The sequence below is a fragment of the Sparus aurata genome, chromosome 14, assembly GCF_900880675.1.
Source record: "Sparus aurata chromosome 14, fSpaAur1.1, whole genome shotgun sequence".
NCBI classification, from domain to species: Eukaryota; Metazoa; Chordata; class Actinopteri; order Spariformes; family Sparidae; genus Sparus; species Sparus aurata.
The window spans coordinates 4866519-4938607 of NC_044200.1; the positions used below are offsets into that span (position 1 = coordinate 4866519).

General features: G+C 42.2%; 1 protein-coding gene across 2 annotated transcripts; it reads left to right on the forward strand.

Moving 5' to 3' along the window:
* Window positions 1–20280: 20280 nt before the first annotated feature.
* net1 (neuroepithelial cell transforming 1) lies at window positions 20281–58499 on the forward strand. Of its 2 annotated transcripts, XM_030440514.1 has the most exons (11): window positions 20281–20539; window positions 33844–33907; window positions 44146–44208; window positions 54110–54217; window positions 54343–54507; window positions 55030–55092; window positions 55328–55501; window positions 55607–55864; window positions 55973–56143; window positions 56416–56602; window positions 56715–58499. In XM_030440514.1, exons 1-11 carry the CDS (start codon window positions 20397–20399, stop codon window positions 57152–57154), a joined length of 1836 nt encoding a protein of 611 aa, XP_030296374.1. In that variant the 5' UTR covers window positions 20281–20396; the 3' UTR covers window positions 57155–58499. The 2 variants fall into 2 exon arrangements, with proteins under 2 accessions (XP_030296374.1, XP_030296375.1); XM_030440515.1 differs by lacking the exons at window positions 20281–20539; window positions 33844–33907; window positions 44146–44208 and adding an exon at window positions 51026–51332.
* The last annotated feature ends 13590 nt before the right edge of the window (window positions 58500–72089 follow it).

Here is a 72089-nt window from a genome sequence, read left to right on the forward strand (position 1 = left end):
TATTACGGTAAGCTTGAACAAGTCTGAGCCAGTCCTTTAAAAGTTGAAGTACTGCTTAGGTGCTAACAAGCTAACATTATGTAGGAAGTTAACTACAGTCCTTTAATGTCATGGGAAGTGTAGTCCTACTTGAGAAATGCAGAACAAAACTTCTTTCGTAGATTAATGATAGTGAGCTTATCTCGCTAATGTGGCCAAATGAAGCATTTTCAAGCACATTCGAGATTTGTCTTTCATAGATATGGCAAAACTTGTGTTTTTCTTCTGTGTCCCTACAGTACACCCCACTTTTGTGTGGAGTTTTCACAACTTAATCTGTCTGTTAAATTGTTCGACTGAATAAAGGATTATACCCATGCGATCTGGAACTAAGCCAGCTGTCAGTGACGTCCCTTTGTGCCTATCACTCTGTCATCATAGCCATACTGCTATTGTTGTATCACCGGACAGTATCAGGGAGTCAGAATGTGACGTGGCCGAGTAAACCCAGAGTTCCTGTTTCCGCGCAACAAGAGAGGGCCTTTTGTTTAGTCACACGCCCTCCTGTCTTAAATTAAACACACAGTTGTGACGTTTGACACTGGTGCAGGCTGCCACTTCCTCAAATACAGTACTGTAGACAGTACAGTCTGCATGACTGCTTGACAGCCAAGTGCATGACATGTGTGTTAGACTTCAGTGGGTGTGTGTTTGCTGCTGATTGTAAGTTGTGTGACTCAGCTAGAAGGATGTACACCTACAAAGGTCTCTCGGTATCACTGTGGTTTCTTGCTGTCTTTGTTGTCGAACTGTGTCTGAAACCCCCATTACCAGATTCGCAATTGGAGGGAAGCTGCATCTGACAATTTTTGTAACAGAAATTGACAATCTGACGAGCGTGCCTATTTTAAACAGCCGCGAGAAACTAGTTCTAGAATTATTTACGCAACTACCTCGGTAACTTTTTTATGTACAGCCGAGAACAACATCAAAACACTGAGCCTATAAAGACACAGGGTTCTGAGATCAGGGAGGTGTTGTGATGCAACCAGGACCTCAAGGGTTTTAACCCCACCTCCGCATCTGGCCTTTGAAAACGGGCATAAAGACTTTTGCTGAAAGACATGATCAGATATGTTACATGACCTAATTTGTTTCAAGTGTACTGAGCTCTTAAAATTCTATGCCTTAGAGGTGCATCCCCATCTTGATACTCTCCGCATACTGTGTTCTCACCTAAGATGTCAGCATTTAAAGTGAACATGAAGTCTGCTCTCACTTTTATCAGGCTAAACACAAGATTTAAAACGTACATGAAATGTAAATAATAATACATTTGCATACACTCAATCGAAAAAAACACTACGAAGACAATATATTTTTTAGCTTTTTGGAAAGATATGCTTATTCTGAATTCAATGCATCAAAACATTTCAAGTGCATACCTTGGCCAAGGTTCAACAGTCCCCTTTCATTCAATCAAGCCTAATCCAATATGAAACTTGATAACCCTGTATCACTTTGAATATTAAACCAACCATAACTGTTTAACCATAGTTTTTGCTCATCAGATCTAGGATTATGGAAATTCTTTTAGTGTCTTTTTTTTTTTATAATCCTGCTGACGAACCAACCCACAGACTGACACGGGTGAAAACATCAACTCCTTGGCAGAGGTAAAAAGTTGGGACAGGGGCTACAAAAGACTGGGAAAAACACCTGGAATATTCCGCAGGTAAACTGGTTCGCTGGCAACAGGTGATAGTGTTGGGTATCAAAGGGGCGTCCTCTTAAGGCTCAGTCGTTCAAAAGCAAGGTTAGACTGAGGTTCACCGCTTTGATACTACATGGGCTCTGGCACACTTCGTCAAACTGTTTTACACAGCATCCCAACTTTTTAGTATCAGAGTTGTGAGTAATGTCAAACTAATTCAGTACCGTACTGAAGTCTGACTTTTTGGTTGTCTGTTGGTGGTGGTCCTCTGTGCTTGTACGTGACAAACAAATCACAACCAGCTGCTAGCATTGTTGGCACCGCTGTTGTAAAGACAACTAGAACGTTTCTGTTTTACAAATAAAACACAGCACAGATATGAGTAGATTCACCTATTTAGTCTGGTATAGAAATTAACCAATGAACCTTCCTTTTTCGCTTGCCACCAGAAACCCAGTGGCAGACGTAGCTGTTTCGGGATAGTGAGTAACACTAGTGGTTTCATTATACCTTATCCATTAAATTGTGTAATCAACATGTATATCATAATGGCAGAACGCCTGTCTATTGACAGTTTAAGCAGTCCGATATCTGATCCACAAATGGGCTTGATTAAATCCTTCCCCGCAGGCCCAACAGAGGTAAACAGGCAAGGACACCAGAGTTCGTCAACTGCATCGTACAGGTTTGGTGTTAAAGCAAGCATGGAATTCCGGATCGTGCGTGGTCAAGTTTAATGTGATGACTTTGAGAGAGTGAGAACCAGACTTCCAAAAGTAAAGGCAAATAATTCTACCAGTTTCTCAAATCTTATAACACATCTCCTTTTGTAGGATGAAACTGTGTATGTTCATGTCCTCAATTGTTGAATGATAGATCTAAAGCTTAAATTTGCTTCATGTTCACTCAACAGTTCTCTCTTTAATGAACCGCCAGGTCTTTCTTTGCTCTGGTCTAATATCTGACACATTTTACATCATTGGAAAGACTTTAACGGGGGGAACTGAAACAAAAGATCTCAGGTGGTTGTAGCGGTAGTGTGTGGATGTTAATTATTAATGATAATGTTGCCAAAGTGTAGCCGGGGGTGCTTTTTCTTAAGGTGTGGAGGCCTTTGAGACAGAGCTCTCTTTGTGGTCTGATTGGTATCTGTTCTAACCAGAGATTTGGTATCGCAGTCTGGCGTGATGGGAATGACAGATTTTGAGATAGATAGGCAGGACATCCTGCCATTATCGATTTTATTTCAGAGGGGAACGGCTCAGGAATGTTACGCTCTTGCTTACATATTGATTGTTAGAAGACAGAGAGAGTTGCGAGTTGGCATTGGCGCTCGTGGGAGCTGTTCAGTGTTACTGAACAAACGCTGCTCAATTTGGACGGAAACCCACACTTCTAAGTGAGGGAGAGATGTGTTGACCTTACATGTTCATGCTGCAGAGTGCTGCGCTGGGAGCTGTTTTATTTCAGCAGGTTTCTGATGTGATCTCTCTCATGGTGGTCTGCCTCTGGGTTTATAAAAAAAGCCATCAATGAGAGATAGATCAATTATTTGGAGGCGTCAAAGTAAGTGGATACAATGTAATGTAATTTGTAAAACGCGACACAGAATTTCCTCTTGGATTTAAATATTTTCTTCAATAAAAGCTTTAAATCCACAATATTGTTTCTCCGTCGGAGCGGTGGAACAAGCTTTGTTGAGTAGCCAGTGTGTGAGCCAACATTTCTTTTCACATTCGTTGGAACATTGTGTTCATGTTGAGTCATGTTTGTGTCCACCTGATGTGTAATATTGAACTCTACTTTTAGCTCTGTTTTTGGTCTCCACCAACTCCTGAGAGCAATGTCTTGGTCTTCAGCGGCTAAATGCTCCACAGTGTTTACCAGCTAGTCGCTAAATGTGATCATCAGCTGTTCGGTGATTGGAGTGGGTTCATTAATGCTATTTGACTGTGTTTTCATATGGAACATTGGATATGACAAACATGCCAAGCTTTACATCAAACCAGCTGTTTGGTCCATTGTGAATACAAATACAAGCAAATTCACAGATCAGATCCTCCATAAAAGAGATATTGAGCGCTGAACTTCTGCCAACAGTTTTGAAAGAGGTCTCTTCATTTGCACACAGACTGTTTACACACTTGCCAGCAGACCTTGACGTGAATCTTTCAGTCACAGTCAGTTTGCCTACATTTTCTAACCACCCACATGCCCGCAGCACAATGAGATGTCAGGAGGCCTGTTTGGTATCAGGGGATATTTTGTTTTCAGATTAGAAGTTTTTTGTATAGTCATAGTGATGTGTCGGCAGACAGGACATTCCAGGAACGTAACAGCTCTTACAGTAACATGCGGCCCGTTTTGGGAAGCCGTCATGGCACTGAGCCAAGGGGGAAGCAGAGGGGAAGTTGAAGATTTACAATTTGGCTTGTGGTTAGTACTTTTGCTGACTAACTCCTGGTGTATGGGTGTGTGTGTGTGTGTGTGTGTGTGTGTGTGTGTGTGTGTGTGTGTGTGTGTGCGTGTGCAGCCTGGATGCATTCATCACACGGCTGCCGCGTGTCTACCCAGCAGCGAGGCCAGAGTGTGTGTGTGTGTGTGTGTGTGTGTGTGTGTGTGTGAGTTGTGTGATGAGGTACATTTGGCACTGCATCGACGGTAAAGGCTGCTCTTTGTAATTTAAGAGTGTGTGTGTGTGTGTGTGTGTGTGTGTGTGTGTGCGTGTGTGGGTGTGTGTGTGTGTGTGAGAGAGAGAGAGTGTTTTCTGAGTCACTGCTCAGTGGGCTTTAGGAGAAGTGTGTCAGACTCAAAAACAACTGCAGTGTAAACTAGAAAGGTCTCCAGGGGTCTTATGAATACGTGCATGTTTGTGTGTGTGCTTGTGCATGTACCTGTGTGTGTGTGTTTGTGTGTGTTTAAGCAGATAAGAGTTGGGGGTTATGAGTGGGTGCTGTGATTGGCAAAGAAATGACTAAATATCTCTCTTTACTGTAAGTGGGTGATGTGTCATGATTATGTCATGACCTGCTGTCTGTCTCTCTCTTCCACACAGACACTCTCTCTTTTAAAACCAAGAGGCTGAAAACAGCATCCTCTAAGCTCTGATATCATTCTGTATTGCGTAATCTCATACTGCTGTCATGATGACGTACCCGTCTAACCCCACACCTCCTCAATGGTCTCCCTACATCAATACCATACATCCATACATCCATCCATCTAATCTGAGGCCAGCGCTTTTTACATCAATTGATTCTCCTCCCTCACTCCTACTTCCTGGCAATGTGCGTCTCCGTTGAGTAAGAGGTGAAAAGCTTTCCCTGCCTCCCCCCCCACCCCTCCTCCCCTTAAGGTCTATTTTCCAGCGAACTTCAAAACCATGAGCAGCAACATGCTGCTATTTTTACCCCTGCTTCAAATTGGCCTGTTAAGATTGTTTATCTGTGTCCAGGGAGGAAGGCCTCTCGGCCAGGCCGGCCGCCACAGTGCTGGGAGTGGACTTCAGTTGTAATCCGTTCCCGGAACTGAGCCCAAACAAAAGCCAGATGTTTGAAATTCTCCAGAAGTAAAGGGTTCTGTTTTGTCCTCTCTCCTTTCCAGAATGGAAAATAGGGTGAAGAGAAATACGTCAGCCTTGTTTGTGTTCTCGAAGGCAGGAACTCTTGAGGCTTATCCTATGATGGTGCTTTTTTTTTTTCCAAAGGAGCATTACTGACATATGAGCACAGTAGTGTTTGCTCAATGGATTATGTCAGTGTTTGTTTTGACTCTTTGAATTTGCGCTAATCTTATAAGATGTCTGTCTTTTATCCGATCTTCTTGCACACTGATATCTGTCTACCATTCATCTTTTGCCACCTCTTGAAGTTGGCCCTTTTGACCTTTTAAATTTAGTGAATTTGGTTCACTTAGCACTTAAGTCAAAACCACTGCTACAGGCCAGATTGCCAGGAACTTTGGTTTATATACCGAATGGCCCCAGAATATGACTCCTGATGATTCTGGTGACTTCTTGGTGTTATATCTTGTGCCAACATTATCTTAAAGCTTCGATTAGGTAACATATGGTTCTCTAACCTTAGGGTAGAAGTTAAAACTTATTTTTTCACTTGCTGTTCCAGCAGTGGGTTGTCTCTCCAAAGGTATTTCTTACCGGTCTACTCTGCTGTGAATAGTCAAATGTCGGTGAAGCCAAGGTTCCAGCCTACACAGAAATATTGGATTCAAACATTGGTTTAGCTCTATAGTTAACATCTGTTCGATCACAAAATACTATAAGGGCTGAGCAGGAATACTGGAGTAATGTATGGCATCTGCGGTCACAAATAGAGCTACGCTTCCCACTGACCAAACTGGACTACATAAAGAATCTTAAAATCTAGTGGCTGGGGTTTCCACAAATTGTGTCATGGATATTCACGGCAAACAGAAGATGAATGTAGAATGCTTCCAATTCGGTTGGCTGTGGCTCAGATAGCATAGCAGGTTGTCCACGAATAGGAAGGTTCGAGAGTTCCTGGGCAAACACTCAATGGCTGTTCCACTGTCAGGGTGTTTGGTAAGGAAACATTGTATCATTCCTGACGATCAGGTCGGCACTTTGCATGGCAGCTTCTGTCATCACAGTATGGATGGGTGAATGTGGCAGATGTTGTAAAGCATCTCGAGTCAGTCAGTAGACCAGAAAAGGTGCTATTTAAATTGCACATTCATGCTTTTAAGGTGTAGAGCTGAGGAGGGCTCAGTCTCAGTCGGTTTGTCCAAATGACTAACACCATTTACAACCCAGATACACCAAAGATCTATTGTTCCTCTAATATTATTATTTGAGCAGTTTTCAGAGGACTAAAGATAAGGGCAGTGAGTAGTCTTTTTAACCTTTTTATCATCCAGTCTCTCATGTTCAACGAATGAATACACTAGTTAGGATTGCAACGGATCATCGCAGTCTGGTATCATTCACATGAAGCCCTCATTGTGTGTGTTGCTTATTTGAATGTGCCCTGAGTTCAATGTTTCCATATCAGTGCTGTGTGGCGTTACGTTCCTGTCAATCAGCTGACGTCCATTATAAGATATGGAAGTCTCCTCCAGGAAATGATGTCTCACACATTGATTTGTCACACTCATGTCATCTGGGGTGTCTTTTGTTTACCATGACAGCAGTTAATTACAAGCTACCGTAGGTTTGAGACCAAGCCATGAAATATGGGTTAAGAAAAAAACTGCTTATAGCGTGAAATGCTGAATCGACAAAGGCCACAGTAAACTGTAAAATACACTGTTATTCTCCATAAGTGTGTCTCTGCCTGTGTAGTTTCTTTGTCAGCTATGTGTCAGCTTAGCGTGTGTGTGCGCGCGCGTGCAACTTAAAGTATCGCCATGCTCCTTAGTCTAGATTGATGCTCTCCGCTACCGCCATCAGCGACGCTTCCATTAGCATAACTCTGCACGCCGCGACTCACGCCTGCCTCCCTCTGGGCTTTTACTCTGCAAGAACTCCGCCTGAACCACATCACTGATGCACATTAACGCACACAGGGCCCAAGGCTTTACACAGCACTACAGCATGAGCGGCTTTATGTTAATGTCATCACAGCGGTGGGCTGTCTTCGAGCCTGACATCCATCCATAATTTCAGACATTGGTTAGTAAGTAATACAGGGCCCTATAGTCAAAAGTAATGTGGGATAACAAACTGTGTCCAATAGGAACTGTCCCCAGAGGCAGGCCATTATGTTTGCTGAGAAGCCTCCAATTTTTTGTCACCGTTTGATTTAGTCTTGAGTATGATGCATTTTGGGCCTCCGTCTTGATGCTGCTATGTGGAAATGATTAAGGTGGCCTTTTTAACATAAGTTATTACTATTGATTGAACAGACCATCTCATTTGGTAAGATTTGGAGGGATGATGCAACCCATTTTGATTTTATAATGCTGTTCTTATGGGGGCACTGGAACTACAGGATAAGATTTTAAAGTCAAATATGATGTTGCTGAACCAGAAACTGATATGTCAGTCAATTGGAAGCATGATGCATTTTAGTATGCAGAACACATTATTGGTGCAAAACTCCTGTGGAGAACCTCTGGCAGCCACAGGATTGGTTTAGAAGTGATGACCAGCGGGAGAAGCAACTGTAGGAAAACAACAATGGAGGCAGCTGAAGTGGTTAGCTATAGCTATAGCTATAGCACTGATTATATCAGAACTTTATCTTAAAGAGTATATTTTAAAGAACAGCAAATAACGGCACTGGGGGCTTTTCCAGATGAAAAAGATGTTAGCACTCCTCTTTCGACCAACTTCCCCAAGAGATTGATTGACCAACTGGCTTCCCCGATTGTACAGTAGCACTGTCCTGCAGTTGCTTTTATTGGCTGAAGGTAGCCTGTGTTACATGGTGATAAATGGTTTATCTAGTTACTTTCCGAGTGTCCAACAGTTTCCATGGACTACTTCCCAGGATTGGCTCTGAGTAAAAAACCATCTGGCTCATCAGGTTAAGAAAACTGCATGTAACAATGAGGATAGACAAAATATTTAAAAGCCCAGATGTGTCTGTGATGTGATGCGACTGTTGCATCTTTCAAATTATTCTGTTAGCTTTGAAGCAACATTTATTGATTTACTTTGGCCACTTGGGAAAGGCATAACAAGCAGTTAATACAACATAGACATATTACTTATAAAGTAGTCATCACAAATGTGTTATCTAAGACTGGTCTATATACACATCCAGCAGATACAGAGCAAGTCTGGCATTCACAGCTAATATGAGTCACTGTGATCTGCCCCGTTCATGTTATGCATTCGTCATTCGTCTCTGTAAAGTTATTGCTTATTGCAACTTTAAGTTTTGTTAGTATACATTTGACAATTGCAGCAAAAATGCATACAGGCTACACTAGTACTTCATTGATACTACGACCAAGATAGGGCAAAATCATACATTTTAACATCCTGCATTTAAGGTGCAATATGTAAGAATTGCAGACCTTGGCCAAAACAAATAGGGGGCAGCATATCACGAGAGTAACTGCCAACTGTGGACTGTAGCTTCCATAAGCTAGTTAGCATGTAGCGGTATGGACTAGGAGCTCGGGGACCAGGGGAGTGTTAGTGTGAGCTTTGGACTGGGCCGTGCTAGCTGGTTAGACTGTTAACTTTAGGAAATTCCTCTGCAACACAATAAGTAGATGTCATAAGGAATGTCATAAGTGCTATTTCCTCATATTTATAGCGTGTGTGTGTGTGTGTTTGTGCGTGTGTGTTTTAAGCCCTCTGTTTCAAGACCCAATTACCAACTCATTAGTCTAATACAGATGATCAAGGGGGCTGTGTCTTTTCACACTGTGCTAATATCAGTCTGAACACAGCCATGGTCATCTTCGCCGTCACCGCCACATAGTCAGTTGAATGCAAATGGCAGCCCACTGTATGGTTTTTGCTTTCGCCACTGATTGGCCCATGTCCTGGTGGTGTATGCTATCAGTCAGTGAAAGAGCTCATTGTAGAGCAGAACAGGCATTTGAAGTCGGATAACAATCTGAGCCTGTGCACTTTACACACACACCTACACACATATGGACACACACAGTCTCCCCCACAATGCAGACAGCTGTACGCCGTTGCTGCTCTGCCAATGCTGAAGGGTTGGGTTTGTTTCAACCTTCACTCTTTAACCCGTGAAAATGAAAAACAAAAAATCATCCTTGGTTACAGTATTTTTTTTTTATTCAGGGTGGTATTACATATTGGTTCAATCAATAACGACAGCTCAGCAGTGACTGCTCTGTGATTCACCGTCTGTGAAAACACACCGTTGAGTCCATCAAGCATATTTCAAGCACTTCTCCATGTTGATGTCAAGCCAAGCTCTTAATTTTCCCGGAACAGATACATATGAACAATAAGATGGCTCACAGGGGGGAGGTTTCTTGACGGGAAAGGAGGTTCAGTATCAGGTCAGCAACCCTGAGGTGCCGGATCTGTCTGAAAAGCTGCCTGCTTGAGGAGAGATCCCCTGGGAGAGTTCAGAGGAGCCACAAAGCAGAGGGTGATTAATGGTTTTTAATACTGCACATGCGACTGAGTCTTCCTTCTCTCTTACAGGGGCAATTGGATGGCGGTTTCATTCCACTGCATTACTGCGCATACTTCCTCTAGGCAATACATGTTATATCCACTGGCAACAAATATGATAGCTATTCAAGGCATCTTGAGAAATTTCTCTCATTTTACTAGAAAAATCAAAGCCAAACGTGTTGTTACTGATCCAATCCTCTCCGTGGTTTTCCCATAATCGAATTATCAATATTACCTTACAATAAAAACCTCCCTTGGGTGGATGTCCACGGGCACTAATCCTGACAAACTGTGGTTTATGGTCTCAGATGTCTTGTGTCGATCTCTGACATGAAAACGCTTGAGACTTCCCTCGAGCAGGGATTTTGCCTCTTTTACATCGGCATGGATGTTACGGAGTAAATCCGGTCGAGGGCAGCACATAATCGGGAGTTTTGTGACAAGAAACATGGCGACAGTGTAGGAGGTTGTAATAATGAACCTGTTGAGAACGAGGCAGAGGCGGAGGCAGCGTTGTAGACGCCATGGTCTGTGAGGCCACTAAATACATTGCAGACTTCTTCATCTTGTCCTGTGATCGTCTCACATGAACAACTGTTCCATGATCTCCAGCGGTTCTGCTACGTGTCGTCAGCATTCTTTTTGAGCAAATGTTAATGATGCTAAGAAGGAGGGTTTTGTTACTCCGAAGTTATGTCAGGAATTGAACGAATCATTTCTTCCTTCCTCACGCCATGATTACAATAGGTCAAAGTTGTTCACGTTCTTTCTTTCTTTCACCCACCACCACACTCTGGTGGACGGAATAAGTCGCCTGTAACGCCAGAGAAGCCACGATGCACCTCGGCATCAAGGCTAATTTATCAGGGTGATTCCCTCGTGTGTCACCTCACCGTACAAAGGGCGCACAGAGTGTCGCTGTAATCTGTTCAAACTGTCGAAAAATCTTCACGAGCGCGAGGCGGCGAGTACTAACAACCACGTTGACAAAAATGGTCATCTTGTTCTCCAGCCGCACACACACACACACACACACACTCGTACGCCGATCACTCACTCTCCATTTCTCACCTGAAGGTGTGTGATGATGCGGCCTGCGGCAGCTGGTTGAGACAGCGGTGCCGCGGTGTGACTAATAGATGGTGCTAAGTGGCATGAACATCCTGGATTGACGCTGCTGCTCCCCCTCCTACACTCAACTCCCCGTCCCTCCGTCCACATAGCCATTCACTTATGCTTCCTCTCCTCGATTAACCACTGTACGGTTCACACGGAATCTGTCCTTCGCGATGATTCAGAAATGGCACAGCTTTGACCCCGAGGAAATATAAGAAAGTTATGAAAGGAGCCCAATTATCAATTCAGTGGGGTCCCGCACCATGACTCAGCAAAACCAGAAACAAGGAACAAAAAAAACAAAAAAATCTTATATAAATATTTCAGCCGTCATCATTTAACGTCACGTCTACCTCTCTCTCTCTCTACAGGCAAAGAGGCAGCATGGACGGATGGACGGAGCAGCAGGGAGGATGACATCACCGTCACCCGTGGGAGCCAGAGCCTGCCATTCATGCCAGCGGTGTGTGCGCGTTTGTGAGTGTGTGTGTGTGTGTGTGTGTGTGGGAGCCTCTGTCTCTACGTGTCACTTCCTGGGAGAGAATAGAACAGGAAGCCCGAGTGAGAGCCGACAACAAGCACTCGCCTCACCTCCACAAGGAAGCCTTTCTCCCTAGAGAGCAAAAAAAAGGGAGGGATGTGTGTGTGTGTGTGTGTGTGTGTGTGTGTGTGTGTGTGTGTGTGTGTGTGTGTGGGAGTGTGTGTCCCTCACTCACTCCTGCATTCATACTGCAGCGGGCTGGTGTTGGTTTGGGGTTTGTGTAAGCCTCTACTGTTTCCATTTTATTTTAGTTCAAGTCTGACTTAAAAAAAAAAAAAAAAAAAACAACCTTTGGACAGATCGCGATCACGTTTTCTTTAAAAGACTGGTGTGCACAGACTTGGCAAAAAAGGGGGCATCCACCCCACCATGCAGGATAGATGCTGGTCAGACACTGCATGGCTTTGGTGAGTTGTTTAAAAGGAACTTCAACAACTCACCGAAAAGAGAGCAAAAGAAGGGAGACGAAAGAGAAACAAAAATGAGGGGAAAAAAGACAAGAAATACACTGGAATTTTGCAGGAGGGAGCGCGTGTGACGACAGAAGGACAGAGGTGAAACTGAAACTTATTTTCATCTGGTCATTGCTCGTTATAATTCACTGTTAGCATCTGGGTTGTGATTGAATGGAAGGTGCACTTTAGAATTGAGCTCGTGCTAACAGTTAAAGCCAGGGAGACATCGGTCACTGCCAGAGTTTCAAATCTTTTTCACCAGTGTGCGTGATGTGTGTGTGATGTGTGTGTGTGTGTGTGTGTGTGTGGTCGTGGAGTCACCTATTGTAGCGGGAACCGTCACGTAAGTGGTTCTAAGCACTTTTGCCAGTTGTTTATATGTGTCACTTGTGAGAGTAAATCAGGCAGAAGGGAAGCCACTGACGGCGGGATCAACATCTTTATCATCACTGTCTTCTCACCTGGATCTGGATTTGCGGCGGCTGAAGACGAGAAACAAACTTCATGGAGATATCAGCATCCATCAGCATCCCCCCCCCCCCCCCCCTTAAACTAAGAGAGCTTCCCCTTTGTGCCTGTGTGGATATACAGGCAGCCACATCGCCGCAGTAACTATCTCACAAGGTGGCGTGGGAGCTTCTAGATGCCATGTCGCCCTCTTGTGCCCATAAGCAGAATTGCAGGAGTCAGGCGGCGCGTTAAACCACATACGACAGCATGACAAAATATTATGCCAGGGATTTAAGTGCATATCAGTGTGAGGTCAAATCTGCTCCATTAGTTTAACTATGAAATGCTGTCCAGCTCCCTCCGCTGCCCCCCCCGCCTCGCTAAGCCGACTGTGGGATGTCATTAAACCCAGAGTAATGTTCCAACCTGGGCGTGCGGATTTTTCATGCCCTCTAACACCTCTTCCTAGTACAGGTCATTTGACACTCGTCTTTCAAAACACCTGGATGGGCCGCCGGGACAATGCAGCATTTACTGTAGCCTTGTCGTCATGACGACCCGGCCGGTTACATAAGTGCATGGCGCCGGTTCCCACAAACGGCTGCCTACAGAGGTCTTTGTGCTGTGACACAAGATACTACACACACACACACACACACACAGTCAGTGTTTGTACATTCCTGTAGCTGGATGTGCTCCTCTCACACAGGTGTGAGGACGGCAAAACAATGAGCCACTTTAGCCAGCCATTTAATCAGCTGTCGAGGTTTCAATTCAGATCTCTCTACTAGCGAGTGATGAGAATTTGCAAGCTGGGTGGTTCACTTTGCACTCAGTGTAATTAGGCTCAGCATTTCTCCTGATTCTGCTCAGCGATTCTGACTCATTTGAAGCTCTCGTCACCGAAAATTCCCCCCCCCGACAACTAATCTCACTAATTGTCTAAAGCTGGACTGGACTGTGCATCACGTCGTCGTGTTTTAATCTGCCTCTCTGACCAACATAAGAATTGAACCCCTGGTCAGTCTTGTTAAGATTAAGATTACTTAAACAATACTGTTGACGAATGTGAGAGAGGCAGTGTTACTTTGCGTTCAGGGCCTGTTAGCTTGCTTAGCCTGAGTGTTTGAGCGCGGCATCATCTAAAAAGCCATTGTCCTCGTCCTTTGACTGTCACAGAAAATCTGCCAGAAGTCAATCACAAAGAAATCCACAGTCCCGCAGCATTAAACAACTCAAGGGGGCAATATATATACCATTTTGAAATCATGTATTAAAAATTATCATCGGAATGTGAATGACTAGCAGTTTTGACATAATAAATGTATTGTGTTGCAGAAATATCTGCTCAAGTTAGCATGCTAACCAGCTAGCGCTAACACTCCCGCTTGCTGCGTGCCTAACTGTGCCAACGAGCTAAGGCAGCTACAATTAGCAACACTTAATGGTTACTCTGGTGATATGCTGCCCTTTATTTGTTTTGAGTATGAATTCTTACATATTGCAGCTTTAAAGGGACAGTGTATAACGATTTAAGTAATGTATTAACTCAAATCAACGTCTTCATTAATAAGCAAGTCCTCATTGGTGTACAATTACCTCTGCCAACAACTCCTCCTGAGCGAAGAATTACCTATCTGAATATACATAGCACGGGCAAGCTCTATGGAGGCCGCCATGTCTTTCCGGTTTTAAAAAACTATGGACTGCCGAGAGGGACACAAAGCACTACGTGGTACTACGTAGTAAGGCTAAACGCGTTTTCACTCAGAGCTAGCTTGACTGCGGAACTGAGAGGGAGCTCAGCAAGTTTTATATTTTTATAGCCTTAATAACTAACTACATCTTTACCTCATTACTTGAATCAGCAGAAATACTCAACGCTGTTGGGAAAGAGTCCATATTTTGAAAATGAGTTTCTTGTCCGGCAGGGCCACCGTAGCTTCTGGAACGTCTCCAACGTCTTCAGAATGGGAGGGGTGAGCAAAGGAGTGTTGCAGTGTAGAACCTCACAGCTAGATGGCGCTAAATACTTGATATATTACACACTGTCCCTTTAAGGAAATCGTCCACAGGCTTGTATAGGCAATCGAGAGAGGCAGGGAAGGTCTGAATTTTCACGCTAAGAATCCGCTAACAAATGGCCAGAAAAAAATTGGTACATTTGCAATACATGTAGATTACTACACATTGTTACATAGGGCCCCTTTAATATATTGTTACTGAAAACTGCTCTGACAAGTGAAGCCCTCTCACTGATTTGCTAGGGTTTTGAAAGGGTAATTTCAACATAATCATGTTGGTTGGGAGTGTTGTGGCATGTGAAAGGTGTGTCACTGTTACATGAACAAGGCGTACGTCATGCGTCCATCCGTACCTTCAGGACAGGTACAATGAGTTGCATTCAGAGTCACATAGCTCAGGGGATGCCAAATGAGCTATTGTTGGAGTCAAGGGTGTGTGTGCAGCAGTATCATGAGCATGCGTACGCGCATACACACATTCATTCACACGGACTTTTAGCTCTGTCGTGCAGTTATTCTTCTGTCTTCTTGCCTGTAGGATCAATGGCAGCGTCGACGAGGCTGTAAGTACCCAAAAACGGTTGAGTACACATTATTATACACTGGATGCTTTAAAGAACGCCACGTGTCAGTATGCGGCTGACAACACCTCGTCTGAATTTGTCCATATGCAGGCGTTGCTGTCATGGACTGTCAGCCTCGTTTGTTGTGATGTCTCCTCTGTTTGAATTCCTCTGTGCTGCCGGAGGCGAATTTTCACGTACCAGCCGTCCGTGTCACTGCGCTGCCATGACAACCACACTCATGTTTAAGGCAGTCTCTGAATAAGAAGCGCTGTCATGTTTCACTCCTTCTCTGACAGAACAGCTCATCGTCCGACTGACCGACGAATGGACAGACTGCAGCGAGGATGTCAGTAGAGAAAAAAAGTATGACTCAACTAACTTGACTACCTGTGATGTCGCATCTGTTTGTGAAGCGTGGTTGACTGTCTTTTCACGGCTTTGTGGTTGCTTTACTATCATGACTGCCTCTGCCAATGAGGCTTTCGCCTGTTTCCTCTGGTCGGTTGATTTGTCAGCAGGATTACACAAAAAACTGTTTTACAGATTTGCGCTAAACTTGGATGGAGGACAGGTCTCGGCCAAGAATAGATCCCATTAATTTTAGGCAGTGTGCATCCAGATAGAGGGACAGATCCAGGAATTTCTGCTCGCTTTCTTTAACAGGGTGAGATCGGGCGTTAATGTTCATTTCCCAGGGAATCACGTGTGGATCTTGATGTTTAAAAAATCAGGCATATAGTTGGCTGGTATCTATGAGTGTGTACAATTTGATGCTGATCGAAATAAAAATCAGGATCTGCGGATATTAATATGTTTTATTTTCTTATATTGGGGCAGGCTTGATTGAATTAAAGATGATTCTTAGGCCTTGGCTAAGGTATCTTCTAGCTGTCAGTTTTGACAAAGAATACGTCTCAATATTTACTGTATGTTATCTGGTTTATTATTAGTAGTAGTAGAAATGAGTAGCACTTGCACTAATGGTAATGTTAGCGTTATTGTATTGTTCTCTTAAGGGCTAGAATTCTTTCTTGACCTTAGAAATTGTAGTTTTGCCGGTAAAGTGTCAAAGTAACCAAGCCAAAAATGTTAAGATGTAGATGTTTAAGGTAGTCAGCCTGGCACCGCCGTTTTACTCTGTTGCTAAAAGTGCCGCTGCCCAGCTCCGTCTCGCCAACTGACCTGGACTCCTCTCCAGCGTCGGGTTCATCTGACCTTTCAGGGCCAGCATAGGCAGGCAAGCAAACGTTAGCTCTGACAGGTGACAGCTGGACACCTCTTACACGGGAAAGCTAACCTCACAGCGACCTGTCACTTCATTAGTGCTGACTGACGGAGATGAAGTCCACACAAGATCTGTTCTCCAGCGCCGACACAGCAACGAAACCAACCGCTGGAATGGAGTTTTCTGAGTCAGCGACGCACCGGACTAAAAGGACCTCTTGCGTCTCACATAATTTCCCTCTTTTTTTATTCATTAACCAAAATCAAAATGAGCAGAAGCAGACAATCCCTAGTCACATCATTCAAAAACACCTCCCTAAAAGGTTACTGCTCCTGAACGCTTTCAATTGCAGCCGTGATCCTGGTCTCTTCTAAAAGGTAAGTGAGTGAGTACAAATTTTGAGTGGTGTATTTTGTATCGAGAATCCCGAGGCTTGGTGCTGTTAAATGATAAACATGTCAAGCATGAGTTATCCCAAATAATCCCATCCCAAGGAGGTACCCAACCTTTATTATCACATCACTCCCTGCCGCCGGTTCATCTCACCGCTGCAGCTGTGATCCAGCAACTAAAAACGTCTTCCCCCAGAAGCTGGTTTCACGTGGTGGTTTAGATGTGTGTTCCCGTCGTCTAGCACCATTTGAAATCAGTGTTCTTGAGGACAGGAGGACAGCTCCGGCAGTGAGTTAGCCTCGGGACGACGAGTGCAGGACATCTCTTTCCTCCTCCGTCCTCCTCTTTCCCCACTAAAAGATAACTGATTTCTTCTGGTGCTTAGAGCCCTCTGCAGCCTTCTAGCACCATTTGAAATCGGTTATAAAACTGTGGATCAAAGCATTTGTGAGTCGTCGGCAAAACGCAGGCCAAGCAGCAGAAAGGAACTACTGGATCTTTGTGTCCTGACCCAAGCTGGAGGAGGTCAATCGGGAGTGTGAAGGATACTCGTGGCTGTTGTTTTCTTTTTTTCCAAAACTTGAGATTTGACAATCTGTAATAAATCTATTGTATCTTTCGTAACAGAGAGTTTGTTGTTTGTGTCATTCTCACTGCCATTAACCAGTCGATGTTGACGCAGTTCCTTGTCACTACCACTAGAGGCCGACAGAAGTCACAGAATACCTCTTTTAAAGTTATTGAGTTTTTTCAGTTGGACGCAAAGGCCTTTTTAAAATGCATACAATGAGTCCAATAATGCAGATTTCACAGTTTCAGATGTGGTTATAATATCCTATAGCTCATTTGTTATTTTTCCATAGACATTGAAAATGCATTAGGACTAATGAGACACAGAACGTTTGTAATTTTGTTTTATTTCACTGTTTGCAAGATGGCTGCGCACAATAACTGGCGATGAAACCGACCTCTGATGGAGAATTGAAAAAATAGAAAACCTGAAAATTGAACAGCTCTCCACGCCGCTGTTTCTCTCGGTTTCTCAGGTCGAGTTACGTTGGAACTGAAAAAAACAGAGCTGGAAAGGGGGATGAAATATGGAGATCTGTTCCATGATCTGTTCCAAAATATACTAACGTTTATGCTGTTTTATTGGATGCCTCATTATTAATTACTTTTCACAATCTGATAACGATGGGCAGAGTGACACTTTGCATAGGAATTGTCTATGTCAATTGGATTTCTATAGCTACTTGCATCTTAACAATACAATTCAATAGGTGCTTTCTTTTGGCCCACCGGAGGAAATAATTTGGGCACCCCTGATCTATATCTTATATCTCTCTTTCCAAAGAAACAGCAATTGATGCATAATATGTTGTGAACCTGCAACCGTGTGGCCCTAGTGTTAGGTGGAATGTGGAACTGAGTATTGAGCCACTCATACTCTACGGCCTGTCCTGGATCCACTGACCTCATGTGTATATGTGTTTCTTCAGACAAACCATCTAATAAACTTAGACTTCAAGCCCAGTTTGTCATTTCTATATGCAAATAATTCTTGCTCCCTGTGTTGCAGCATATACACAGATGCCACTTTTTCTGCAATAATCTCATAACGTCCTGGCAGATTAATCGGTCTAGCTCCACTTTGTAGAGTTACCACCGTATAGGTTACCATTGTAAGAAACCCATGTTGACGGCACAGATCTTTCTTCTATTTAAATTTAGACTTGTGTTCAGGTGTGAAAGACGTACTCACCTTCTTTACTTACACTGTAAACTCACAATAACTCACTTTTTGGCCACTTGGGGGCAGCAGAAACAAGCTGGAGGCTCCACTGATGAGGTAGCAATTTTCAAGTTAATATGGAGAACTATAGGTGCATACAGGTGCTTGTTTATACATGCAGCAGTTACAGCGTTGGTAAATATAGGTCTAATATTTACTCTCTTTTAGCTGTCAATCAAATCCTGTGGGAAATATCAGGCTCTTTAGCTGCTAAATGCTCTCACTCACCAACTACTTGCTAACCGTGTCCTGTGGGTTTTTAGAGTTTGTTTTCTCTGAAAGCAGCAGACTGCCTCAGCCAAAAAGGACACTGTGAGAGTGGTGAGAGTGAACAAAAACAGCAAAGCTGGGACTGGACAACCAAATGCTAAACTGAAACTCAATATAGAACTCTGTAAAATCAAGGGGGCGCTGCAGATTCAGCTGATAAATCATTGTGGATTAAACAGTCACCTCAGCTACAGCCTGTTGACCCTGCTGCCATGTGGAAAAAGATACAAAAGTATCTGCTGCCATACCACCAGAGCAGTTTAAATCCTTAAAACTCACCCCTCGGGGCTCTACCATGAATAGTTTATTTTTGAGACTTGATCTTGTGTAGCATAATGAAAATCAATCAGTCATGAACCTCGATATATTAAACATAAAAGAACAATATGCAGAATCCCACCTGTCAGTGTTAAATTATTTGATACTACAGTATATAATTGATGCATTGGTATATGACATTACATTACATTTAATTACCGGATGCCACAGTGCAAAAAATTACTCTGCAAGTAAATCAATTTGGTCTTTGCAAGCGTCTGTCACATGTTGAAGTGTTTTCAAAGAAGACCGGAATACCGATTACCCTGTGATCAGCTGCCTATTAAATGAAATGAAACTGGGAGTCTCTCAATCACAATAAAACAAAAGATTTAAGATACATTATGTGGGATCATGAGGTGTTGTCTTCATTGTTAAACAACCACTAGTGATGAAAATCTTTCTATGTCACTCAGGCAGAGATGTTCATAGATTAGGTAATGTATTACATTTTTATTCACTTTTGTTTAATCAAGTTCGCTTAATTCCTTCCACACTGTCTGAATCTTTCCCAGAAGTCAAAGTGAGAGGTGACCAAAAAGGCACCATGGCCATGGATACATTTCTCTGGTCAACACTGTTGGAAACATTTTGGATACTTACAGTTCACAATTTGACCTGTATAACAAAGGTCTAGATGATTTTAGACATTTTAATGCACAATTGCTACATATAATACTTTAAGTAGTACAGCAATGAAGTGAATGTATCAAGGTACATACTTTTCACCACAGCAATAATGAATGCAGGCAATATTTGATTCACACATTTTATCAATCATGAAAAGTGTGAATGGGCTTACCGGTTGGTCTTCACGAACAATAGCTAATTTTAACCTCATGAATGCGATTTTCTTTTTACAAATATGCAATGTAATATGTACAAAGTAATTTCTATGAATTATATGTATAAAGGCGTGCTCATAAAATAATGTTTTTTGTTTTGTTTGTTTTTTTAATATCCTTTCTTTTTGAGTGATATTAAAGAAGCAGGTGCCACAAATGTGTATTTTCGCTTGCATGCTGTGCTACTTTAAGTATTTTTTTTTTTTTTTTTTTCTGTGAACAAACAGGAAAAGAAATTATTTCATTAGACACAGAGGATTGTGTAGAGTCATACATGTAATATATTTTTTGGTGGAAAAGTGTATTAAAACCATGAATCTTTAAATAAACTGCATTATAATCGCTCCCAACAGTGGACTAGAATGTTCCCATGTGTTATCATCAGACAATACCAGCCCTGACGTTGAACCACACTGGCCCCGCCCATTTAGCGTAACATCCAAACAACGAGTTCTTGTGATCTCCTCTCATTGGTCGAAATTTGGATTTCCGCCATATTCAAAAAAAAAAAAGAAGTCACGAGCCCCTTGCTTATTGTGGTAAGAGTTATTGTTAGTATCCCCTTTAACCATTTCATTAACAAGGAGCTTAACACCACGGGTCCGAGGCGTTACAAATGGGTGAAACAAGTGAAAACCAAGCTCCCGCTACAACCTCAGACAAACCCAAAAGACAACCGAGCTTCAGGAACTTGAAGAGGAAGTGTTCAGCTGATGAAGAAGAGTCTCCCCTCGAGAACAACAACAGAGGTTTGAGACGGTGAGTCCACGATTTCTGCTCAGACTCAAACTCAAACCATCGGACTGGTCTGTCGGTCCTGGACACTCTTTATAACGTTAAGTGAGTGGAGCTAACGGTGTAAACATGCTATAATAGCAGACGCAGTGCAACCTGGTACATTGCTGCGTCACTGCTAAACGGTTAATTTTCTTTAAACTGAGGGTTTGTAACTGTGAAATGATTAAGTTAATATGAGCAGTCCTTTCAAGCACAAAAAATACAAATACACACAATGCGTTCTCCATTGTGTCAAACTCTGTGCGGCTATTTGTGGCTGCGTCAAAATGCCACAAGATGGCAGCCGAGGTCCACTGTAGGTCCTCCTGTGGCCTCCTCATCCATTAATGTGTGTTGTGCCCTGTGTTTGTATTGGTTTGTATTTGTATTGTCATGTTACCTTATCTGTTTTCGTTTGTATGTTTCCATCAGCAAATTGATATCTACATTAAGTGTTTCCGGAAAATATAGACTTAATACCTTAGTTATTCGACGCAGGGATGCAAATGGGTTGTTTTTTACATTAGGCTAGTTCCTGCGCCAGTTTTGAGGGGTTCTGGGTTGATTATAAAATATTATCATCATCATCAACAGCGTTGGCTTTGTGATGTTTTTATCATGTCTCCTTAAGTCGATAACAATATGTGGTTGAATTCTTAGCACAGATTTATATCTTCATAGTAAATTACTCATTTATTTTAGAAAAAAGGCAAAAGAAAACTTCACAGCCACCCATGCGCATAGAAATAGTTCAAATAGGTTACTGCCTCTGTTCTGTCTCTCCAAGAAAACCCTTTATTGTAAGATGTCTATTTTGTGGGACTACAGCTTCATAAAAGCTTTTCATATCGTTTTTCACAGAATTGTGGATGTTGTCCCTCATCTCTTACATCGGAGGTGAGCTGGGAAAGTATCAATTCTCAGGCAATATTCATTCAAGATTCCGAAACATTTTTTGTCCATTAATCAATCCAATTCTCCCGAACGTCTTTTCAAATCAATTTTTGATCTTGGGGCTTGGGTTTTGTTGGATGAGCTGTCAGGAGCCTTTTTTGTTTAGCAGAAAGCTGCAACGCTGTTCTGCTGTGAGATGTTTTGCACGCTACGAAACTTCACCTGACTTTCCATCGACGTGGACGTTAGTAGATAATGGCTGAATTCCCATTTTTGGATGAACTTTTCCTTTAAATTGGGCAATAATGGAAATTCATCTTTTGCTGGTGTATGGCTCTTGTAAAAATACAGTACAGTAAAAATGAGGGCGTCAAATTAGATGGGCAAATGAGTATCGTTAGAAGATAGAGCGTATTCTTATCATGAAACCTTTAAAGACACTTTACAACAAGTCAGTTTCAAAATCAGCTGTAACATTAGTTCTTCACCATATATTCTTGTCTTCTGAGCAATGATATCACCAGTATGATTTCTGCATCTCTATTCATGGGGTGAACTTTGAAATTCCCGTGGCAGCACTCATAATACTTAACGTATTGTCCAAAAAGTGTTTTCACAACTCTACTTGTGTGTATATCTTCAGAGCAGAAACTGGTTATTCCGGATCCAGGCAACAACAAAGCACTTCTTGTCTCTAGAAGTAATGTCATTAATTTATTGGACATAAATGTGACCAGTACTCAAATAGTGTCCAGGAAATCATTTATCAATACATTGAGATATAGCTGGTAAGTTTGCAGCTAACATACATTAATAGTAATCTGTATGTTTTGGGATAATACAACCCTGCGAATGTTTTTGTTGGACTCTTCTGAAAGGCTTTCCATGTTGTGTGCCAAAGTGCCCAAAGCCCTGCCCAGTGCCCAACTGGCTCTGCAGACAAACATGGAAAAACATCACCCAATATTTGACCTCCATAACAAGGCTTATGGAAAAAAACATTAGCTGTGACTGAGAGAAAATGAGGCTTGATTTCCCAAGTGAGACTGGCATTAAATATTAGACTGGCAGTGGAATTTTTTTTTCGAGTGGCCTTGTTGCCAAGCACGTGCAAAATTCAACCAGCAGAAATAAACAAGGTTGGTCCCATGCTTGCGAACTCAGCAGTCTAAGTTCATTGTCCATGTAAAGCTTTGTGGTGAAAACATCACGTTGAGCAGGCGGAGACGGAGTTGAAAAAATAATTATTTGGGTGGGGTTTGTGCCTCCATAAAAATGGGAATGCTTTTCAATAAACTTGACTTCATGTAACACTTCATATGCACCCTGTGAGATGTTTTTTATCAGCTGTTGCTTTACTTGTCAGCATCACAGCACACTGTGTGGGAGTGTGCTTTCGTGCGTCTTCCAAGGAATGGTAGAACACGTTGGAGAAAGGTGGGGCTATTGCTAGCGTAGTTAAGTTTCAGAGTTGGCCAGCTTCAGCAAACAAGGGCAAGGCTACCTGGGATGGTAATCCACTGACTCATGAGCCACACTTCCCTTGACACAAGAGTAAGTAGAGAAAAAGAAAGGACCTTTGTCCCCGGGCTGGAGGCAGTGATGAATGATTTCAATCACATATTCATGAAAATATCACACTTGCAGGGGCTATCAGTTTTCAAAACGTTTCATGGGAAACATGACATTGGATAAGTCTATATCCAATGAGTCATTCTCGAAATAGATATGACCTGATCATTTCCTCAAATGTCCTAAATCATAATGCCTATTCTTTAAATTGAAAAAGAAATCAGCCAGGCATTCTTGGCCATTATTAAGAGCCCTCATTCTTTTGAAGAATCAGTGTTTAGTTGTTGCTCATCCATCCAACTTACAAAGAGTAAGCAGGGATTTGGTTTCTCTCTCAAAAGGATTCAAAACTGTACAAACCTTTGTTGTTCACCTGCAGGGTGGTGAAATGATGTCACCAGCAACAAGGCCAATGTTGGAACTTTAATCTTTTACCTTACTCACAGGTTAAATAGGCTACGAAGGTGTGAGCATTCGATGATATATTTACTACTTTACGAAGACATCACACAGAGCCCTGGCACACCTAAGACCCTGGAATACAAACTTGTGCATCTTAATAAAAAATCGGCCAAACAGCCACGAACTGTCACATCACATTGTGATGACGAGCCAGCGAAATGGAATGCAGCCATCATTAATTTCTCCGAGTAATCAGAAGTTACATCTTTATGATAGTATGTCCACTTATGTTGAAAGTGACTGATCAGTGTGCACAGTATGAGAAGCTGTGCTCTGTCCATGCAGAAAGACCAGCTGAAACGCGCAATGCATCAGACCAGCAATACGTAATCCAGAGTCAGCTCCTGTTGCCACACTCCCGGTTGGGGCTTTACAATCCACTTTCCTGTGTAGACAGCAATGGTGTAAACACTTAAAATCACAATCAGAATTCCTTTATTCTGCAAACTGGGAAATTTGTGCGTCACAGCAGCCAAATGACGGTATTATTACAATAAACAATATAATAAGAAAAAGAATGGAAACGAGAAATGGGTTATATGTGGAAGAAGCCAGTTTAAATTAAGTATGCCATGACAAAGAGTTTCTGTGTAGTTGGTTGTACTAACATTAAAATAAAAACTATGATTTACTATGATTTATTCCCTTGCCCTGTCCTGAAAAGTACCTAATAGAGGGGCTTTATGGCTACAAGCTCTATATGGGAAGCTATGGGACCCTGTGTTCTAAACACATTGTTACCTGCTGCTTCATTGTAACTTAAGCCTCTATGCACCGTAGAACACAGTATTTTATCATTACGTCTTAATTGAATACTGTGATGCTTGCCTTTCAGAGCTCAGGCTAGACTGACCGGTGGGCTAACATACGACCTCAGCTAGCTCACTCAGAGCCTGGCCAGAGCACAGTGCTACTGTTAACTAGCATACTATTCAAAGAGCAGGACTGAAAAGTCAAATATTGCACTGGTAATTTTTTTATCTGGAGACTTACTAAGATAGAAATAGATGTGTAGGTAGGACCCCTCTGGTCCCTGAGTGAGCTTATTTCACAAACTTGAGGCTGGGAGACAAAATTGACATGATTGAAGACTGATCAAAAATGGGTCTTTTAGATTTATCTAGCACGTTCAGTGGTAGATAGAGTGGATATATATGAACTTGACATAGTGTCTTGGTAATTTCTAAACAAATTTCTCTGCTCTCTATCGTACTGCTGTTTTAAGTTAGTTTTAGTTTTAGTAGCTAGTTTTTTCCCCAAAAGGGGGCGGAAACATGTTGAACGCCGAAGTACCCGGATAATCTGGTCTGATTTGCATAGGTTAAAGGCTCAGTTTTTAGGATTTAGTGGCATTTAATATTGAGGTTGCAGATTGCAAACAGCTGAAAAACTCTGGTCTTACCCTGTCTTGCGGTGGCCGCCAGAAAGGCAGAAGGTCCTCTCTAAATCAAGTATTTGGTTTGTCCATTCTGGGCTACCATGGAAACGGCGTACTTTGTGGAAGAAGACCTGCCAAGGACGTGACATCATAATCTGGACTCAGTGTTGAAGGTGGAGCCCCATTCATTCCTATGAAAGCTACCCAGCGACGCATGAAGGCATAATAATTTAATTTCCTAGCTATATAATTACTCAGATCTTCCATGTTGTGGGGCCCAGAGAGCATGCGCACTAAAGACTTCCAATGTAGTGCCCGGCTGACTTGTATAGAAATAAAAGGATTTAATCTTGCAGTTCTCATAGACTTTCCCAATTTTATTGGAACAATGGCTTAATTTATGATAATAGTTTTACTGGGTTGTGAGGCTCAAAAGAGGTTATCCACTGTTTTACAGACGCTTCATTCACAATGTAACCATTTTTGGGCCCCAGTGTATCACGCAACATTGTAATTACACAGTTTGGCCACTATGAAAGCGGGCATCGGAGCCTGTCGCTCTTCCTGGTGGCTTGTAGCGCACTGATTCAGTAGATATAAAGGGCCCATTCTAACAATCGGCCATCAGGCAATGTCGGGTCCATCGGTGAGCATCTTGGCCTTAGTCGTTGGGATGTGTACAGCACCGTTGGCATGCTGATCTGCTCTTTAGCTAATTGAAACAGTGCAAGAGAAAAGAAACAGAAAAAGATGGGGGAAGCCCCTTCGGCCTATTGCTGTGGCGTCCACCATTTCACCAATTGCCAACTTTTTATCGAGATATTCTCAATAAGAAGTGGCTATATTAGAACCACTGCTTTACCATAATGGTTTCTTTATCTGCAGTACTGAGTCTTCCTGTTTCCCTTTTTTGAATGACGATTACATACGAATGCCACCTGGTGGTATGGCGTTATTTCCTCTCACACAGAAGCAGAACCTACAAGCTAGTTGGCCGTCGCCTGTATTCTCTGCGATGTGTTCAAGTGCAGCTTTTTTTGGCGAGACACAGGCGATGTGAGGCGGCGCAACAGTTGGCCCTCGTCAGCACCAGTTCTTTGATGTTGGTTGAGTGTGTCTGGGCCCTAAAGAAATGAAAACACAAGTGATAGCTGATAATACAGTAAGGAACACATAATTAGGATTTTTACATTCCATTTCTGGCTATATTGTATTCCTTTTCTACCCCTAAATCCTCAACACTAGACCTTAAACATAATGTTCAAGATTGCTAAAATACACATTAATAATTATATATACGTAGTTGGCCAACAAGTTCTCCGTTATGGATTGGTATTGTATGGTGATTAGCATATGTATGTTAGCTTGCTCCATGGTTACATGAGGAAGACTATTATCAATGTTGTGTGTGTTTATGTTTATATGTATTTATGTATGTGTGTGTATGTGTATATGTATGTACGTATGTATGCGTGTACATATGTATGTGTGTACACACACACACACACACACACACACACACACACACATATATATACCTGTTTGTTTTTTCACCACAGTGCTGATTTCATTTTAAACACCTTTCATTCTTTCTCTCGTTACTAAACATGGACACAGAGTACAGCAGGTGCTCATCTCAAGTGTGACTTCAACAAGGGTCCTCAGAGTCCAACTGATGGACTTTTGGTGATGAGCTTACTTCCTCTAAGCCCTTTTACTGCTAATATACTGCTTCCGCGCCACTTACTCCAGAAGAGTTGTTTAGATTTAGCTGCAAGATGTTAAATCAATGAGCGGAAGAGTGGTTACGTTAAACTGCTCCAGGCTCTCATCTCCTGTGAGTTTCCCAGCATGACTTTGTACACTAGTGTGAGAAATCGGCTACACCTTGGCGGAAAGCCTGGTGGTGTAACAATTGTCAGACAGTGCGTGTGGCCCGGCCTAATTTCTGGGCCACTGCTTGACATTTTTCAGTGACGCGCCATAAACCAATTGATTCTTTGGAAGTTGCTGATTGCACAAAAGCCTCTGTCTTACTGTCACTGCACTCACACCCTTGTCTCTGTTAACATCAGATACACTTCTAAAGCGTTTCGGAGCGCCAGAAATTATTAAACTTTCTTATTTATATTATATTATATTATTTTTTATTATTATTATATTAATAGTTCTGATGAGCGCAGGAAATATCACCCATTAAAATTTTCCCACAGTAACCTCCTCAGTGACTAATGAAACATCCTTTGTCTAGTTGGCAAAGTAATGTAAATTACGATTAACTACATACAGTGCACGGAAGGCGTTGTGCACTGACGGGTTGAATAAAGATTGATTTCCAGGTTAATTGAACAAATGTTGCACTAGACTATGTACATGTATGTTGTTGCTCAAGGACACTTGGGCTAGGCGTGTGTGAGATATGGCCATAGATAATCATAAAAGGTAAACCACATTGACGCTAACAATAAAACGTTCCTACAAAGCTCTGTTCACTTGTATTTTATCTCTACACTCATTTTTTAGTCAGGCATTTATTAATTTGAGGCTTTTATCTGTGGTGATGCGAGGTGTACATAGCAGAGTGGTTCTGGCGCTGTTTGTGGTTATTTGTAGTTTTGATGACCTGGGATCTGACATTAACAGGACGGTGTTATCACTGAGAATATGTCAAGGCGAACGTCACCACAGACGTAGAAATGGCCCGGGTTGAAACTCCTTAAAATGTTTTACGTAAACCACTGGATACCTCCTGATGAGTCACCAAAACTGTTGTGTAACTGTAATATGAGAGGCGCAAAAAGAGATTATTTTGGTCTCTTTCTGTTCAACATTTCAAACTACAATTGGGACAATTGATTACAACTTGAATGAGACTAACATTTTGAGTGTCAAAATAGGGTGTTGACACTTGGACTGCAATGTACAGGTGTCAAGTTAATTATTTGACAGTTAAGTCTGAGCAACACCTGCTCTGACCCCTGACTTGTCTCCAGGACACCCAGGAAGCTTCTCTATTTCCTGCTCTCTTTAGCTGTTGTTGTTGTTGTTCCTAAACACATGCTGTTCATCCAAAACAACTTACAGTAGCATCAGTGCAAACATTTACAGCATAGGTGGTCCAAGAGAAACTCCAGCCTAACTTTGTCAATTAGTCCGTGTTTGTGCTCAGTTCAACACACGGAGCTCCTCAGCACCTGTCTGCTCCTGTTTTCTCCCCTTTGCTTGCTGGTTTTATGTTATCGTCAAGCATGTGTGACATCACCTCACTCGATACTACAGTAATGTTAAACACTTCCTGTTTTGTGGTCATTTATGAGCATTAATATTAATGACAGCAATAACAGCTTTCTCACTTAGCTTCCCAGAGATCCCTTGTTAAGCACAGAGAATGGCCCGTGACAGCTGATTTTCTCTTTCTTTAGCTATGCTTAATATTCTCAGTTAATGTCAGCTACCCTGTTATGTTTGTGCCAGGCAAAATGCTGCTGCTGTTACTAAACCAGCATTTGTATTTTCTCAAATGTGCTCAGTGATGCCAAATCAAATTAATGTTGAATAAAAGGCAAACACATAGTAATAACAGTTGTCTGAAGCAAAATTTTTAAATGGCTTACTATAGCAGCAAACTAATTTGTTATTTTGTTTGGATCATTATGGCTATTTCTATACCTCATTGCTCATTTTGGTGTTTACATTGATCTGTTGGTATTCATCCCAGACAGATATTGGAGCGAATATCCTGTATCTCAAATGCTGTTGTCACATTCTTTTATATGAGAAGATGTCATCTGAGAATGCTGCGCTTGAAAAAAAACAAACTAAAATGATTAATCTATTAACAGAAAAGATTAAAGATGTGATACATTTTCAGCTAATCGACTAATCCAGAGCTGCCCAAAGAGGGACATCCAGGCCAATCCCAAATCTGAATTGTATCAGACACATTCACCTGGCCCACATACTGCGTGGAATGAGGCCACTTGCATGGTCCATTCCTATTTGCCTGTTCTGAGCCATAAGCAGGCCATAGCATGGTTATGTGTCAGCCAAGAGCATATACCAAATAAGCCAGAACTGGATCATCTGGGCCAGATTCAGCCTACCCAGATAGAATGAACTGTGGCCCAGATTCGTGACAGCTCTGCTTTTTTGGTATGCTGTTGGCCGACATGTGGCCGTGTTTTGGTCTGCTTGTGGCTCAGATCAGGCAAAAAGGAGTGGACCACCCAAGTGCCATCATACCGCGCGGTGGGCTGGATGGATGTATACAGTGTGGACCAGAATTGGTCCTCAGCAATTTTTGCTATCTGAGATGTTGGCCTGTCATAAAGTTAATTTGGCCCACCAGATGTTTCTAGCAAAGAAAATAATTTACAACTATTTAAAGATCAGTAATGCTTATGCTGTTTTATTAACTGTTAAGTAAAATGTTCTTCAAATATGTAGGGAACTTAAATATTGGTTATTATTCATGATCTAAGCACAGCAAGCTGAGCAACACTGACTGAGCGCAGGGAGTCAGTCAATTCAGGGAATCTGAGAACCTAGTACGATTTTACATTCTAACAATACAATGTAACAGTAGGTGCTTGCTTTTGGCCAATAGCCTAACATTAAGTTTTAGTGTTGACCCTCCAAGGGAAAGTTTGGAGGCCCCAATCAATTAATCATTTCAGTTCTACATCAGTGACAGAAAATTATAGAATTGACCTAAAAGTGATAATTTTCATTCTACTGACATGAAATGGGAATAGTGGCATTAATTAGTTGATTATTATTTATTAAATGTGAGGATTTGTTGCCTTTCCTTGTTATGTATGACAGTAAATGACGAGTCTTTGAATTTTGTACTGTAAATCGGACAAAGGAAGCAAATTGGAGATTTAACTTTTACATTTTCATATTCACATTTTTACATTTAGACAATTTATAGTCTATTAGATTATTCAATTAATCGTGATGATTCAGTTTCCTCAATGTAGACTTGAAAAAAATATTATTTTCATTTCCAGTTAATCTGATAATAATTTCCTCCATTTATTGTGTTTATTAATTGCAATTTAAACTCAGTACTCTGGCATTCAGTAGAGCACATACCCCCTCAAGGCCCAACAGTCCCATTTTGATCTTACTCAAAGCCACATTATTATGCCAGTTCTTTTTCATCGAGGTCTATGCATAATACCCTGAGAGATAAACGAAAATGCCCACTTCATAAATAGAAAGAAAGGGAGAAAAAATATCCTGGATCTGTCTCTTTATCTGAATCTGCACCAACAGTTAATGGGGTCTATTTTGAGACTCATCCTTTATCCAAGTTTCGTGGAAACCCATCACAATTTCCTAGAGAAGTTAAAACCAGAGAATGTTTGACATTTGAGCTTAAGGAATATTTGTTCATAGACTAACAAATACATGAACTCATTAATCTGTCACAAGCCCTAACCCCCAGTTTTGAGGTGTCAGTGTAAGGTGAGCGGGTGCCCTGAGTGCTGCAGCAGCAGCCTGCAGAGCTGACTGTAGATGGACAGTTGTCTGTATTCCTGGATAAATGCCATCTGGAGCAGCAGTAGTAGAGCGACAGTATGACTGGAATGACTCAGCCTTACGAGCAGCACTTGCCGGACACACAAACAGCAAGAGTTTCTGGGCAGCTCAGCATTCTCCGGATGCTGATGCCTTTTTAGGTCCCATCTTCTAAGCCCCAAGACATACATCTTTCGATTTTACCATTTACCATTTTACCATGAGTAATGTTGGAGGTGCCTTCATGTCCGCTGAGTGTGATGCACTATTGTGGCATGATAGTTCCTTTAAACATTCTCCACAATGTCTTAACATTTCATCTTTGTTTGCATTTTTTCAGGGGAGTTCAATTCATATCATTTAAAACCAGAAGCGTAAATATTCTTCCCACCACAGTTTCCCACCATGTTTTAAAGGGCTGAGGCATTGTGTTTTGTTCGGTGATATGACCGAAAACCTATATCATGATATTTATGTTTTTTGCAATGACTGTATTAAATCATGGTATTCATGGTACAAAAATGAATGGGGATACTTTTTTCAGTCTTTCTAGGTGTGAAGAAGAAAGTATCTTACAAATGTGTTTGCTGGCTTCATATAGGAATAAGAATGAGGTACGGGCCTACATGTGTTTGGGAGGAGTAGTCTGCCCCATAATGTAGAATAATTAGTGAATGTATTGTGATTTATTTTAGAGTTGGACAAGGGACATGATTAGGCAGTTCATCAGCATTTATTTTGCAGAAAACCCGAAGAATATGTATGGGAGTACAATAGTCAGTGTTTGTCTGTTAAGTACATTTAAGTACAGCAGCAACAGACACATTCTGGAGAGGATCACAGAGCAGAAAGAGCTTTAGTGTAACCTAAGTTATGCTTGCATTGCAGTATTAAATTCCAAAAAAGGGCAACACCAGCCACATTAGCCGTGGAACCTGCTAATGCTAAGTTCAACAGGTTAACCTTCAAAATAAACAATAATCTACAGCAATGGCAAAACTTGCTGCTCCAAGTTCAACTCTATAAACATCTATCCTTGAGCTTGAGTCTTAGAGCGTATCCTGCTTTTTACGCTGCTGGCCCTTCTTGATAAAGCAGTCTATGGATAAATAGTTAGAGAACACATAGCCCATAAGAGTTATCCAGTTGTTGTGCGGACTTTTCCATCACAACTGAATAAAATTCACCAGGTCTTCACCTCCTCGGATGGTTGGAGTAGATGAAGATGTTGGTGTCAGTTTTTATGTTTCACGTTACAAAAGTCACCATTGGCGGGAAAAACAGTAGTGAAAAACAGAAAAACAGTAGTTTATGTACAAGGTATATTCATTTGTAATTTTTTAAACATGGGTTTAAAAAACAAGTAGTCCCTGATTCCTGCTGCATCTATATTATGGAGTGTTGACTGCTGAGTTGTTGAGGATGATCTTCAGGAGTCTCATGGCCTGGGGGATGAAGCTGCTCCGTAGTCTGGTGGTTTGGCAGCAGATACTTGTGTATCTGTATCGTTATGTGTGATGATCAAGATAGGTTCTCAGTGATGGTAATTCCAAGGAGCCTATAACTGCTCACCTGCTGCACCTCAGCTCCACTGATGTAGACAGGGGTGTGTCTTTGCATCCATCTTTCTGAAATCAACAATCAGCTCCATGGTTTTGCTGACACTGAGCAGTAGATTGTCCTCCGTGCACCACACTAAAAAACTGTTGATTAGCCCCTCTAGCTAGATGTTATTGGGGCCACATTAAAGGTGGGACATATAGTTGCTTTTGAACCACACTTTAGTGTAAACGAACTGGCTGCATCATGAATGTAGTTGTTCACATTCTTGCTTTTATGTTACCAGAGGATACAGCGAGATAGCACATGTTACCTTGATGTCCCTGCTGCCGCTGATCTGCTTACTTACGCCTGACCTTGTCAGATACTTACTTGTAGCTTGTGGATGCATAGTGCCAGTTTCTATTTTGTGCACAACCAATGCTCCAAACGGACACAGAATAAGCAAGTCAGCCTTTATGTACACCAAAACGTGTGGTTAAAAGCAAGTTTAACTTTGGCCAGAAGCACTTTATTTTTATTATGCTAAAAAACATGATGATAATTACTGTATTGCAGAATCCGAGCTGTAGCAGCATGAGAAACCAGTGACTGTGACTGTTAGGGCAGTAATGATTAATTTCATCTCCAGTTAATTAACAATTTTTTTGATCAAACACATTAGTTGTTTGGTCTATAAAATGTCAGAAAATGGAGAAAAGTATACATCAGCACATACGAAAATCTGTAATGACTTTCTCAAATAGAAATCTTTGGGTCCACAACCCACCAGGAAATATTCACATTTAAGAAGCTGAAATCAGAGATTTTTTTTTTTCCCAAAAGAAAAATTCCTCAAACCAATTAGTCGATTGTCTAGATAATTGGATATTAAGTTAATACTTGTTAGGATAGGATACACTCCTCTCCTTCTGCAGTCTGTCATTACAGTACATAGACAGCCATTTACTTGGTTTCATAAGTTGCACAGTCACTTAGCCTTGTACGGCAGTTGTTAGATGGTCTTTTCATTGAATGCATTTCATCAATGTGAAATAGTCCTTCAATAAAAATCCCATTTATTGTTGGTACAAGGCAGATCTTAAGGCCTGCTTTGATGTTTCTCATCTTGCTGTGTAACCATCCATTCACTGAGCCTGATGTGTTGTGTAATTGTCCTCAATGTGGCCTTATCCGGCCTAACCTTCTTGTAATACTTTAATGATCACACAGGTTGAAGATTAGTTGTTTGACATGAGAAGGATTTACAGTATGCATGGCTGGTTTGGGGGAGTGTTTAGTTCGGACAATCCCACTGTGGAGTCCCAAAAAAGGCAAAGCTGTCCCCTGCCAGACACTTCCCAACAAAAAGAGACAGTTGGGCCACGTCCAAATCTTTGGAGGGGAGGAAGGTGTGGGATAAAGGACTCCTCCTTCAAATCTTCCAGGGGTCTTAGGTCTAAGGACAGCTTTGTGGTTGATGAGGCCTCCTTCAAGGGAACAACCAGGGTCATGTTCCCCTTCAATCTCTGACTGAGAAGATCCTTATCTGTCATTGGAGGACATTGGTGCGGCTACACCATGCTGAGGCTGTGGTAGGTAATGGGAGGTGAATGTTTTCTCAGGACACCACTGCTCCCTGAATCACAGCTCCCCTTTTTATCACTGTATGAATGCTTTGAAGTGAGGTCATCAGCTTTACTCACTCTCTGGCTGGGACTTTGGGTCAGTGTGGTCTTTTTAAGATTCTCATGGTTAGTGCTGACTCATGTGTGTTCGCAGTGGTGGATTTTGAGGGATTACTAGCACGCTCATTGTGACTTTACTTAACAGGCCTTGATGTTGGTTTTTGTAGCTGAGGATACATTGTAGCTATGTTGTTTTTGTAACCCTCCCCTCTGGTGTTGTTATTCAGGTCACTGCGAAGAGGAAGCTCCTTCACCTTCCTCACTCCAGGACCACAATGGGACTTCAGTCTGGTGAGTACAGGCCTCATATTTTTAAGTGTGCAGATCACATTAGGTCACGTGGAAGATCCACATACAGTTTAGTAAATGTAATCATAAATTGCAGCAGAGGCCAACAATCTGGTTCATAGCAAGACACAAGCACCAAGCAGCAAGGAAATGACATACCTTCGACTGTAAATACACTGTACAGTACTTGTATTATTTACAGTATGTTCAATCTGTACATTACTCCAAGCTGTCTTTTGGCTGACTTCTCTCCTGTTGTGCAAACTGGGTGCACCGCTTCCCATCATAACGATGTGTCTTGGATTTAAGCTCCTCCTTTTTCCAACAAAGTTTCTGAAACAGTACCACTGTTCATTGTCACAGCGCTGAAAGGCTGCTCCAGACAACCAGAGTGGAGGATAAATGTCTTATCTACCTTTACTAGTTTACACTTGAGCAAATCCCTAAATGATCATAATCCTTAATACAAAAACTCCTTTGAGACAATTGTGTATGATTAAAAAAAAAATTACAAAATATACATACGCAACAAGACAAAGTGTGCACCTAAAATCCCTGAATCAGCTTACTGTTATGTATGATGACCCCATCATACATAGTGGAATGAATAAAAGTGGCCTAAATTGGAAAATGTATTTCCTTTCACCAGTTTATGAAAATTTCTTTCAAAATGTGGTCATTGCCATAGGGGGGTTTATGTTGCAAGCACTGCTGATTAAATCTGATCCAATCACACAGTCCCATTAAAGCTTTCAAGAGTTTCGACTGTTGAACTATTAATACATAACACCAAATTATGTTTTCTCCTAAGCCAAATTTAAAGGAATAATCAATGTTAAAGGACAACTTAACCACCTGCAATTGTGCCAAAAAGGGTTTTGAGAGGTCTCAGTGACCTAAACATTTAACCCCAAAATCTGATCACTTCATTCCAAGAGGTTTGTGCCACATTTAGAGAAATTCCCTCAAGCTGTTCCTGAGATATCATACTAACGAGATTGGGACAAACAAACTTGAAAACTAATAGACACACAAAACAAGTCAAACAAAACTGTTACAGTCAGTGCGTTTACATGCACAGCTTAGTTGGATTACAGCCATAGTTCGACTATGCTACTCAATCAGACAACTGCAATTGTATACATGCCGGTGAGAAAATCAGATTATTGGCCGAAGCATGTCAGCGTGCGCCTGCGCAGAACGCAAAATCCGATCCAATCTGATAGAACATTTACATGCAGGAGTAATGCGACTATCAATCGAAAAATCTATGTGTTTTAATTCGACTATGAGAAATCCGATCCGGTCGGATTTTAGTCAGACTAAGGTGTTTACATCTATCTATAAATGCACGGAATCCCTGTCTGTCTGCGTGTGTGTGTGTGTCTGTTAGTCAAATATCTCTGCGGATAAGGATCACACTGACCCGAGACTTTCAACATGGCTGCTGCGTGGTTCAGTGGTGTGCATCTAAGCATTTGTTTGGACTGCAATGATACCGTAAATAAATTATTTCATAAATGCTTTACAAATTCCGCCGAGCATTGTCCACCAGAGCCACCACAGTCACGTGCGCACCAGAGCCAATCACTGCACACCGTGGCCACGTGCGCACCAGAGCCAATCACTGCAGAGCTCAAGCCCACGACATACCTGAAGAAACAAGCGGATTTATACCTGCAGCGGCGCGAGCTGGACCGGGATTTTGCCGGCGGTTCGGTCCGTTGTGTTCTGTTCTGTTCTGTGCATCTAAACTGACTGCTGTGGATTAATGAGATTAAACGAGTCCGGACCGAGTCTGTTCGGGTCTGAGGAGATCCGGAGACGCGCGGACAACAAAGTGGAATCGGAATCTGTGGATGTTCGTGTGTAGCTAGCTGCTAGCCGCTAGCCGTTAGCTACACGGCCCACCTCCCGAGGTGACAGACCGGACGCATCGGCATGTCCAAAACCGGACCTAGGGTAAATAATGTCCGCCACGCTTTTTCGCGAACATTCCCGTCATGTTTGCTTTGTGTCTGGTGCAGGAAGAAACGGTAAAAACGGGCTTTTGTCACGAAAGTGTCCAAGCAGCAAGTTTGGTTGTTGAGGAACAGGAAGTTGTGGGAGGGACCTAGGCGGATGATTGACATGCAATGACGGTCGGTGTATAGACAGCGATATTGAGAGTTGAGAGATTTGTGACATTTAGCGTGTTTGGAGTGTGTAGTTAGTGTGTTATGTAGTGTTTGGTGTAGTGTGTTTAGTGTGTAGTGGAGTCGTTTTTTTGTTTAATGAGTCAGAATGAGGAGAAGCTGAATGTGGAGCAGGCAGTCCAGCTATTTATTCAGCTGGAAGGAGCTCAGGCAGACCTGAGCATTGCCTGCATTTAAATGTAAATAGTTACATATAACTTTGTACATTTTTTAAATGTATGCACAAATTTAGCAAACAACAATTTATATTTGCATTATAAGTAAAAAACAAAAACAAAAAAAAGGTTTGTTAAACATATTTGTGGTTTTCACATTAAAAAAATCTAACTTTTTCTACTCTGATTTTATGTTTTTTTTGTGATTTTAGGTCCATTGTGTTAATACAGTATGTCAAAATGAAAAAAGAACTGTACAGTCACACATGTGAGGTTGTGCTGAAAATAATGACACCAAGTAAATAGCTTTTAAGGTGAAATATAATGGCAAAATCAAAAATAGCCAGTTATACCCTGGAATATCGGATTTCACAACAAACCTAAATATCCCTGACGTCCCACCTTCAAACACAGCCTCATTTGGCCATCCATGAAAAAGCTGCTAAACCTCCCACTTTTTTATAGGAATACACTTTTCTTACGGGCACTGCACTAGTGCATCTTAAAAATCCGATCATAGTCGGACTAACCCAGTAATTCGGTTTTCTTGAGTGTCATGTAAACACACTGAGTGCCTCAAGAATGCCGATTCCTGCTAGAGGCAGCAAAATTAGATAATGTAACAATCTGGCGGTCAGAGTACCACATTTTTGTAGGAAGTCATGACGCCAACATATCAGCTCCATTTACGCTGTTGGCACCAAGGAGCATCTGTGGCACCATTTCAGATTTACGCACCTCTTGACACAAGGCCTGACTGTCTGTGACTTTTCAAGTTATTGTGATCTATGACTATGTTGTTGCAAATGCTGAACTAGCTGGAAAGTTATTGCCCTGTGGAGAGCATCACCATCCAAAATCTTGGCCTTGTGTCAATTAGGTCTGCTTAAGATCTCGGCCTCTATCCTCAGCATTCATAGCAATCACCAGCCCTGATGCTCATACCTTGGTTTAAGAGTGCTATCAGTGAAGGGAGATCTATAAAGTCTACATTCCAGGCCAGCTTTCTCCTTGGCAACTCTCAGCACTGAGTGTGTATCTTCATCTAATACCTCACTGAGGGACTGTGATGACTGTTCAGTGGCTCCCTCATGGCTGAACAAGGCCTGTTTATGTAGCCAGAGTCCAAATGCTGGATAAAGGAAATCCAGCCTGCTCTGATTTCTTATCCCCCATACCAGAGGAACATAATGGCCTACAAACCATCGCTGCCTCTAATAGACTGGCCTGCTTGTGGTTTACAGTCCGCCTTAAATAAGACGAGCTGATTAGAAACAGAAAAGAGCGAACAGATTAGACGGCGAGCAGAATGACGAGTGTGGAGGCATTCCAGGATTTAGAGCTGCCTGAAACACAATCCATTGCTCATCTGAAGGCAGAGGAGGAGAAATAAAAGCAGGGTTAGAGAGAGGAGGCCAGCGACTCTTTATCTCGTGCCAGCCTGCTGCCTTTGATTCGCAAACATGGCACGCTTAGCTCATCCACCAAAACCATGTGGATCTCGTTAGCTCATTCTTTCAATTTACTCCCCCCTCCTGCCCATTTTATCTGTCATTTATAAATCTACAAAACAGCAAGCAATAAAAGAATCCTGAAGGTGCCTTTGTCTAGTTGCCCCTCTTATCTTAACCCCGCCACTTTAAGCTTGAAGGTTTTGCCAAGGCTTTGAATAAAGTTTAGCCAGGTCTTCGGGCTTTGAAGTGGTTAGGGGGGATTTTTTTTTTTAACCCTGACTGGGGCAGGGCCAGGTATAGGTGGGGGTATGTTGGCCCCCAGGCGAACCTTGGAAGCAGGCGAGGCGAGCATTCCCCAGGCGCTTGGTGCATTCTCTCAGACTACATCAGGTACGAGGCCTCGAGGGGCTTTTATGTCATGGTGAGAATGTGAGTCAGGTTTCCAGCCCAATGCCAAGGTGGAGCAGATCAAACCAGACTGCCGTTTGGTGGAATGTGAAGGTAATTAACAACAGTGAGAGTCAGATTCTGCGGATTCTGTCTCTTCTAGCAACAAGTTCAGGCGGCCAGAGATGTCAGCCTCAAGAGTGGCCTGTCTGATAAGCAGCATTCCAGCTTTAATCAGATGTGATTTAATATGGCTGCCAGCTGCTTAGTCCCGTCAGGCTTTTCACGCAAACATTGTTAATTATTGTGGGAAGGCCTTGCCCATATCAGCAGCAATTTATATTCAAACTAAAACTGACTTGTTTGACCGCTGACTGTCTGAGGATTCCTCAGCATTCCACAGAGAGCAGGATTTATATTACTGAGCCCTTGATAACACATAATGCATTCAAGGTGCTGCTCCCCAGTGGACGTTCATCCATTTCAATAAGAGAACCTAGTACAGCTGTATCATCCATCTGCAGATTTGTCGCACTTTGATGTTGCATTGCAGCTGTTCATATGTTGTGAATTCAGGCCTCATTATAGTTAATAACACATGTGAAATAAATTGAAAATGTAGCCTGTTTTCACTTTTTCTGATGTTTTACAAGCTTTTGACCTTGTCAGGTGATCACAAATGTTGTAATACTGCAGTCAGTGACCACATCTGATCAGTTTTAGTCAATGAAGACATAAGATCCACATGTTTAAAACCTGCAGGAATGGTCTTTAAATATGGCACAAATGTTTGCTTGGACTCGAGGATTAACTGATTAGATTTTAGGTTGAGGTCACTACTGTGACCTCGAAACACATTTCTAGATGAACTTATCCTTTTAACTTTAGTAAGAATTAATATGTTTATTATGAAAAATTGCACATAAATGTCTAGTAGGATAACATGATGAAGTGATGACATTTTATAACCAAAAGGGTCAAAGGTCAACTTCAAGGTGACATCATTATGTTCTGCAACAACACTTCACAGTACCATAACTCATGAGCAGAAAGGCAGATTGTGACTTAGTGGAAACTGAATTGGTGACAATAATATTAGGTGCCCACCTCGAAACTGTGATGATTTTGTAGATCTTCTGTGCTGCCAGGTTAAAAAAATGTAAAAAAAAATAAATAATAATAAATAAATAAAAAGTAAGGTGAGTGTAAGTGATGATTTCTCACTAGAAATTATTGAGTGGAATCATACATGTCAATATAGATTTCCAAAATTACACCATTTGTTAAATTAAATAAGTCTTTACTACATATAATGGTCTAGGCAGACACAAATGTAAACTCAACAGAGGCAATAATTATAGTTTCCAAAGGTATCTGTTTGGTCAAATACAAAAGGCTTCCTGATATTACTTCTCAGGGTCAGGTCAGAGTTACGCTGCTTCGTAGGAAGACTCCCTGCTGGCGTAAAAGGGACAGACTAACAGTTTAAGTCTTAATTTTTCTCCGCATGTTAGAAAAGTACTGAATGATTGAATGAAAAGTCACAGTACTACCAGGGAGTCACAGTACTTTAGCCCAGGTGTTCTGAATAGGAATGGCATTATATTCATTGTTGACCAGTCAACCAAAAGTAAATCTGATTTGTTTTTTCAGGATTAATTGTTTTATATTCTGAAAAAGGTGAGAAAATCTGACCTTGAAATAACTTACCCAAATATATATATGTATTTTGTGGAATCTCACAGATGACTGAGAAAACCAGTAAATATTCACATATGAGAAGCTGGAACAAGTGGAAATGAGGTGGTTGCATTTTTTTCCGCACACAGTGCTGTGTGTTTAAACGCCGCTCCAGGTCTGGGTTGATGAGAGAGCTAACGGCAAACCAACTCATGGTTTTTATTGTGATTTACATGTGACAGAGAAGAAGCCGAATAGTAATGCGTGGGGGGACGGCTCCACCTGTCTGGTCCCCTACTGTTCTGTTACACAAGAAACACAGCTAAAGCCTTTGAATGTTCAAATTTGATTTGCAGACACAAATTCATATCAGTCTTTTTGTGTGCGTTTCCTTTTTATCGCTCACTTTTTCCATCCACCTCTTTCTGTCCGTACAGTAAATATGTATCTTCCTTTTCACCAAACTGTATGAGCTCAACATTTCTTGGCTAGTTTGGCTTCTATCTAATCCAGGCCTGGGTCAGAAGAAGCAGTTTGTCATCCAACCGATGGTGTCATGATAATATGAAACTGATAGTCTCTCTTAATCTGTCAGGCAGCAGAACCAGCCTCTATTTATAGAAAGAAATGCAAACCCTTTCATTGTCCATCCTAAAGTGGTCAAACTTGTGTGTAGTGTTCATCATGGCAGTGTTTTTGTGCCACCCTTGTCTGTGTACACAACGTCTTTTTATGTAGCATACAAGTCTCCCCTAGATGACTAACAAAGTTTCTTTAGCCTCGCCGTGTATGTGTGTGTGTAATGAACAGAGGTGGGGGGTGTGTTTGTTGAGTCAGAGTATTTACGTGTATCCCAGCCCGCCATTTGAACAAGTCGCTGCTTGGAGGGTGTTATTTCATCTGTGGGCTGCTGACGGAGGGATTTCCAGAGGTGGCAGGAACATAACAGCTAATTTTCTTCTCCTTTTCCCCCACTGTGTCTGTTTTCGCACTGAGATTACTCTCGTGTCGTCTTTATCTCATGAGTAAGACCAGAGCTTAAGGCAATATTTAACTTGGAGGGAGCATTCACACTTAGCACGCACACTTCATGGATACTGAGCTGCAGACTTTCAGCTGACCTGCTGATCTGTACCCACCACCTCTTTTCAGGCTTTTCTTAGTTACCCCCGCTCAGTCGATGTTTTCGTAACCTATTCTGAATGTTATTCTTCTCACATGTATAAGTCTTATACACACACACAATATTGTATAATCAGCAGTGTGTGAAAAGGTGATGTTCTGCCAAGAGTTGGTACAAAACTTAAAGTTTACCTCAAGTAGGCCTGAATCCTGATTGCGTCTAGACTGTGGCAGGGAAAACTTTTTGAATAGGTACTAAACCTTGTCACTGAACGCTTGGTCAGATTCTTTCTGTTGTGAACTTTTGTGTGTGTTAAAACAGCATGGGATTGGATTGGAAGGTCAGATGATTGGACAACAAGGTATTTTCTTAATGTCTGTTTCACTAATGTTTAAATTTAGACCTGTCAACTAGTTTTAAACTATTAACTGTTTAAGAAATAGCACCCCCTTATAAAAAGAAAGTGGAAGAAGATTGACTTTCTCACTTTGAGATTTACAGGGAGTTCAGGGAATCCTTACAGTTGAAGTGTAAATGAAAAGATGTGATTCATTTACACAGAAACAGTTACTGTAACAACACTCCTCCTCATAGGGGATAGGGGTGCTTGGGCATGATCTGAAGGCAGGACCAGGCTTGTGGTGGGTTATTTCAAAGAATTTACTCATCCAAAACCACGAAAAGAGTGGGGCAGCCAGCAGATACGTAAAAATAGAGAATGTGATGGATTTGACAGTTCCACTGTAGTTTTTTCCATAATCTGCAAATCTTTCCTTTCATTGAAGCTATTACTTAATAGGTGTATAAGGAAACTGTGGGCAATGTTGCTCATTAATGTGGACAACTGCTTCATGACAATATTGGATTTTATTTTTGGTTTTGTTCAACAAAGGCACAAAAAATCCATAAGCATTCTATTTACTTTATGCTTGAGGATACACAGCACCACAAGTTTATACTGCAAGGGTTGTGAAGTAGAGACTCTGGTAAGTCAAATTGTCAGAGGAATCTGTTCAGAGCACCTACATGTTTTGATAAAAATATTGAAATAAGATGCCAGTGTATCAATAATCATCTTACTAGAGGAATCAATACATTTTATTGCCATATTAAACATTGCTGGAAATAATAATGTGTATATTATGTCACCGGCGTCAATTACGTTAATAACAGACACTATTTTCATGAATAAAACAATATTTGATCAGGAAGACATGACATTTCAGGGCCACTGCGGGCATTGAACAGTGTTGCCTATCATGAAGCAGGGCTGCCTAACAGTCATTTGGGATTCAGGTCAATGTGATAAGGTGGGCAACTAATACCTTGAAAGTATTACATTTGTTGGATGAACCAAAAACAGCCATTCCTGTCAGGTTTTTTTTACATTTTTTTTTTTTTATTGATTTTGTTGAAACTTTACGATATCATGATGATAGTGGAGGCACCAAACCTATCTGAAATAAAAAGCAGGCCTGGTTTTAAGTCATTCTGAGGGCACAGCCACTTTAATAAATACGAATAAATACGATACAGTTTTTAAATAAATAACTCCAGCTACATTTACTGGCCATGTTGGTATAGGTGCGTGTGTTGAGCAAGACGATGTAGTTCACTTAGCTTTTTAACACAAAACTAGATGACATTTTATACGATTATTTTACAGATTTACATCAAACTGTGACTTTCATGGCTTGGAAAACTAGCTTTTAATTTGACAAATGGCACAACTGAAATAGGATCAAAAATGTATTTGTATAGTTTTCTTCTAGAATAAGGTCCCATGAGGTCCACAGGGGTGTGATTTGGGCTCTCTGTTCGACTATTAAATAATAAAATTAAATTAATAAATAGAATTAAATTAATAAATAAATCGTGTGTGTGTGTGTGTGTGTGTTTATACACGCAAAGAGATGAAGTTTTTAGTTTGCTTATAGGGTGTTATCCTAGTTGTTATCACAGTGGAATCACTTGTGATTTAGGGTAGAACACTAGACTGTCACATACGTAATTAGTCCCATTGCATTTCCTATTTTGCTCTATGAGTATCTCAGTTGTCAGTTCAGTCCTAAGACCAACAGTGACACTGCTCTGTTCTGCTCCACTGTGTCACTGAAGCTTTGCTGAGTAGCAGTGAATTACAAAATCTTATTTGACAATCAAATTTGTCATTTGCAGCTCTGAACAGCCCCCTATTGAGATTAAACAAACTTTGAACAAACCATTCCATTCATTGCAATGTTGAGGCTAACAGTCAGTCACAACAGCACCTGAAATGCACGCTGGGTGAAGTATTTTAAGCTGTACAAATGGTTGAGCAGATAGCTCTTTAATTTTTATGGATGTGGGAAAACAAGTTAGGCTGCCAGAGAGGAAATGGCCCACACACAACACAAACACACAGCTCAGTCATTCAGCGCCAACCACCCCTGACCATTATGTGTCCATTTTGGCCCTCCTCACCTCGCTGGTCAATCAGGTCTTGACGTCCTGTGTGTCCAGTCAGAATCAGTCTGGCCTCCACGGCTAATGGAGCACAGTCATAGACCCCGGGGTCCTAGAGGCCACCAGTGCTCCTCGAGGCTTTAACGACCCTCAGCTTCAACAGACCAGACTGCTGTTCTCACCTGCTAACTGATTCTCCTTGACTGACTGACAGTCCACATGCAGGTGTTAAAGTGTCCCGCATCTTAATTAACACTTTCCTGTTCCCAGCAGGACCTCCAGCAGTGTCTATTGTAGCTTTACAACAGAGCTGCAGTGGCAATCAACATAATTGGCCTGAGGTAGAAGCAAGGAATGGAGGGGTTGTAAATTGCTTTATATGTTAGTCTCGCTGGGTACCCAGACAAGGATGTATACTGCAGCGCAAAGCAAAGAAACCCCCATGGAACATGCTAGTTGTTTCCATATGCAGGAGCTTTTGAGTCTTTCTTTAATCAGGGCTCCCCAAAGAACAAGATCAAACTTTGCATCGTGAAAAGTGAATGCCCAGAGGATCCTAGCCTGACACTGGTTACATTTTGGGAGAGAGATCAACAATCTCTGTTGCTATTATAGAGTCAAGTGAGGGTGGGGAGACAGCCAGTTTGAGGGTCTATTCCACATCCATAATACTTGTGTAAATGTCCGTGTACGAAAGGAAAGCTCACATTCTGACTCACGGGACTTTTTCATGATGCACCACCATGTCAGGGATGCATGTTGAATAATCCAGCTAACATTCTGCCTGTTCATTTTTCCACAGAAGCGGAAGCGCAGAGAGAAGGATGACAGTGATGCAGTCAGCCTCTGCAGCGTCGACTTCAAGGTAAAACACATCATATGACATTTTGCCTTAATAAATGATGATACAACCAGCTTCCACACCCTCATTCAATGAGAGAGAACATTTTGTTTTATGAACATCAATTGCCACTTTGGACCATCATGAGATGTGATTTATGTGAGTCTTATAGCCCCTGTTGTTTCAGGTGGCAGATAAATGCCAGCTATTAGTGAAATAGATCAACAAAATAAGCACACAAAATGCCAAAGGAAATACTTTATTTTACAACACATTCATGGTTAGTCTTTCCAGAAGCCAGCCGCGTTATAACGTCCCTGAAATCATAATCAAACTCACTGTAAATCACCTACGCACTGTATCCCTGTCTTCAATCTGACTTCTGTCATTCTGGGAGGCTGTGTTCAGTCAGACTGTCAATGTCGGACTGCCAAATCCAGTTGAGCTGGGCCCTGTTGGCAGTATTGACTCCCAGTTGTCCTAGGTCCTAATCCAGGTAAACACTAGGGCCACTGGCTCCACAGCTACCTGAACCATAAGCTAATCAGCGGTGTAACGATAGCTAGCAAAGACCAGTTGGCGGTTACTCTGGTGATATGCTACCCCTATATTTTTCGGAGCAACCTTGGAATTCTGGCCATATATGTTTTACAAATTACACCTTTTTAAGGACGTTAACATTTTTAAGTTTTCCAGAAGCACCTTGTGCTGTTTCAAAGGTGTCTGTCAACCCCACTTTGAGAATTAAACTAAATCATAAACCATTTGGGCCAAAAAAAAACAAACAAATGCAATTAAGGCATTATGCCAGAAATAAGTATAAATTCAAGTCAGTGTTGCTTTTTTCAGTTTATTGTGATGTGGGGATCTGAATCTAACTGATAACTGGGGGCCTTATCTGATCTCTCGCTGTACTTGTAGTCTGTGCATCTTCTGTTTATTCAGAGCATATCATTAAAATGACTAAGCTTATCACTGGAGCACATCAAGATAAAGCCTGCGTTTGTTTGGTGAGGTCTGCTGTTGGTTACGCCAAAGCAGGTTCTTAGATGTGAGTTGTGAGTGGCAGGACTGGCTGGGTTGGAAAATACACCTCATTTTGTGTGTGGGTGTTAAAGCGCACAAAGATCTGTCATTGTTGTTGCAAAGCAGGATGATTTCGTCACAACTGAACACCCTTTAGCTTCAGGCACATTTGACTATTGTGCTAGCCCTGTAGTTTATCTTAATGAAAAACCTGCAGTGCAAAACAAGTTTACTGGTCTTATTTGAAATCTTTATCTTGGGTTGCGCTCTCTCCTCTTGGAAATATTTGGGTATGAAACTCCTTTCGTGCTGAGGGTTGCACCAATGAACCGAACTGTTTATAATCAACCCGTGGCCAGTCTCCATCTATTTTGTCTCCATGCAGTCTGTTTTTGTCCTGCGCCCACATGAGACGGATTAGCAGAGACATACAGCCTGGACTTCTGTAACCAGTTGGATCAGTTGCTCTGATTTAGCCAAACAAAGCTTAAACAGTGTTGTGGAGAGTACCGGGGGCCACTCCTAGATTCAAATCGGAGCAGCACTCAGTGTTCTAGTCTGACTTTATTGTATTTTCTAATTGAGTCACTTCCAGCAAAGTCTAAGCCAGTCTAAGGTCTAAGAAAGCAGATCTTTTGCAGTGTCTCAGTTTTGTTGTAAAATGTTAAACGACATTTGCTGTGGTTTAAGGTGCAATATGTAAGAATGAAAACAGACTGCGAAGGAATAAAAGTTTTGACGCTATGACTTCTATGGATTGTGTTGCAATATTAAGCATGCTAACCAGCTAGCCCCAGCCCATCATCATCACATTTCTGTGTTAACATGTCGGCTGTAATAATTCCCTGAATTCTTGTAAATGTCAGAGTAGGAAACTATTTTTACTAGAAGCACTGACTGTTATCTACAAAGTAGTATCTGCGGGCAACTAATCACTAAGATCTTCCTTTGCAAATTAGTTATGTTCTTTCAGGCAAGTCTTGCCACTAGCAGGCTGCTATCTAAATGTATGGGAAGGCAGCCATAACTTCACTTTGAATGGTCACCTGAACAAAAAAAATCATATAAAATGTATAGAATCACCAGTCAAAACTTGTTTTTTAAAGTGCTTAAAATTTGTTGACTTAATCCCAAAATACGGTTAAAAATGTTTTTTTTATATATATGTATCACACAACACTTCACTAAAATCAACAGAACTTGAAGGGATAGCCTAATAGTTTTGACGGTATGACTTCTATGGATTGTGTTGAGATGTTGAGTGTATTAAACAACTAACCCCAGCCCATCAGGGTTCAAAGTTCCTGTGCTAGTGGTGTAAATAACACTAACACTTTCCCAGTGATCCGAGCTCCCAGTCTCGACCGCTAGCTGCACGGCTAACTGATCTCACTAGCTGATAACCACAACAGTTGGCAGTAGTTAGCAATTACTCTGACCCCCTTTTGTTGGGATTATGAATTTAACAAGTTGACAATTCTTACAAATTGCACCTTTTTAAGGCTTTAATTTTTCATCACAATTTCTTAGAGCCCAAGGTGACATACTCAAATGTTTTCTCTGCAAAAGTCCTAAATCAAAAGACAATCAATTGACAAGGATATGACAAAGGAAGCAAATCTTTACATGTAAGGCTGGAACAAAGAACGTTTTGTATTTTTGATAAATAAATGTTGATTCATTGGTCAGGGTCAAAGCTGCTGTTGTTGCTTAACTAATCATCTCAGTGCTATCAATTATTAGCAGTAGGGATGAAAAAAATCAATATGGCAATATAATGTATTGCTTCCTCTAGCAAGATGATTATTGATACACTGGCTTTAAATATCAATATTTTTATCAAAACATATAGGTCCTCTGAACAGATTCCTCTGACAATTTGACTTCATAACCCCTTGTGGTGTAAACTTGTAGTGCTGTGTATTCTCAAGCATAAAGTAAATGGAATGCTTATGAATTTTTTGTGCTTTTGTGTACTTTGTTAAACTGATTCAAAAGTCATACACAATCCAATAATATAATACAGTAACCCTAACCCACATTGCCCACAGTTTCCTTATACACCTATAAAGTAATGGCGTCAGTGGAATAAAGATTATAGAAAAAACACTACAGTGGAACTGCCAAATCCATCCTGTCTTATATTTTTCTACATCTGCTAGCTGTCCCACTCTTTTTGTGGTTTTGGTTGAGTAAGTTCTTTGAAATAACCCAACACAAGCCTGGTCCTGCCTTCAGATTATGCCCAAGAACTCCCGGTAAATAACTATGAACTATATCTGTGTAAATGACCGTGTAAATGACGCACATCATATCATTTACACTTCAGCTGTAAGATACCCTGAACTCCCTGTAAATCTCGAGTAAGAAAATCAAATCTTCTTCCACTTTCTTTTTCCTCGGGGGGGGTTGTCACATAACTGACATCTCTGGCTTTACTGACTTTTGTATTCAAATTCTCTGCTATAGTGCTGTTCTGTCGTCCCTTTGCCATTACAACAGAACGTCCCTGTTTGAATTGTCCTTATGTGCCTTTCCCAATGCCACAATGACAGTTTGACTTGGCAAAAGTATGTTTTCATATTTTTGTCCGTCAGTGCAGCTCTATCAGTACATCAGTTTGTTCTGTCTAAAAGGCTTGGCGGTTTCACTCTGAGTGTTAGCAACATCGCTGTGTTTGGTAGCAACCAGGGCTGCTCTAGGGGTGTGTACACCTACTATACAAAACAAAAAAAGTGTGAGTAACCCAAGGATGTAAGTCTGGTTCGAGATCTGTGGTTTTTATTGTTTCTACAGGCTGTCGTGTGATTAGATCACTGTCTACATATTCTCCGTCTCTTCATCTTTATTTAATTGTAGTTCCAGAGGAGAGGAGGTATTTATAGTTCCTTGTAGAAACTTACTAGATTAATAGTAGGTTAGATCTCTCAGACACACCCTTAGGGGGGCCTGATTTAGACACATGCTTAATCTTGAACCCTCTGCTGGTGGTGGTTTTGAACTTTGCAGCCAAAGAACATGTGTTGAGGTTCCCCTGGCGTCAGAGGTTCTGTTTTAATATATGAGGTTTGAGAAAAATATCAAACCATGATGGTGATCCTCTGTATCTCTCACATTTGTCTAAGATTAAAATGAATCAACAGACCCTCTTTAAGACCTTGCTACATACAGTATATGGAGTCAGACAATGTAGTTCACTTGACTTTCACCTCTGTTCTTCAGCATGGCTCAAATCAAAACGTATTGTAGAAGTATTAACTTAAAGGCAGCAACAGTACATTGTGAAACGTGCAGAAGAAGATATTGCATGTTACTGAAGCTCATCTGGAGGCTTGTGATGAATCAACACCTTACTGAGACTTTACATGACACTTTTCCCTTTAGTTCCTTGAATCTTAAACCTTGATTCTTGAAATACCGTACGTGACCGATGCGGGATGTCAGTTGTTACTACACAGAATTAGGTTTTCAGTCCCTTTTCTGTTGCTCCTGACCTCCATCAGCAGAGGGCAGCACCGCCTCCGCCTCCCTCCTGTTGTTTTAAGCCACTCTGCACTTAGTTGTGTTTCTTTGCCCTGAGCTGCCTTCCCAGAGCTGTAATTAGCCTGTGCGCATCCTGTACTCACTGCCACTGATGTGGAGGTAAAGCTGAGCTCAGCCCCTCAAGCCTCGGGGGCCCTCAGCACGGCATAGGTTAGACAGCGGTGAAACTCCACCGCTCGCTGCATTACTCATCCTGTTCCGCCACTCTGAGTACAGACTGGCGTGTGCGTATGTGTGTGTTTTGGAGTGTAAATCACGGCTGTACTCCAGCTGCAGCTCGGCATGACTAGGGGCGAACAGACCAGGCAGGCCGAGCCATGTTGTGTATAGTTTTTATAGAGGCTGGGCCAGACACACTGCTGATTCAGCCTGAGGTCTCCCCATACAGAGTGAGTAAGAGCAGGACTACACACAGTGTCCTCTGAAGGCACGCATAGACTACACACAGACAGACACATTCATTTTGATAAGTTCCTCTCTGACTCCTCAGTCTGCATAGTTTTTCTATCCGTCGTCTTATTTCTCACGTGAAAACCCAAATTTGTTAGGAGGCACATGGGTGATATAATGCAGCCTCAGCGTCCTGTTGGTCTGCAGTAGATGAGCCCTCCTGACCGCTCCGTCAACAAACCCAGAATACCAGGGTGTCAACATCAATACACCTCAATCTGCACCCGTGTTTTCTCACCAACACACACACAGCAACAGCATGAAGCCTCTGTCCTGTTTCACACCTCCATGTTGACCCAGGAGGACAAAGCAGAGCCACGAACAGGCTCGTCCATTTGCCCAAAACACTCAGCGTGACACCCTGCCTTGCAGCACCTCCACATTAGCTGCTCCATCACACCCAACACCTCCACTTTTTGCCATGCATTTGTGCACCAGCTGTAAGGGTGTGTACAATCTGCGCTTCCAGGTGTTCTTGTCCCTTCAGCCATGTGTGAATCTTCCTGTCAGGGTGAGGGTGCCCACATGCATGTAACAGAGCCACAGGTCTGATTTCAGACTCAGAATGCTGCTTTGTCTTTACCGAAAGTTGCCTTTTTCTGCCCTATGAGAGCAATCAACATACGAGTGGCCGTCGCACCCCACCCCCTTAGTGGTAGTCAATATACAGGTTTCAGTTTAAACATCTGGCAGAGTGTGTATCTGTGACCCCCTCTATTGATATTCTAATTGATCACCTCCCCCAGTTCAGCTGATGAGACTGATAACGACTGTGTTGTAAGCAAAGATCAGAGAGCACTGCCCCATGAAGCAGAGTGCTTTGAGTAACAAGAAGTAGCCAAGTAATGATTACTTTGTATTTAATTAATATATGGTTGATGAAACTTGTTACTCATTTAGGTTTTAACATTTTAGTATCTCTTACAGGACATGGTAGGAGAGGAGTCAAAAGACAGTGATTCAACATATTGATTTTAGTTTAAGTAAGGGGCATTAGACTATTTACAAATCAGTTCACTTTAATGTGATTTTGACTGTATCACTCAATAAGGATCAAAGTAATGTAGTGAAATAAAGTTAGAATTAAAGCTAGATTCATTTTACAGTCTGTGAACTTTGATGGATTATCAGTCCCAACACAAGTAAAGGTTCGTTGTGCTGCGAAATGTTGCCGCAGTATATGTGTATTCGACCCTTCTCTTCGTATTTTTTGTATATTTTCATTTATTGTCACGACAGATGCAACTAACCGTTCTATCTATCATCAGTTACTGCTCCAATTAGTCGTTAATGAATAAAATGTCAGATAACCCAAAGATAATCAGTTTACTGTCCAGGAGCAAAGAAACCAGAAAATGTTCTCATTGAGCAGCCTGAGTCAGAGGATGTAGACTTTTTTCTTAAGATATTACTCAAACTGGTTAATCGATTCTCAAAATAGTTGCCTTAATTTAATGGTAGACAACTATTCACTTAATCCATTAATATCACACTAAATCCTGAACTTGCAATTCACGTTTCAGGCTTAACTGCAAACCCAGCTCCCAGAAAAAGTAACCCGTATTGTGTTTGATAAGTTTCAGTCTTCTTCGCCCGCACCGCAGTTGTCTGCGTCGACACCATTTAGCAGTAAGCGTTATGCGTGATCTTTGAAATTCTCACTACTGTTTTCACTCTGTGTGGACAGATCAACAGAACCTGCGGGCAGCTTCGTCTTACTTCTAAGTATACCCGATACCACCTCATCTTTAGCCATGAGGGCTGAGCTCCTCCCCCATCTCTGCTCCCGGTATAAAGCCCTCCCTCCCTCAGTCTACCTCAGACCAAAGTTTAGACAGTGTATGTGAGGGGAGCTTTCAGAGTGCTCTGTCCCCTGAGGGAAGAAAAGAAAGGGGGAAGACGTTGTATTTATTTATTTAAGTGTTTTTTTACTCTCGCACAAGCCTTGATTTTCATCACCTTTTTTTCTCTGATGTGGATTACTTGGAGCTGACCCGCCAGGATTAAACAAGGATATTGTGTTTTTACTGAAAGCTATGGTGGCTTACGATGAACTGGGTAGCTTGGTGCCTATCAAACGGACTTTGCAAGTGATAGACTACCAGAACCAAGCCAACAAAGAGTCAGAGGTGAGATGCTAAGACACACATGATGGTGGGAGATATTTCTGCTGTGTTTGGCTGTGACCTGTGTCGCTGAGTAAATGTTTGACCGGAACTCATTTATATGAAGTCATATCTCTGTGAGTGAATCAGTGCCTAACCCTGTTTTTATCTCACTTGGGCACACAGTGTGAGTGTGAGTGTGATTGTAAGATGAGACTTTGAACTTTGTGCCTGAACACAGTGCTTGAGATACTGCCTAACCTGGAGGAGTTAATCATTGGATTATTCTCCACCTATGAAGCTGTAAGCGGTGAACTGACCCCCCCTCAGTTTTGTGTATTCCCTGTCTGTTCTTAAATATGCATCCCATCGGGCAGCTCATCCGTGGAGGGGATATGGAGAGGGCAGGAGATTCAAAGTAACAAAAACAGTGAAGCAGCAGGGGGTAGTCTGTGCATCCTTTTAGTTCAGCCCGGTCTAGGATTACTTTGCTTTTCACCTGAGATTTGAATTTAAACAACAGTATATTTAAAGCAAATCAGCCCGGCAGCATGAGAGCACTCCATCAGCTGAAAACACAATTAAAGGGACGCAGTTGCTGGAGCCGAGGTGTGCTCTCTGTAATTTTATGACCTTCGTTCCCCTTCTGTGGCTTGCGTGTTTCTCTTTCGGAAGAGGTTTCAGGAAGAAGTGGCTTCATTGACAGTAAACCGCTCGATAAAGGAGAAGTCTCGGAACAATTCATGAAGTGACTCCCGTTCTCACAGAATTGCACAATTGAGACACCCTTCCCAGCTGTACACATGTCTTTTCTTCCCGTGCTGACACATGATTGACCTCCAGTCTTTCATTTATGGTCTGGCTGTTCTGTTCTCAGCTCCTATCAGCTCAAGCTGTGGTGTAATCTCAGGGACACATCTGGAGTATTAGCTCACAGCACACACAAGGGTTACATCAAAGGGGAAGCACAGGAAGAGAGCTTTCGGGATCCCTCAAAAAACTCCTGATGTTTATGAGGTTGTAATCGTAGGCCAGAAGTTTAAGGGGCGCAACGCAACTTGTATAAAATGTATGTCTGGAGGGTCATTGTTCCACTGATAATAGTTATCAAACGCAGCAGCACAAACCCCGGATCTGTCTGGTTTCCTGAAGTGAGCCAGACTCGCCGAAACTGTTCTCCCAAGTTAAAGTGCCAGGAATAGAAACTTTCCTTGGTTTTTTGTTATTCTGGGGCCATTTACTAAAGGACAGGAAGGGCACAATGGCCAGCATGACTTTCCAGTGTCAGCCTTAGAAACCCACACCCTCATGCAACTTTTGCTTTTTCCTTTATTTTTTATTTTTTTCTACTGATATTTAATGGTTACAGAATAGAGCCAGGCAAGTTTCGCAACAGACAAATAAAAAAAATATCTCTGCGTGCAGATCAGAGACAAAGCACTAGACATGTGGCATTCAACTACTGCTCCCGGCCACTAGAGGGCTTGCTGAGTTCTCAGTGCTGTCTGGCTGTCGTGGACAGCGTAGAGACCCTGACCACAGCAGACCGTGACTCGACCGCAGCCACAGCAGACTGAGCGGATCTGTTCCACAGCTGTGTCCGCAGGGCCTGGAGCCTCAATGGCTGCTCTGTTTCCCAGATTCGCTGAGCCAAGGCAAAATCCCGTTTGGCCTGAGTCAGGAGAAAACACAAGCAGCTTTAGGCAGTGCAGCGCTCGATTGTAGCACTCTCATTAGTGTGAAGTTCTTCAAATGAAAAATGTTTCTGAGGGGAGTGCAAACTTTGGAAAATGCCAATTATGGTTTTGGTTGTCTCATCATGTCATCTTTTTGCAGAGGCTTTGAAATCATTACCTCAGATCTTCAACTCTTTGATTTCTGCAGCCTGTTGTTGTTGGCGCAAGGCCAAGCAGCTCTCTCCTTTCTCTCAGCCTCAGGGCTGGGTGAGAGGAGGGGAGAGGGGGGTCACCTGGCCCAGGTGTAGTGCTGCTCTCACGCGAGGACTGTTGAAGAGCCTGTCTCGACTCGCAGCCATAAACACCGCTGTGCACCCCCTGCGACGCCGCTCTGTGTAAACACTTGAGATGGGTTAGATTCATGGTGTGTTTACGACTGCTGCTCCTCTCCCTGACTCACAGCGGTGGTCTGTTTTACTGAACGGACCTGACACACCGCTACACTGTCCTCACTGCTTTGTCTCTCTGGGGAAAGCGGTTGAAGAGCAGCAGCAATCAGGAAGCATTTATCTTGCACTGTTTGAGTGATAGTATAGATACACTCTCAAGTGGACTTGTTGCTGTTGTCAGGCCAGATAGTAGCAGAGTGTATGTGGGGAGGGGTGTTGAACAGCTGAGAGCAGGGTCTCGTGCATTCCTGGCATTCCTCCAGACCCCCTTCCCCTCCAGATCAGCAGTCAGAAAGGGTCTTTGTGCTCAGTGGGCTGGCCTGGCTCAAGACTCTTCACATGATGGAGCCAACAGCTGCTGGAGTGTTTCCTGCTCCTCAGTATCTGTGTCTGTCTGCTGGTCCGCCAGTCTGTCTGCCTGCGGCTCGACCTCGGCTCCAGCTACTCCTATTTCCTCGCCCAAAAGCAGGGAGTGGAGTAAATAATGAGGATTTATGACTTGAATGGATGTGTTTTATCATAAGGATGTCACAAGAGAGCGTCTGGACTCGCAGCTGAGGTCTCTGGGAGAATCTCCCAGTTGGCATTACTGATCAATTCGTTCTGTGTTCCTGCACATAAGCAGTGATTCACTGCCTGACTAATCTCTTCTTCCATGTTTCTCTTGCTTCTCCAGGAACCCAGCAACAAGCGTGTCCGTCCTCTCGGCAGGGTGACGTCGCTAGCCAACCTCATCTCTCCGGTGAAGAATGGGGCCGTCCGGCGCTTCGGCCAAACCATCCAGGTAAGCGCCTGTGCCACCCCAGGAAAGGGGAACTAGGGTCACCTCTGAGCTGTTTTGCATGTTGCACTACTCAACTTGGCTTCCACTTGCAACATATCTGACTTCTGGGGCTTTCCCATCTGCAGGCCTCGTTCAGGGGCGATGGCAAGTCGCCGGGCGTGCCCCAGAAGCCTTGCAGCAAGGCAGCGGCCCCCACACCGCCAAAAAGGAGGAACAGCACGCTGTGGTCGGAGACGCTAGACGTCCACCAGAAAGGAACTTTCTCCACCAAAGAGATCAAGAGGCAGGAGGTGAGAATCAGCACAGAGACATGCAGAAATGGCAAGCCACTTGTACCGCACAGTTAGGATGCCAAGGGACAAAGTGTAGTTGTAGGTGAATGAGTGTCAGCAATCCAGGCAACAGCGAACCTTCCCTGTCTGCCAGACTAGTTTAACACATCCCTGTAGTATTTGTGTCAAATAGTCTAAATGGGGCTAAAAGTCATCCAGGAATCATTTCCCAGTTGCTGTAAGCTCACATATACCTGACGAGCCAACAAACTGGCGCTCTCCTGCTCTACTTCCCAACTTGTCCTGCATATGTCAGACATCTTAGCCAACTGTCAGAAGCCATAAACACTGTCAAGTTTTAAACACAGAGAAGAAAAGAAGGAGAGAGCAGCCAGATAGACTTCAAAGTTTACCTCAGCCATTTGGCAACAGAAGTTTCAGATTCAGTCAAATGGCTGTCATTTGCAATAATGTAATGACATCCTGATTCATATGTTTTGCTATAAAAAGTATCTTTTTGTCTCTCCTCTCTTCCCTCAGGCCATATTTGAGCTGTCTCGCGGAGAACAGGACCTAATTGAGGACCTTCAGCTCGCACGCAAGGTTTGTACTTTTAAAATCTCCGAGGCAGAGGGAGTACATATAAAGCAAACAGATTAAATCAAAGTCTGGCAGGCTCTCCACACAGCCATGCCAGAAACTATAAAAAGAAAGGAATTATTCCTCTGTCTTTCTCTTGTACCCCTAAAGCTCTTCAAAAGCTATTCTTAGCGTCCACCCCCGCTTGGCCTAATGTGATGTTGTTATTTGACCGTTTTGGCTTTGCTTCTGTACACAGGCGTACCACGACCCGATGTTGAAGCTCTCCATTATGTCCGAGGAGGAGCTCACTCACATCTTTGGCAACCTGGACGCCTACATCCCTCTGCACGAGGACCTCCTAGCACAGCTCTCCAAAGCCACGGGGCCAGACGGAACTGTTGGCCAGATTGGACAGATAGTCGTAAACTGGGTAAGAGTCATGTCAAGTACCTCATCCTCTTTGATACTGTCAAAACTCAGTTGAGTTTCAAAGTAAAGAAGGCAGCATTTGTAACTGTGTCCTCTCTCCTTCCAGCTGCCCAGGCTAAATGCCTACAAGGACTACTGCAGCAACCAGCTGGCAGCCAAGGCTCTGCTGGACCAGAAGAAGCAGGACCGGCGGGTGCAGGACTTCCTGCAGCGCTGCCTTGAGTCCCCCTTCAGCAGGAAGCTGGATCTGTGGAGCTTCCTGGACATTCCACGCTCTCGCCTGGTCAAGTACCCACTGCTGCTCAAAGAGATACTGAAACACACTCCGCTGGAGCACCCAGACGCTGCCGGCCTGGAGGAAGCGGTAAGTTGAGGACATAGATTTATTTGATACAGGACGCAGCATTATCTCTATCTTTTGGTTATCTTAAAACATGGCTGAAGTTAATAGATTGATTCTTTGTGCGTTCAGATCACCATCATTCAGGGTGTACTGTCTGACATCAACATGAAGAAGGGAGAGTCTGAGTGCCAGTACTACATTGACAAGTTGGAGTATCTGGACGACAGGCAGAGAGACCCTCGCATCGAGCAGTGCAAGAGCCTGCTGTGTCACGGGGAGCTTCGCAACAAGAGCGGAACGGTGAGCAGAACGCAAGCACACACACACACACACACTTTCCTCTGATCAACACAATGCTCCTTTGACTGCCTCTTCACTCATCAACACAAGCCTCACATCCCATATAAGGCTATAGCTGCCTGCTTCACTGCCCCACAACCAACCTGTGATTTAACTATACAAGTATGAGCTTTGATAATAATAAACATCTTCCTGAAAACATTCGTTGGCAGTTATGTAAAATGTCAGTGCTCTGTTTCTAATTTTTGCTAAATGATTTGTTTTTGTTTCAGAAGCTACATGTGTTCCTGTTCACCGAGCTGCTGGTCCTGACCCGCCCTGTCACCAGGAACGAGCGCCACTGTTTCCAGGTTTACCGGCAGCCAATCCCAGTGCAGGATCTCGTGCTGGAGGACCTGCAGGATGGAGACGTCAGAATGGGCGGCTCCTTCAGAGGAGCTTTCAGCAATGCAGACAAAGGTGAGGCTTTTGTTTAAGTTGAAAGTTTGGAACAGTTCATGTAAAAAAAAAACATAAATCGTCTTCTGTCAAATATATCAATTCGCTCATTCTACGTTTTTTTTTCCCACAGCCAAGAACATTTTCCGTGTGCGTTCCCAAGACCCGAGCCAGGCACAGTCTCACACGCTGCAGGTCAACGACGTCTTCCACAAGCAACAGTGGCTGAACTGTCTCCGCAGTGCTATTTCCGTCCACCGGCCCCTCAGCGAGCCCTCCACACCCACCCCGCCTGGAAGCGACGCTCGCTCCAAGCGCCGCCCTTCCTCCGTGTCCGCCATCGTCCACATGGAGGAGACGGACGAGAACTGCCCGCAGCCGACCTCTCAGTCTGCACCCAGCTCGCCATGCAGCAGCACATCCTCCAGCCCCACCACGACGTCCCCTTCATCCAGCTCATCGTCGACAACGTCAATATCTTCGTCGACGTCACCGTCGCCCACATCACACAAAACCAAAAAAGACAAGAAGTCTCTTTATTCTTTAGGGAAGAGAAAAGAGACTATGGTGTGAAGTGAGGTGAAAGGAGAAAATGGACTCCTGGGTGGACTTTTTGTATATAAATGTCAAAAAAAACAACGTGGAGAAGCGTGGGACTTGTATTTATGTGTGTATGCGTGCGTGCGTATTATTACAACAGTGTTCTGTGTTACTGTCCTCTTCGGCAGCTATTTACCTTACCCCTCCATCCGAGTGCACCCCGCAGAGACTCAGTATTCTGGAGAGAAGTGCACGGCTTCCACCAGCTCTAAAAAGGGAAGCATAATGAGAGGCAAACACACGTTTCACACGTGAATCTGTGTGTCAAGACTTTTGATTTCTTGAAGATAGAGGTGGTGCATTCAATCCTGTTTACTATTAATTTGATATTTAAGCATTATTTTAGACCTTATGGGGGGCTAATGAAAGATTTACATTTTTATATTCTAAAATTTATGGTAGTATTTTTTTAGGTATCATAAAGCAGCACTGTTTTAGCCTTAGGTGAAGTTATTTGAAAATTTGAGCATGTTTAGTAGGCAAGAAAGGAAGAGAATACCCTTGAACAATGAGGTGTAATACACAAAGCTACAAAAATCTCTGTAAAAGTCTGATTTTTAGATCGATCAGAAGATGCATCTTATTTTTATACATTCCTTTAAATCGCAGGTGTTAAGATCAAGAAACAATTTTATTTTTTTTGCATTTACTGCAGTCAGAGGCATTAATTTAAATCCAGAAACAGATGAGATTTCAGTTTCTCTCTGTTAAAAAGACATCACAATGAATTCTAGTGTTAGAAGATCATCCGATGTCAAAATCATATTAGAGAAGTGATGAGGAGTTTTGTTTTGAAACAAAATTTTGAACTGAGCCATGTTGGTTTTTTAAAAAGCTGACTTTTCTGAATGAAACATCACTTTTCAGTGTAGCATCTTGCATGGAGCTTTAGTTGTGGACACTGCTTACACCAGTAGAGGCAGCAGGATGTATTTATCTGTCCTGAGCGACAGGACAGTTAAACTTGTAAGAGACTAGTTGATGAAAGTAAGAGAATGTTGTTGAAGGCTGAAGAGAAAAGAGTTAAGATGGATAAAGAAGTTTTGGAACAGAAATAGATTGTCAATGCAAGATGATAAACTCCATGGACTTTCTGTAGAAGTCGATGTGATATCTTGCTTGTAGATGGATGATTGATGGTAAACATCAAGTGATGGAAAACAGTATGTGAGGGAAGGGAGACAAAAAGAAGGTCATTGTATGTGTGCACAAGGTGCTTTTGTTGTTAAGTTGGAAAAAAGTAAAAGGGGCAACTTGTTTGCCGTGAACTATATGTTATTAAAGAACAATAAAGATCTGTGTAAGATTTGCAACTGAACTTTTGGTTTTATGTCTTAATTTTTCTTCACTCCAACTTAATGCGTTAGCTCAACATTTCAGGAAATGCTGTTATTTGCTTTCTTGTCAGTGGATATGAGAACATTGATACCAGCCTCATGCCTTCATTGATATATGACAGTAGATCAAGAAGCTGCTTCACTTAGCATAAAGACCGAAAGCAGAGAGAAATGGCTTCCCTGGTACCTGCTGTCAGTTTCAAGCTAAATTAAGCTAAATGCCTGGCAGTTTTAATGCTAGACTAAACTATCTGGTTGTAAGTTTTCATTCTTAACAAAGCTAACTTGGTGCCAGTTTTCATGCGAAGATAAGCTAACTTGCTGCCAGATTTCACCTTAAACAAAGCTAATCAGCCACTAGTTTTTCTTTCAAACTAAGCTAACTGGTTGCAAGTTTTTATGCTAAACTTAGCCAACTGGCTGCTAGCTTAGTTTTCATGCTAAACTAAGCTAACGGGATGCAAGTTGTCATTCCAAACCAAGCTCACTGGCTGTAGCTTTGTGATAAAGAAACGGATGGAAAAGTGGGATACAAAAAGTTATATGACAAGTGTGTCTTCTTGTCTAACTCCAGCCGGAAAGCCAAAGCATGATTCCCAAAATGTCACGCTCTTCTTTTAATAGACTTATAAATTGACACAAGAGCTTGCATGTCCTCATTGGGGTAGGCTGTAGGCCTATGACTCACATGACACAGAATAAAGTACCCCAGATGAAGGCAGAAGAGGAGATACCCATTGATTTATGATATTGCTTAACTCTTAACCAAACAGTCAGGCCTGTGTAGGTGCCAAGAGAAACATTTCCAGTGTAGTATTAGCCAGGATTTGCATTTTCAAACTGCGACATCGCCGCCTGGTTCCTGTTTTAATGATCTTCTTTGTTGAAAGAGACCCTTTATTGAGGGGAACTCCTCATTTTGTCAGGTCTGTGATTTCCATTTAGGGGACCTGACAAATGGTCCTCAAGAGCCCCTCAAATGTTTTGATAAACATGTTGGGTTTAAAAGGGTTTGAGACTGGAACGGCTGCTCTGTTCACACTGGTGTGCAGTCACTGATGATGCAAGGTAAGTAAAGTGGTCACTCAAGGGAAACAAAAAAGAGAGAGCTTGTTTTCGGCCGTCACTGTGTAACATTACTCTTTGCTGGAGCAAGGCAGACTTTCTTAACTTTAATTTTGTCTGCCTGGCAGAAGCCAGTAATGGCCTCATGTCTGCCTCTCAGAAGCTGAGAGCATTCTCCAAACATTTGCTCATACTCTCCACACAGACACCCATTTACTTTAATGGAAGTTGAACCTGTACCAGCATAAAGGCCAGTGAAGTGGGTGCTGTTAAGCTCCTGGGCAGCAAAGTAGCTCGGCCTGTGACTGTGAACAGAGGAGCTGAGGAGAGAAATGTATCTCATATGCTGTTCCTTGTACAGATGTCATTTTACTGTCTGTTCTGCTATTATAAAGGATAAAGGATAAATTCACCCAAAAAGTTGTGCAGTCTACAAACTTTTCTGGATCTTTGCGACAAAACACCATCGCAGGATTCTCCTTAACGGCTGACGCAGATGGACACTCGTTTTAAAACAAATGGGGAAAAACAGAAAAAAACAAACAAACATTAAATGGCTCCATACAGCTCGTCCAAAGTAATCCACACCTCTGAAAACCCGGAGAGCCCTCGACACATGGTTGACAAACGGGGTGCATGCTAACATTTTTAGCTTAGCAGCTACAGTGAAGACCTCTGTTGCACGTCATTCCTGCTCTCTCTGCTAACAGCGACAATAAAGAAAAGGCAATTAGATTACTTACACCTGATCTTATCCATGACCCTCGACATTGTACTGAGCTGTTCATCTATGAATATTGTAAAGGCATCATATGGGAGATCCTCTGTTGTTAGACAGGCTCTGACAATACAGCTACTCTCCTAAAGGCTTGACTCAGAGGGTTTCATTTCACTGTGGTTGAAGTTTAAAGACAAAGATCACTTTCGTTGAGACCACCGAAAAGCTTTAATTGTTGAATGAGTACAAACTGTGCCTCAGCGTCATTCTGCTTGAATTGAATCTGGCCTTTTTGTTTGCGTTTCATCCTCCAGTAAACAAAGTAATTGTGTGTTTGAGTGCCCGAGGCGTTGATGAGCAGATGAATGAAGTGGCTGTGGTGCGTTTAAAAAAATGCCACATACCCTCTTCATTTCACCAGCTGCTGTTACGTAACAAAGTGACTCTTAGGGAGATCTTGAACTTTATGTAACGAACACGTGTGGCTTTTTAACCGGCCCTGTAACGTTCTCCTTAAGCTAAAACGGCTAAATAAGTCATCTGAGAGCAAGACACAAACGCAGCAGGATGCTCTCCTGGGCGTAGGGTGCAGCTCATCCGCCCTATCAAAAGAGCTTTGGGCCTGAAAATATTGACGGAAACAGACAGCTGAGCCCTCCTGTCAGTGATCCATCACCACCACATCCTTTGACACCCGTCACCCTCCGCCAGACAACACACCCTGACAGCTACAAACTGCCTTCAGGTTCCGTATCTGAACTGAGATTTACCACAGAAGATCAGATAAACTGGGGGAAGCAGCAACTTCCCTAACCGGTCTGACTCAGTCTCCTCGTTTCTCCTTTACCATAACTGCAATGTGGAAGCGGGGAAGTGACAATTCATTCTGGTCATGAGGTAATGTCACACTGAGCTGCAGTGGAGGGATTCACCCAAGAGCGTTTTTCGGGAATAACATTTATATCCATCTGACACATGAATCAAAGTCAGCATTTCCGTTCATCAACTCAAAAGTGTGATGTATGTGTGACTCACCTACACTGGGAGCCATGTCTCCTCCGATGGCTGCAAGTCGTCGTCAGATCAAGTTTTGTTCAAGGGGTTCGTCACTATTCACAATTTCTGAGCGTGTCATGTTGTCATCTTTTCTTCCTTTTACCTTTACCAGCTCTTCAAAGTTAGTATTTTCGAGCCATTTTAGGAAATGCTCACTAGAAACAAAGCTGCACTAATGTATTTGTATCTAATGGAACATCTTACAGCTACAAAGATGGTTGTTTTCTACTGGATGTCTAAAGGGCAGCTGTTTGCTAGCATGTAACTGTATCAACTTCAGTCTAATTTGCTTCGTTGCCCCCAACTGGCCCGACGTCCCTACCTAAACAAAGCCATTATACAGAAGTTCTACAGACCATTTGGCTGATGGTAGGCAATAAATACAACATTCTGTATGTTTTTAGGTTTTTCAACTCCGACAGAAAATAAGCTCCTGCACTAACCCTGGCATATTTACATGAGTGTTTTCCAAATGCCACTGCTGATTAACAGAATAGTGTGACGCTGTTGGAAATACATAGATTTGAAGAAAAACTGACACAACTGTGCCATGCAGCTGTTTGTACAGTTGATCTTGGGACCTGTTACTTCTTTGAAATGGCTCCGAGTGACTTTCCACACTCGTTCAAATCTATAAAGCGTTCTTTCAGCTCTATGCTGAGCTCCTTAGACTTCCCCATTGTAGTGTTTGTGGCTGAGTCTAATGGCTGTATCAAACAGTCCTATTAACATGGACCCAGAAAAGTCAGCAGCTGTTATCTATCAGAATCACTCCATGATACGAAGAACATCTGATTCACTCAACTTTCTATAATCACCTTAAGTATTTGTTCAAGTTGCTGTGTGTATGTATGCAACCAAACTTCATGAGTGTTTTTTGTGTTCCACTCATCCCATCACAGAAAAATGAGAGCTGTAGAGATCACTGGAACTGAAGACTGCTGTGATATACATGTTCTTTAAAAGTGGATGGAAACTCTTGACTGCAACTACACATTACCTTTGCATTGCGTTACCCCAACAGCACTGTACTGTACAGTCCAGTACTGAGGAGTAAAAAAGGAACATGAGTGTTGCTGCCTTGTCGTGGAAATGTAGCTGCTAGGAGAGGTATTTAGGAGCTAATGTAGCTGGGACAAAGGCCAGTCTAAACTTTCAGAAAAATACCGGCGTTGCCAGCGAAGGAAATTGTCAATAAAAAGGGTCGACAAGCAATGACTTTTGACAAAAATGGTCCGGTAAAACAACCGCTGCAGCGTAATTCATGAAGCACAACAGGACACTGCGGCTTGTTGAAGGCCTTCTGTCGGTGCCTGTTGACCACGTGGGCGATGAATTCATTCACTCATGGCTCGTGCATGGTAAAAAGGCCACGCAGCCCCACACAGAATGGAGATAATATAACAGAGGGATTGTCCATGAGATTAACATGCAGACATGCAAAGGCTCACAGTCTGTGTAGCTTCTCTGTGTCTTCCGATGCTTCTGTATCACTTAAATGCAACAACATCTCTTTTATCACACATGGACTGGATGCTGGAGGGCAACTGGAAACTCCCTGGATATGAAACTTTAAGATCAGTTTGCCAACTCCACACCAATAACGACAAGCTCAAGACAAAATCTGACCAGCAAAGTAACGCTCAGGGGCAACCTCAGAGGACAAAACAGGTCAAACAGGTTCACAGCACCCCTCCATCAAATCCTCCGATCTGTGTTTATGTCAAAATACACTTTGCCCTGTTCGTCCTGACAGACCAGGAACTGATTCAGTCATCACTCACATGCTGCCGAAAGAAGCTGTCAGCTCAGTGTGCTTCTCTCAGACAAATATCACCTTGTCTCATGGATTTCCTTTCGCCTTAGGAGATGACATGTGAGGGTGGGAAAGAAAAAAACTCGAACAATTAATGGCCCGCTAAAAGATTCTTGCATTTTAAAAGGATTAAGGAAATGTTTCCCCTCAGGGATGTTCTACCAAAAACAATAGGAGTGCTGAGGGTTTCGGCCCCAGATCTGTTATGACAGACGCTCGCTTTAAACTTAAACCGAAGTCTACTTTTAACACACTTTATCTTATAAATAGCAGTCTTACAGCATACAGCAACATGTTTGTGAATAAAGTGGACAAGCTCATGTTATTAGGCCACAACTGTAGGGTTCCAGAGGTGAGAGTTCTACTCTACATTGCCATAAACATTGTCATTGACTGCATTTGAATTGGCAGCGAAGCTATATTGGTTATCACTACATTTTCAGTAGAAGCAATGAGCAATTGAAATGAAAAATGGGACACTGAAAAAAGAGTTTTTCACATTTGAAAATAGAAGTGGAATACAAGCCCAAAAGAGCACTGCATCAGAATGTTGTTTGCTGGGCCAATCAAAGAGATAGCTCCATTTGGCATCCCTACCCAACAGATCTTGAAGAGACATTTTGCCAGTTTGAGAGAGAACGAAACGTTCCTGGCTACAGCATATGAGAAATGTCTCAATTTCATGTGTTTTAACATCCTCTGTACCAAAACGCATTCTTTCATTTAAGTGCTTCAGAACCCACAAGGGCTGCACTATTAACAACAAAGCATTTTAAAAAGGCAATGTGGCTCATCTCAATGGAGGAAGGCAGGCAAAGTAGTATAAAGAATGACAGGTCTGTATATGGAGAAGGTCAGCATGGATTGTCAGGTTAAGCAAGCACAGGACTTCCCTTCTGGGGACCGCTGTTTGTGTCCAGTGCAAACCAGAAGAGAACCATGATGTTTTCCTAAATCTAACCCAATTCTTTTGGTGCCTAAAACTTACCAAGTAAATTTAGCACCAGTTAGATTTAGTCACAGAATCTACTTGGTTACGTTCGGATACTTGAAGAACTTGTTTAGGTTTAGGCACTACGTCTACTTGGGAAGACTGAGGCACTGAAACAGCTTGGTTAAACCTAACCAAGTAGATTTAGGACCAGAACCTAACCAAATGTTTTCTTGCTTCAACCCAACCAAACTACAATTGTATGATGGACGTCTGGTACAACAATTGACCATTCAGTTGTTTCGTGCTTGAAGATGTGTTGAAAATATCTGACTAGATATCTGATGTGTATCAACCGATGTATCACCATAGACGAAACGTTGTTTGGAAAGATTTAACACGGGTCATTTTCTGCATGAGTCCAAAACCTTTTAGGCAATTGGAAGTCTGGTGACATCAGTGTCATGTTTCTATATACTCCCGAGACCAATAAACAGAAACAGATTGACAACAGACCATAAGACTGCGCTGGGTCTGTCGAATGAAGTTAAAAAGAAATAGAAAACTCAGTAAACTTAAGCTGACAATCTCAAGCCCCGTGTGCAGCAGAATGAGCTAGTGTTCCAGTTGAAAGAAAATGTGAAACAAATGTGTGTGATATTGCTTTCTGTGTTAGAGGGAGACTCAGGCTTTCTTTCATTTCCTCTTGAAGAGGCCCAGGGCTTTAGAGATATGACACAGTGACCACTCACTCTGAGCTAACTGGGGTTTTGCTTGACTGATGACAATGTGATGCCAAACTTTCCCAGTGCGTTTCATGTTTTCATGCAAGTCTGCAGTCACGCTATACATGCCAACGTTGACTTAAAGTGCCGCGGACAGCAGAAGTGCTTTGAAGCACATGACCTGCCGAGAGCGGTATAATGACTCACAAACAAGATGGTTATCGAACACTTCAAGATGCATTTTTCCATATTACTTTGACCGGGAGCACACGCAGGTTATATTAGGAAGGAATGCCTGTGCTGCGATTTAGCTTTTCCTCAATCACGAGACCTATCAAACAGGAATCTGCTCCACATATCATACATTCACCAACAGAGTAGGTAAGGTCTAAAATAGCAGCTTCCTTGCTTGCCTCACCGGACTGACTCACCCTGTCAGGTATGAATGCTGCTTGGGTGAGCACTTTGTTTTAAAATCTGTCACCGGATTGTTGACTGTTCTCTTTCCCCAGCCAAGCCTCCGAAATCTTCAAAAAAGAGATTAGCTGAGAAACCTGAGAATCTCAGATTATCTCTGATTGTACAGCGAGCCTGTTACTCTGTAGACCCTTTCTCACTGCACCACAACCCATAAATGGTCCTGCAATTTTCCATGTCTGCACCAGAAGCCACAGTTAATTTTCCGTGCAAGATGCTCTGGCAACTTCCTGGCTCAGGACCTGGTACAGTATGATTTCCATAAATACTCTATCATGGCTCCAGTGGGAACTAAAGCAGCAACATTCCCAGGTAATGGATATGAAGCTCTGACAACTTAGAGCTACTAAACCAACTGATGTAGTGCTTTCTGTGAAGCTCCCATTTTGCACAAAAAGTGGGGTAAGGACCTGAGTTTGTGTAAAGAAAAGCATTACCTTATACAGATTATTGAACCTGGCAAAGTTTGCAGGTCCACAAGGGAAACAAAAAGATCTTGTGTAACCATGTACATCACTTCAGTGATTTGATTTCTGCCTGTACAAAATATCACTGTACACAAACATAATTATATCAGTAAAATCTCTATCACCTGTATCTGTGGACATGGTGCTTTGGTGTTTTTATGCACAAAATACTGTGTAATGCATTTGTTACCAACTGGTATTGCTAACAATGACTAGCAATGGCTAGCCTGGCTATAACTAGTATTTTGACTTGAACTGTTACGTGGTCAACTCAGGTATGATGTCATTCCCAGCTCTGACTTCTGAAGTTAATCGAACGCACCATATATTCACACAGTGGCCATTTTCCTCTGACATCCCGCTCAGGGCGGGAAACGTAAATTTCTGCAGTGCCATGTTCCAGGTTGCAAAGTCCTATAAACATAGTAAATCTGACAAATAGCTATCATTTCAACACTGCCTGATTGATCAGTAACTGGAAACACAACGGATAGTGAAAATATGGTGAGGCACTGAACCATATTTTAAGATAAAACAACAGATTTGATAACTCATTAGCTTCCGTTTGACATCAGCTAACATTAGCATTCAACCATTCGATAGTATTAACACAATGGCATTTAAAAAAGGGTTCAATTAATATTAAGTGATTATCTGCTAACAAATCTTAGACACTTTTTTTTCAAGAAATGAAATGCACTGTATTTAATTAAATGGTAATGTCAGTTTAGAAGTGGTTGAATGCTTATGTTAGCTTACAGGTTATCAAATCTGTTGCTTTACCTTTAAATATTTAAAGATGGCCCTCTAATTTTTGCACCATCCATTATATTTTCATTTGTTGGTGAAGTGTTGTTATGACAATTTATCCGATTTTTTTATGTTTCACAGCAGCATTTTGTCCTGTTTAAGCTTCCTACCCTGAGTATGATATCAGAGGACAACAGCCATCCTGTGAATATGGTCTATTGTGCTTTGTAAAAGAGTTCACAGTTCACACATGACAGCTTACTGCAGCCCTGAGCTACTGCTTTTATAGTAGTTGTGCTCCATGAGAGATTGTCAGCAAGTTCAAGTGTGCTCAATTGTGGTTTTACCTCCAGATAAAATGTGTTGTTATTGAGTTTGGCTCAGTGGGTCTAAATCTTTTTGGCTTGTGAGTGTTTAAAACAAAGCAATGTCTACTCACAACCCTCCTGTCAGCGGTGGCACTTACACATATCCTTTTCATTGTGTCATCCAAGTAGTTTGTAAATATAAAGTCTTTCACTAACTCACAAGGAAAACAACAAGATTGGAGATGAAAATCTAAAAACTATCTTGCGCTGGGCCAGATTGGGAGCCGCTGTTCTAGATAATCTGGCTAAACAGTTGCTTTGTTTACAACCTGTCTGAACGCTCGACTATTTGTGTTTCTTGTCATTCATTGTAGTGACATTGCCACGTTCCCAAAAAGACAGAAATGATGGTCGAAACTACAATAATGACAACCAAACCTATTAAATCGGAATTGTCATTGGTAAGACAAACATTTCAAGACCTAAAGGACTTGGGGTTGACATGGCTTTTCATTCAAGGACATGGGAGTGGTATAAAAGCCTAGAGGAATTACACTCAGACATATACATGACGGTGATACTGATCTCATTTCTTAACTCTCTGCACAAAAGCAAAGTAGCAAACTATCAAAAACGGTTTCTTTAAAACCAGCACTGGTATGAATTTAAAAGGACAGGGTTTAAATCAGCAAAATGTGATAGTAACGTAATGTATACCTGTGAATGCTAAAAAAAAAAGGCTTAATTGCGTAATATGCAGCCACTGATGTATCAATAGTCTCTTCACCTCACACTCAACCTGTTCTTCTAACATTATGTAACTGTTGAATAAGCAGATGGCCTGATCAAACCTGGATTCAAATTTAATTGCCGTTTACAGCTGCTGGAGCCTGTTGGCAGCCGCTGCATCTTAACTCATGGCATCAAGGTGAGAGCACAACTTTTACCACTGCATCAAGGTATTATGCAAGGCCCCTGATAACATTGTGCGTGTGTGTGTATTCACATTTGAGCAAGCTCTGTATACATAAGGTGAGGGCTCTGAGGATGCGATCTCATAAAAGAGGGATTTGTGAAGTGATTTATCTGTGTCTTGAGTGACAGTTACATCTGTGTACACGGCAACTCAGGACTAGAACACTGTTTTGGCAAGAAGTGCTTATCTGATAGAGCGCTAACTCATTTTCAGCGCTATACGACCGCAATAAATTTGACCTTTAAATTGTCTTTCATGATCTCATTGTTTGACGTTTTCTTCATATCCTATCCTTTGTGCGGAGTCCAAACATAACATGCGCTCGTAAGGTTAACATTAAGATTGGAGCTTTCAGCTGATGTAACATACTCTGAATGCAGCCGTATAATAGGTTTAAATTGTTACGTAAGTGAAATGTGTCAAAGATTGGATAACAGCAATCCCCCATGAAGCAAAAAACTCAGAAGAGGACCTGAAGGACGTCAGGAAGGAAGGGAGTCCAACGTTTAAAATGTCCCTTTGTATCATCAGTCAAAGTTATTAAAAGTATAATTCAACCGAAAAAAACCGACATACAGAAACCTGGAGATGAATTTCGAGTTGCACACAGAACACAGAGCCTTTCTCAAGACCACACAGATCCATGTGTTAGTGCTTCGACAGGGGAGGAAATCTGTAGGATCGTACCCCCCAGAAGCATTTCCTCCAAGCTGTGTGGTCCCCCCCCCAACCGTCTGAGATCTATAACCAAAACAGGGGCTGATTATCATAATTAGGAGCTAAGTTCATCATTGATCCCTCTGCCTGATCTTTCCCCTCTGTGTTGCCAGTTGTCTAAACTCGTGATAGAAGGTCAGGCAGAGAGGACAAGAGCGTAGACTTAAAGCCAGAGAGGTCCGTGTCAGCTGAAATCCTGCCCTGGAGGGTCCATATTCTTTGACTTTGACACCTCCAGTCTCTGCACGGATTCAAGCAGGTTTGGAAAGTTTAAGCACAGAAAATGAATTTAGTTATTTCCAGGTATTAAAAAGTCACTGTTTGTGCAAGGAAATATGAACTACAGTCGGCCCTGATGACTCTAGCTAGTGTGCATGATTTTCCCTCTGTGGAAACAGTGTCTACCCTTCAAGGCTGTCATCTTCTGCGGTGCGCCAGGCCTACTGACTGGAGCATGTATTACTGTATTAGTATTTATGATATCTTTTTTTCAACAAGAGCTCATAATATTAGCTATCAGCTGTCTGGCCCTTGTAACATTCAACATTTGGGATGGCTCATCACATGGTATTGATTTGGCATTGCACCTGGAAAGTGGAACCCAACAAGCTAGGCTAACTGGCCTCTACTCAGAATGCGGGAGCCAGCAAGCTTAGTCCAACTCCAAGTTGCACGTCTCAAAGTCAGTGGGTTCTTTTTGAATGGGTTCTCAGTTAAGATTCTTGAAATAAGGTATGTAGCTGATAAAAGCTTGAGATATTTCCATGTTTTGTTCCATAAATACCCCCACATTTAAACTACAAAGCAGTTACATCTTTTAAAACGGGCAGTTGCTAACGCGTGGCTAAATGAAGCTACAGAGGTTGTCGGGGAATTTAAAACGCTTCAACTGCGTGGTGTTCATCTGTGAAATGTTCTAAAATTGTGTTAGCAACAGAGCTTATTTTCTATGCTGAAAAATCCCACTGGTTATTCATCGAGGGAACCAGGGCGATGCTCACCTCCAGGTGAGCCTACGGAAATATATCATCCCTGCAGCACTCCGTTTCGACATCTGCTGACTCAGGGGCAGCTCCTGCACACTCAAGTGTTGTGTTCGTCCTGCATTGTCACATTATAAAGGAGTGGGGTTTAGCTTTAGGGATGAGCAAGTACACCATTGTGTTTATCTCTTTAACCAACTAAATTAGCCGTATCCGTGTTTGGAATGGGCGGGGCTTAAGCTTGAAGTCGATGGTGCTCAAACCAGAGTTGGTTTGCGACTTACTGGAAGATGTTAACTTTAGTTTGAAACTGATATGGGTTGTTCAGAAGTTACTATATTAGAAAACTATTTACCAAACAATTTTTTTATAAATTTAAATAAACCCAAGTCAGCTACCGAAAGAAGATTTCGCTTCATCAATAGCGTAGGGATTGTTTGTAACAAACACTTGTTTCAGCTGATCACTCGCTCTACTAGCCGTCGTTAGCTGTCTTTTTTTCATGGGTGTAGTTCATGGGTGTGGTAAAGGCAAATGACCAAACTTTCAAAACAAAGCAACAGTATAGTCCTGTTCCCTCAGCACCTATGTTTTCTCATAATTCACATATGGAGTTACGGACTTATGCATATCAATTCAGTTGATGTAACTTAATATTTCCAGTGCCCATCCACACAGATATCGCTCCAAGCAAATCAAGTTGGATGCAAATTTCACACCACCCGAAACCCACTTGGGTGGTGCACTCTCTGCAAACAGATGGAGTCTATTTAAACGTCTTCTTTTTGTTGCAATTTGGACCGAATAAGTACACAAGTTGAAACAAGTGGCAATGATATACTGTTTACATCTATACACACAGTTTGTCTTACCAACAGTTTTAATTAAATTTTGACTTCAAAAGCTGGACGCACATCTGTAAAAACAGAGCAGCTGTTATTTGGCTCCGACACGCAGCTCCACGATTGGCTTGGTTTTCGCAGTAAACATTCTCATCGCCAGTTAAAAAGAAAATTAAGATAGAGCAGTAACCTCATGGAGTTTAAAGTCATATTTCTCATTCACATTACTGGCACTGTCAGAAGCCACGCATCCCATTAGCAAATAAAGGGCCTGGAAAAAATACATGGAAAATGTGTTGGAGGCCCCCCCCCCCCCCCCCCCCCGGCTCTCCACCTCTCTGCCGTCCCACTCCTCAGCTGTACATAACAGTATTCTTGTTCGACAAAACAGTGGAGCTGCAGTGAACCAGAGGGACATTGTTGTGCTGTAATCTCATGTGGCTCCGCTCCCCACCCACAGTTTGTCTGCTTCCACTGCACTCTGCTCCTCTCTATTGACTACAGATAAAGAGCCTGTATGAATGATGTTAAACCCTGACTCATGAACACTGAATAATTACAACTATGATAATGATTATTTGCATAGAACTTTACTTAAATTATAAATCTATCTGAAAGGTGAGCATTAGGACAGCTGGAATAGAGATCAGTAAGGTATTTGGATGTTACACCAGAGGTCTTCCCTGTCACCGACAGACTCGTGCCACTTTAACCTCCCATTCTAAGTGAAATGAGGTGACGGAGAGTTATGCAAACTCCGTCCTCCATTTCCAGACTGCTGATCTCTCTCCACATCAAATCTTGCCGGTGTCCTTTCAGTGAGACTATGTGCCCGCCTTCCTGTTGACCACAGATCCTCTGTTAAACCTGGGTACATGAAGTCTCTGAGGATGCCGCGGCGGGCACACCTAATCCCCTCTGTGTCCTTCCACTCTGTCTGAACGGCTCAGTCTTTTCTCTTTGAGCCAGTTTCTGCTTCATTATGTCAGAGCGGGTAGTCCAGAAATGTCAGGTATGTCAGAGCCACTTGGGGTCAAACTCAGAATCTGTACCGCAGTTTGCACTGTGGTAGACCAGAACTCTGTCCTGTGAGTCAAAATGCAGAGCTTATGCAGAGTTCAGTGTTATCGGCTCAGTAACTTCCACAGCAGATGTACAGTATGAGCTTGCAAAGTATAACCTGAAGACATTGTGGTCTTGTATAAATGCTAAGTGCTAATTTGAAGCCTGAGACAGAAACACAATAACTTTTTTCAATATTGAATCAAATTCCCAAACTTTAATCAAGACTTTTAGTAGCCTGAAGCTAACGATCCAGATGCTTACTCGGTGGTCATTATCAACAGAATATGAAGAAACAACAATGTTGAAAGATGTCATTTCACTTCGTTGGAGATGTGCGCTAAAGTAAGCATGCTAACCAGTTAGCCCCTGCCCGTTCTATCTCATTTGACCGCTTTGTGCCTCAAAGGGCGATAATCTCATAGTTGCAGAATGCAAGATGTATGCAAGCGGCGATGTCATGGTAGGGGTTAGGGTAAGTGAGTTTGCTGCTTGAAAATACTAGAGTCACAAAACATCAAGACATTTTTATTTTGTATTATTTTCTTTGCTTAACAGAAAAGTACAGCCTTACACTACTGAGCTCCACGGCTAACTGAACCTTTTGCTAACAGCGGTTAGTCGCTAAAGCCAAAGATTGCCACAGCAACAAGTATAGTGAGCAGATATTATGTTTAT

Bases quoted from the DNA above. Each gene is read 5' to 3' on its own strand.
- net1 (XM_030440514.1), top strand. From the start codon at position 20,397: ATGGGTGAAACAAGTGAAAACCAAGCTCCCGCTACAACCTCAGACAAA. The intron at 54,218-54,342 runs GTAAGCGCCTGT...TCCCATCTGCAG, and splicing joins GCTTCGGCCAAACCATCCAG to GCCTCGTTCAGGGGCGATGG. The intron at 56,603-56,714 runs GTGAGGCTTTTG...TTTTTCCCACAG, and splicing joins TTTCAGCAATGCAGACAAAG to CCAAGAACATTTTCCGTGTG.